Source organism: Poeciliopsis prolifica, unplaced genomic scaffold (genome assembly GCF_027474105.1).
Source record: "Poeciliopsis prolifica strain line A6 unplaced genomic scaffold, Auburn_PproV2 SCAFFOLD098, whole genome shotgun sequence".
Lineage (NCBI taxonomy): Eukaryota > Metazoa > Chordata > Actinopteri > Cyprinodontiformes > Poeciliidae > Poeciliopsis > Poeciliopsis prolifica.
Window position 1 is genome coordinate 524,747 of NW_026562473.1, and position 71,907 is coordinate 596,653.

Genomic DNA, 71,907 nt, shown 5'->3' on the forward strand with positions numbered 1-71,907 from the left:
ATTATGTTTATGTTTTTGTCTCTGATCAAACACACTTTACATGCAATAAAAATAATGTGGTAAAATAATACCACATTATTTAAACAGAGTTAAATAGGTGATTACCAGTGAGTAAGTGGTGCTGTGGACCCTCTGCTACATCCTGCAGATTCCACTAATTAAATTTAATTATGCTTAATTAATTAAACCCAATTAGGCTGCTGTAATTAAATGTAACTATAACACAGATTCTGTACACAGTCTCCATCATAAAAGTGTTATTTTCAAATAGGAAGTGATGTATGTCAGCGAAGCTAAATAATAAGCAGTAGATTTATATAATTTTCTCATGAACCATCATTTAGCACTGACTACAGTTACAGCGCCCTCTCCTGGTTAAAACCAGGCTTAGACTCCCAAACTGAGTTAAAACTGGTCTGAATTCTTCCTGATTGTGATCTGAAAGGACAGAAAGTCAGAAACAAGGTGAACATGCTTCCATCTCTGACTGCCATTTCTCCATCTGTCTCTTGCTTTTCCTCCGTTTGCTTCAGCTTTGTTCACATTTCAGCCTGACTCCAGAACAGCTCACACACCTCAGTGAGTGCTGGAAAAATAGAGCATGCTGGATGTCAACACAGCAGTCAAAAAATAAAACTTACAGAATGCTGTGTTCTCATTTGGCTCCAGCTGATGTGTGTTAGACGTGAAGATCTGGCCCGTTTGGACCTTTAACCTCTCCTCTGACCTGCTTCATCTCATGTTCCAACTAAGACTCTGCAAACAGCTTTCCTCCTTTAATAGCTCTCATGAACATATGTAAAATTCTTGTAGGCCATGTATTACTGAGAACATTAACAAACCCTCACTTCAAAAAAATCCAAAGTAAAATGTGAAACAAGTTCTCTAAGTCAGCTGTTTTTGGAGAAAGATGTTGGTGAGCCTGAAGCCTGCTTATCTCTGCCTGGCTGTTTAAGACAGTCTGATCTGACAAGGCCAGGTGAAGCCTAGCACTCCTCTCTGGATTATTAAAGCCTGCTTTATTGTTTTTATTTTACCTTTATTAAAGCTGGATAAGAACAAATCTCCTTTTCAACAACGAGGACCATCATACAACAGAAAATCATACAGCAGAAAACAAAAGAATATCATAAAACAAACAAAAAGGAAAATGTCAAACGTACCGTAAGTCAGCTGTTTCACAACATACAGGCAAAGGCGAGTCTGTTTCTGCATTGCACATTTTGATAAAGTCTACTTTCAAAGTTTGATCTGGATTTTTGCAAAAATTATAAAGCAGAATGATTTTAACTGAGTTCTGATTTCTGTAGTTGTTCTCAGCGCCTGAGTGGGGACTCAGCTCCTTCAGAATAGCTAGCAGCAATCAGCAAGTTCCAATCAGCAAACACCTGGTGGTACTGTGCACCTGCTGGGCTCCTGGTAGGAGCTACTTCTCAGTGAAATGCTAAAACATTGTTGAGAGGTTACTGGTGAGCCAATTTCAAGGTGTTACCTCAGGAAGTAAAATTTCTTTTAAGTCATATTTGATAAATATAGCATTCATATGTCAACTGGAGGCAACTATAAAATGGTACAATATACCTGAAAAACATATGATACCGGCCCTTTAAGGGGAAAATATGACTTCAGTTCAGTCCCTCAGACATGCTAAGATCTCTCATTGAATACTTTCTTGACAAACACACAGGGTAGTCGATGTCTTTATTAGAAGAAGACAAACACACACACACACGCACACGCAGACACACACGCACTGCAGTGACCAGTTCCCCTGTCCAGCCCCAGTATCTGTGTTGACAGGCTGATTACATTTGGCCAACAGGAACCGGACCAGTGAAATGCTTTGACTATCCTGTGTGTTTCTGTTGTTACAATTTATATGCGTCACCCCATGTGCGTCTGTGAGTGTGTGTTTGTGTGTTGCAGTGTGTATCAGTGTATTGGCTGCTGATAAATGGGCACCTCTTTAAAGAACTTATCTCTTTAAGTGTTGCTGCGGTGAGGGATGACATCATTTGGATCCCCCTGGCTAACTGGCTGCCATGACGACACCTCACCAACCTATCCATTTACCAGATGGCCTGATAGTGTCTGGAGACGAACACACATTCACACACACTAACACACAGGTAATAGAAGGCCATGAAGAAATTACAGCCAGCTCTCAGTAGTGATACACACTCAGCTATAATGGGAACACACAGGCACACAATGCAACACACACACACTGATAACATACACCATGTTGCAGGTATCTTGCAAACACATGCACACACACACCAACGTACACACACACACGTAAGCACACCTCCCTGCCCCCTCCCTCCTCTTATCACAGCTTAACAGAGGAAAAAAAGCATTGAGGGGGAAAAATTAAGTATTGATCAAATTAGCAGTTTTTGAAGTAAACCTCACACACCTCAGTGTGTGTGTTTTGGGGGTGTTGGGGGCAGAGGGGGGTGGATAGTGATGGGATGGGGAGGGTTAGAGCAATTTAATGAAGCCATCAAGATTCAAACAAAGTGGAAAGGTGAGAAGGGCATTTGAACCCCCCCACCCACTCTCGACACACACACACACACACACACACACACACACACACACACACACACACCCCTGCCCCCCCCCCACACACACACCCACACACACACACACACACACACACACACACCCACATACACACACACACGCACACACATACACCGCCACTGCACCTCCCCCCCGCCCCACCCACACACACACACATTTGCAAGTCCATTTGGAAAATAAAGTCAGAAGACAGTTGAAGTTACTGAGGCAGCTGGATGAGGAGCCGTCTGGGTGGAGGCTGGTAGTGGTTATGATAGAAGAGCAAAGCTCTTTTCATGCCTTTTCCTGCATGAAAAAATGAGCATCTACTAATTGGTCCAGTCTTCAGTAGAGCTTGGTCAGCGCAGGACACAAACCAACCACTAGAGGGCTTCGGCCACCCCAGGGCTACATGCTCCAGCTGTTGGACTCTTCTACAAAGCAGCAGCATTAGCTCCACTTCCATTACAGATGTTGTTGATATTCTGAAATTTGGCAATTACAGTTGTTTCCATGAAATAAGACATGCACATGAGGGCGAGCAGCTGCAACATAAGAGAGTTGAAAAATGTCAAAAATGTTTCACTACTGCTGTCATTTTGTGTCCTGTGTGTTGGATTCATGTCTGTGGAAACCTTCACCTGCAGACCCCCGTGTCTCAAACCTGTAACAGTCAAGTTCATTTTCTTTTGCTACAAACTGGAATACACTTAAAATATCAACGACAAAAAAATTTATATATTGAACAAACCTGTAAACAACACATATCTTATTATTCTTTAATCCTTTTAAAATTTTATATTCCTCTAACCTTTTCAGTGTTCTAGTGTTGGTAAATAAAACAACTATCTGCACTTGTTTTAAATAAATTTAATAATATTAAATAAATATTTCATGAAATGAAGACTGGACTCTACTCATTTCATGGAAGGGCTTTAGTTTTGTGAACCATTTAGAAACCTACCATAACACATCTCACCTCCCCTTAGTGTCGGCATACTGATGTTCCCGCCTCTATGGTGGCTTATAGCAGACAGCTGAACACACTATGATAGGAGCACCCTCCATGTCGGGACCAGCAATTACTCACCCTTAAAATAAGTGGAATGTCCCTTTAGAGCCCTCTCCGCTGCTCTAATGGTCGGCTTCACAGACAGAATAAGTCAAACAGCTCAGGACTCCAGGATGAGCTATACGTTCTGCCTAGAGCTCATACTGCATATTCAGACTGGAAACAATACAAACACACTCTGACCCCACTGACCTGTCATGCAAGCTCTGTCTCACACACACAGCACGCACACTCACATTCCCATTCACACAGACACAAGAGGAAACTTATTAGGTTATTATCTTTCCGCCCCATAAAATAGGAATAACTTAAAGCGGTGCTGCAATTAATAACCCAACTATAAATCTGAATATTCGACATGAATATTATTCCAGATTACACACACACAAGCACGTACACACACTCACACACACACAAGGATCAGAAGGGTGTTTGGGAGCAGGGAGAATGATAAAGCCATCAGAGAACGTTCTGGATGAAGTGTGCCAAACGCGAATGTGTGCACCAGAGCATTTGAGTGTGTGTGTGTGTGTGTGTGTGTGTGTGTGTGTGTGTGTGTGTGTGTGTGTGTGTGTGTGTGTGTGTGTGTGTGTGTGGTCATTTGTATGTCCCTTAAGAGTGTGTTCTGCATGGCGGCTTATGCATCAACACAGCGGTGCATTTACCATCTCCTCATCTGTGCTGAGGGGGCCGTTCCCATTCCAACGTGCTGGATGCACAGGTTAAATCAATGCTCTGTAACCTCCAACACTAACACACTCGCACACACATTGTAAAGTCATTTACTATGACCTTGCAGTGTATTTCATAATAGAAACAACACACACACTTGAACATGCACACAATTTACCAATACAGAAAAATATCGGAAAACAAGATTCTAGAAATTCTAAAGAGTCAAGCAGAATTCTGACCTCCAGGGAATCCACATGACTCACTTTTTATCCAGAGGATTATGCATTTTATATGTTTTCTCTGTTTCACAGGGTGAACAGGTGTCTTTTACCTATTTCTGGTCCCACAAACAGCAAACAGTTTGACTGTATGACAGACACTTTTTTTATTGTCTACCTTCTTTGGATGAGGAAAAAATACATGAAAAATCTCTTTTTTCTGAAGTTTGCAATTTGTTTTAATGTCAGGAAACACAAAGATGAAATTTTAATCATCAAAGTATACTTACCATAAGTATGACAAAGAATTTCACCAGTTGATACTTTACGGTTTTTAAAATGATCTGAAGAGATATACCTGTCTGCCGTGGTCAGAATGATCTGGTCAGCTCAGAAGGACGTCAGGACAGCTCTGACCTAAAACAACATGGTGAATTGTCTTTACCAAATATGGCGCCGTGTTTGGTGTTGCTGTGTGAACCAGGCATTTGATGACGGAGACTCACAACAAATAAGGTGAATAATTCAGTCTGGTTACGGATGTCCACGTCCAGTACCAGGTAACGGGTTAAGATCCAGATTAAGGCTTATTTAAGTGATCAGAGTACCTGATGAAATATAAAATTCATCTTTATTGAAGGTCTTTTGCCAGACCAGTTCTTTTAAAACTACAGCAGTTCCACAGCTTGCAGGTCAGTATAATAGTCTTCAAAATGTTGCAAAATAGAAAAAAGAAAAATAAAATTCAAACCAAATGTGTTTCCATCGACTGGTTTGGAGCAAATCAACTAGGCTTTACAAAGCAGGAATTTGTCAGATGCTGATGCCATGAATGGCTGAAATAAAAAGAAGTAGAGGTTGCAAACTAGCATGGATCACACATCTTAGTATTAGGAATGTGTCGCTATAAGACAAGTTGATCTGTCATCTCCAGTAGTATTGGTGGGAACGTAGGGAAAGATTTTTATTGATTCTTACAGTGAAACAGCTGATCAGTCATGAAGTAAATGTTATGCTACGTCAGAACATGTTCACCAAATATGTTCCCATCTCTCCCTTAGCACATTACCTTCTTTTCAGAAATGTCAAAAATCACCTCAAGCGAACAGAAAAACCTTTTCAAAATTGAGAAAGTTATTTTGAATGTTAGATTTCCATCAATGTTTTCTACTGCTATATTTCAAAATACACATAAGAAACCATTGATGGGAACAGGGCTAATGTGTGGCTCTATACCAAGAACACATTTTGTGTTCTGTACACATCAAATCAAATGACTCATTATTATGAGGTACCATGAGACGCATATCTATGTTAGCATCGAACCACATCGTGTGTGAACTCTGCCACCCACTGTACAATCATTTCATCAACAACACATGGAACCATAAACCCTGAATGTCTATTAATCTACTCAAATTTCTACCTGACATGGCCAGACAGGTAATGTTTTATTTTTTTTACATAACACTAAAAGGTTTCAGTGCCGCCTCTTGTCTGCAGCTACAGCACAGGATATATACAAATATCTACAACAGTGTATCATCACCTTCTTAAAATAATGGAAGGTGATGCATAATTCATCTTTTCTACCAAAAGATGAATTATGCAAAACATAAAAAATAAAAATAAATCACTTTTAGCAAAAAATTACTTAGCCCATTCTTTTAGAAAGGTGATGATATTTAACTATTTACATTTTACTGTGGGATATATAATCTGCTATACGAACTTAAGTTATAAATATCTTCATTGTTTTTATTAATTCACAATTTTCTGCTATATGGCCCACTATTGAAGAGGCAATTTATCTGTGTCTTTATATAAAAAAAGAAAAGATAACACTGTCTCTGTTGTCTAGAGCCCCACTTCCAATAAAAGGCCAAACTGTCCCTTTAAGCCAAATGACACTTTCTACAGCCCCATATAATATGTGTGTTTTCATCCACACTTTTCCACCTCTAACCCTCATGCGATGGTTGATTCCGATGGTGCCAAACATGCTATCATTCTCTCTCATTATCTCTGTGGCACACGCAGCTCTGACAAAGTGGGGTCAGTCCCACTGATCACAGCACCACTTCATGTCCCTCATTCTCTCACTTTCTATCCCTCTTTATGTCTCACGATATGTTGTTAGGCCTTTGGCCCTTTCTTCCCGCTCTTTGATCTATGTCCTGCTGCTCAATCTTTTAGCTCCAACACTCTCCTCCAGCCGTGCTTCAATTCCCCATAAGCAGATAAAATCAGAGCAGGGGGAAAAGCTCCATGTCTCTGCTTCACACACGCACTCACACACATCATACACTCTCGGTAGGTTGACAGATGTAGTGGGACAATAAAACAGTTTGTAATAGAGGTAATATGATTTAAAATACTATCTATTAACCTGGATAGAAGTGTCAGGTATGCGTATATGTGTGCAGGAGATAAAGCAATGAAGATGGCAGAGAGAATATAGGGCTCAACATCTAAATCACAAACACACACAAACTCCAACTCATCCTATTAGACAACATAGATCTCACCCACACAGCAGTACTATAAAAATACAGCAAATGCAAAGTCAATGAGAAGTCTGATCCATATGTTACATCAGGAGCTGCCCTGATAAGAGAGAATAAAGTGAGGTATGAAGGAGCTGGAACACGGCACAAGCTCAAACACACAGAAAACTTTCCAGCATTGGTCACACGACTAATACATCCTGAGGAATTCAGCATGAAGAAATATACCACCAGTCATTTACATACAGTGTAGTTCTCATTTGACAGTCACAAATGGGAAGACACTTTTACAATGGCTGTCTGCGTAGCCATCTTAAAAGGCCAGTATCATGTTTTCCAGCCACATAGAATCATCTTATAGCACAATCAAGTAACTGTGTTACTTTCAGTAGTCATTAAATTCTTTATACATCAGACATGCCTGAAAAGAAATTTGACTTTGTAATTTAACATCTTGAAACTGGACATCTGTCTCTTCAAAAAAAACTCCTACTCTTTCTGAAACTCCGCCTCCAGGAAGTTCAAACAACATGGCTCTTTTACTAGCCCTGTAATGTTTTTACCAGCATTTTACTGAGAATTAGCTCCTATAATGAGCTCAGCACTTCCTCAGTTCCACCAGGGCGTAGCTGATTGCTGCTGGCTAGTCTGAAGGAGCTGGGGAAGCAGTGAGGCAGAAGCTTGGAAACTGCAGCTTTGAGAAGGAGTTTCATCTTCAAAGGTGGTGCTAGATTCACCCAGGTGTTTTGCACAACGAAATGGTTGCCATGGGAGATTAAATGTTTTCTCACACATGCATGAAAGAATCAAGACAAACACTCCAGGTACGGTTTGATGAGGGAATAACATTATAACATGATGGAAAGCTCTAAAAAGTTGATTTTACATAATGCTGTCCCTTTAAACTGTGACCTCAGATAAAAGTTCATCTTCCTGACGCTACATGTTCCTGGATGGCTGCATGAACAGCCATGAGACTGCTGTTTGTCTTGGTTTGAAGCTGCCATTTTCAATGCCTTCATGTCTGTGTTACCAATAAGTGGCTACACATTCCTTTAAAAACAGTGTAGTAGAAAAATCATTTTAGTTAAAACTCTATTAAATGCTTCAAGTGGTCGTTGATCCCACACTAGTTTGTCTAGTAGCATCCAGGCAAGGTATTTCAGCTTCCTATTCTGCATTTTCTATCCAATATTTTGAATATGCTCAACATAAAAATCTGCAAATTTTCAGCGAACATTACATTTGACAGAAAGACCTACAAACAGGTGATTTCACAAATGCTGAACTTTGAGTAGGGGGGGTCCATCTTAAAATGTCCATTTTGATGGATCAGCAGGCCTAATATTAACCTGCATAAAAAGAGTCACCAGATGGTGGTCTAATATCGTTTGCTCCATCAGGATTTGTTCGTTTTCTGGAAAATGGTATTTATACTTTTAATGTCAGTGGCTTCTTGAATTCAAATTTACAATGTCAGTGTAAATTGCTTTTAGTCAGTGGTCTTTGAGCAAACAAAAAAAAGTGAGTTTAGTCATTCATTTTCCTGTCCTTTACTTGTTTTGATCACATTGCTCCTATTCCACTTGTATGTGAGTGAGATCCTTCCACACTGGATTTCCATTACTTCCATTACTGATTTTATTATGCTAACAATTTAAATTGATATTTTCTTTTTGCAGGTATCTATTGTTCTATTGCATTTCTTCTCAGTAATACAATTTCTTTATGTTTTAATAAATGTGGGCTTGCATTGAACTGTCTGTTCTATGCTAAAGTATTTGAATTATTGCTGCCTATGTCCAAAATTCAGATAAATTCAGATAAAGTATTGTCCATTTCATATAGTATTAATTGAAATACTTTACTTAATCTGGACCTGCACTAACCTTTTATATTCTCAGCAGAGAAAGGACAGATAATGATTAGAGTCTGAGGGAGAAAACTGGTGAGTAAAAGGGGAAAAACACAGAGCCATAAGCATCGACCACACAGATAGCCTTTAGATGGAGTAAAAACCTCGAGGCGTGCAGAGAAGATAGAAGACATATCAACATGGACAGAGAAAATAAAGGAGCTGTGGAAAAACAGAGGAGTGTTTGCAGAATCCAATTGAGCTGACACTTTTCCAGCCACATACCATTTTCTGTTGTTTACGGCTTTATGAGTTGCCAAACCCGCCGTGTCTGTGTTCTCGGGGCTGTGTGTGTATGCCATGGCGGCTGACCTGTGTGTGTTTGCGTGTGCTGTGCGTGATTGAGGCTGATGGATGTTGACAGCTGCGGAGAATCACTTTCCTGTTGGTAAAACACCATATTGACCCTGCAGCCCCTCCGTAGGCAGAGGTTAGCTGTGCTGAAGCCCGGCAGGCGGAGTGGGGATGACATCCAGCTGAGAGCTGAGTGTTGAGCTTGAACCCACAACATTACACTGACCCACAGTGAACCTGGACACAAAGCAACCACTGAAACCACACACACCAAGCACGGTGGGGAAATGCATTGGGCCAATCAAGAAGGTTCTCAGGTGATGCACCCTGCTGTTGCCATGTTGGAGGGCAACACACAAAAGGTGAAGATGATCACTTAAACTAGAGTAGAGCAACAAAGTGAACACGACAATCTTATTGGGAGTCATTTACATGCAATTCTAAACCTGCACTAAAAATAAGATTTCTTCAGTCACTGCTGTTTTCTCCCAAAATGTTTTTAATCTTTTTTGTATGAAAGAAAAGATAAAATTAGCTGACATATCTACGCAGATGATACAATGTAGAGACATTACTATGTCACCAGGTGACCCGAATCCATTCTACACTGACCAGATGCTTAGAACAGATAAATGTCTGTATGTGCCATAAGGTTCTCCAGCTGAAAAGAAACAAAACTAAAGTTATCTTTGGACAGAAAGAGGAACAATCCTGGGTTAACACACACCTTCAGTTATTACAAATAAAAACGAGCGATGAGGCCTGAATCCTGGATGAGGTGATGACCTCTGACCTGAACTTCAGAGCCACAATAAGACAGTTACAAAGTCGACCTTCTATCAACTGAAGAACATTTCCAGGATAAAAGAACTAATGTCTCAGCGAGGTCTAAAGAAACTCATCGGTGTATTTATCTTTAGACGTATTGATTACTCCAGCACCGTTTTTACAGACTTCAGGTCTTCTGGCCATGGTTCTGGTTCTGGTTCTGTTCTGTTCTGCTCTGCATCCAGAACCAGAACCAGAACCAAACATGGAGAAGCAGCATTCAGCTTCTATGCACCACAAATCTGGAACAAACATCCAGAAAACTGAAAACCAGCTGAAACACTGAGTTCCTTTAAATCTAGACTGAAAACCCAGCTGGTTAGAGCTGCTTCTGATTCATAATAAATGAAACATTGATCAACAATATGATGTGTATCAACAGCATTTGACAAAATGTAATGCTTCAATTGTTCACTGTGTGTTGTGACTTTGCTTTTTTTATGATGTAAGGCACTTTCAAATAGCTTATTGCTGAAATGTGCTATTCAAATAAAATGTTATTGATTATTTTATATGTGTGTGGAATGGGTGGCTTCAGACAATGTTGTATAATAATCATCATAATCAGCAGAAATTTGTTCATTACAATAATGGACATGCCGACAAACATTTCAATGTACATTATATAGGAATAGTTTATGTGTTGAATGAGTATCAATGATTAAAAATTTTCATAAGATGAGAAATGAATAACTTTCATTTCTCATCTTACACAGGCAGTTTACACAGACTAGGAAATCAATTGAACAATCAACTCTGTTTTCTAAGAAAACATCAATAAATATGTGAACTTTCTCCTCTAACTCCAATGTGATCATTATAGGATCCACAACTGATTGGAATGTTATATTTTATATATATAATCTTGTAAGTTTTCTGAGGAACTGTGCAGCACTGAGTTAATTCTGGGAAACATTTATCTAGTGCTAGAGTGAGATTTTGCCGATTGTACGAGTTCTCTGTTGTCTTTGGGAAAAGATCATGAGGCGTTTCTTTTGTTAGTTCTAGATGTGCAATTATTTACCCAGAATGCCTTGCTCTGTAGTCCACTTTGTGCTTTCTCTGGTCAGCCTGGCGATGAATTTGTGTTATTCAATCTGCGCCAGAGTTCACCTCAGGAGAGCCGAGACTCGAACTGTTGCTCTTGTGTGAGTCGTTTCTTTCATGCCCCTGGTTCTTGTTGGTGTTTCCCTCAGCAGCCGCTCCGGGTTGCCAGGTCTCATGTTTACAGGCAGCCCTGAACCCTCAGGGTACTGCTGGAAACCACTGGCTCTGTTTTGGTGCCGCAGCACACTGAAGTGTCACAATGTGTGGCCCTTGAGTGAAGCAACCGGCCTGGTGACAGTGGCCACTTTAACTCATGTGACTGCTTGTGTTTGCCTTCCTGACTTAATAACAAGGTTGGTCAGCCAGCAGGACCCTGCTGCCTTACATATTTCTGGCTCAAAGAGACCAGCCATGGCTGCTGGGTACACACGAGTGAACCTGTGTCCCTGTTCTAGGTGGGTGACATAGCATTCATTGGCTATTGTTGGTGTGTGTGTGTGGGTGCGTGTGTGTGTGTGTGTGTGTGTGTGTGTGTGTGTGTGTGTGTGTGTGTGTGTGGGTGTGTGTGTGTGTGTGTGTGTGTGTGTGTGTGTGGGTGTGTGTGTGTGTGTGTGTGTGTGTGTGTGCGTGTGTGTGTGTGTGTGTGTGTGTGTGTGTGTGTGTGTGTGTGTGTGTGTGACAGTGGCTGCAGTGTGCGGGTGAGGGGTTCCTCACCTTAAGCGAGCAGGCTGTAATTTAAAGCAACTAGAGCAAATCCCTCGCTCTCTGTTTGTCTCACATTCTCTCTCTTTATTACACACACTAGCAGGCAGCTGATTGGTGGAGATTACTAAAACATCCTGGCTGTCCCAGCAGTGCCCTGCTGACAGGCTATGGGTGTGTACACAGTCAGGGTCAGTCATGCCCAATCAACCAAAGTGACCAAAGAGAGGATGTCCTTTGAGAAGACATATAGTACTTATAGTAACTTAAGTGGTTATCTGTAATGAAACGTTTTTATGAAGGAATTTTTGGTGAAGTAACTGAGAAGTTGAATTTGTAAAAAAATAATTCCTAGAGTTTTGAAATTTTACAGTCTTTAACAAATACAAAACAGCAGTTACAGTTCTTCAACTTCTTAAGGACAAAACACAGATTGTATTCTTTGAGTTACGCTTTAAAGAGATCTTACATCATAAACAAAACCGCATACCTGTGTCAGAACAAAATTATTTATGAATATTTGTTCTTGGTTTGCTCTTTCTGTGTTGTCAAACCCTGAAAGTCACCTGTCATGTCCTCATGTTATAAGGATCTAACTGCAGTATTGTTATGGGTGAAGAGACACAATTTTCCTACAGATTGGCTCTTCAGTGAACATTGTTTAATGTTGTGTAGATCAATGAAGATGATGGAAAATGTTGATTAATGTGGTCATTGAAACCAGAGTTCATATCTTTGCATTATTCTGCTGTGTTTGGCTGTTTGGCATGTATCTTCAGTGAGGGATTATGGGTAGGATTTATGTTTGTTTCTTCAGTGAGTTGCTTAGCATTGTTCTTTTTGTGATTTCTGTGTTCCTGTTACTCTACTCTGTGTTCATTATGTGTTAGTTTTGTTGAACCATCCAGCACAGTAACCAGTAGTCAGAGAGGCAGTCATCATAAAAACCTCTGGGTTTCACACAAATATATTTTTTAAAATATGTCATCTGATGATGGATTGTTGAGTTACAAGGTGATATTCTGCAGTACTTTGTTCTGTGATGTTGTGTTTTATGGATAATAAACTATTGTTCCATGAAACAAAGGTGATACAAATTGAAATGACTTATGTACACTGTATGGAAATTGATGACATATTTGTATTTAATTAGTCAAACTAAGACTTCCACTGCTACAGCAATTAAAATGAGTAAAATAAGGCAACATTCAGAGATTGCCGCCCTAACTTAAGTCAAACCAGTTGGAACTGCAAAATATTTTAACTAAGTTTTATTAAATATAGTTAAAGTAATTTATGTACTGGACATCACTCAGTTCCATGAAAATTGTTGACATAATTATATCAAGTGAATTAAACTGGTTATTTTTTTAGTGCAGAAAGCACACTGCAACAAGGGATCACCGATCCAAGTTTTTGCAATTCCACAATTGCAGAAATTTTTGCAAAATCAAAAGATCCCAGCATATTTTTCTCTCTAAAACAAAATTGTGCATTTATCACAAGTTTTTTGCAAAAATGGTTTTAAACATTAGGTGGATACCGTGTTCTAAATTATTATGCATATTGGATTTAAGTGTCATAAAGATTGCACTTTTTAAATTTAAATTTAAATTTATAGATGGTATTGTGAGTCAGGGCTCTTTGAATCACTGTAATTAATTTCAGAGCTGGTTGATTAATTTGTCTGGTGAGCTTAATTAAAGGAAATCTACTTAAGAAGGATGTTCCACATTATTACATTACATTAGCAGGCCACAGGTTTCAACCAATATGGAAAAGAGAAAAGATCTCTCTGCAGAAGAAAATCATCAGATAGTGCAGTGTCATATGGCAAGGTATGAAAACATCAGATATTTAATGAAAACTGAAGTGTTATCGTACTGTGAAGAGATTTCTACAACATTTCTCCAATATATCACCTTGTTTTTTCCATATGTAGATTTTAGGAGGGGATTAATGGGAAAAGATTACAAACTTCTTTGCAAATATTTCTGAAGTGGCACCATAAAATCAATTATTTTTATCTTAAGAAATCTCACAACTTGTCTTGAAGTCCTGGAGGAACTGAACCATGAATTGATCCTGTTGCTGAACTCTAAATTCTTCCAGCACATAAAAAGAAATCAGATCCCCTTTCTGTAAAACTCTCTCTATACTGATCATGTCAATAAAATCTTGCATGTTCAGTTGATTATTGAGCACAATAAAACAAAAAAAAAAGAACAAGAAATGTGTGAACCTATCGCTCAGCCTTTGCATGTTATATTTTATGTGAGATATATTATATAATTTAAAATTGCTTTATATTTCTGTGCCTTGATGCTTTGATGTCTTCCTTCGTCCACTTGAATGTTTTGGACATTTTCTGAATGTGACAGAAAAGCAAAAGGTGGCACTTCACTATGTATTGAGAATGGACAATGATACTGCAATAACTTAGTGAGGTATGAAAATGTATCTGGTGAAAGTTTGCATTAAGAAATCCAAACATATAAATGCTGGAGGAGAGGCATCTGTAAATAATGTAAATAATTTTCTGCATTCTGATTGGGGACATAATCAGCCTGGCGGTCCCTCAGGGCCACTAGGAGGCCCTGCAGTTAGAGCTGAATAGAATCAGCCTCTCCTCTCCTCTATTAGGGTTGACCCCTACATAAAACACTGCTCTGTAATGACAGACTAAACTAATGCCATTCATCATCCGCTTGGCTTTGACACTCCTCTAACCTCGATGGTCTTTCACACAGCCATTTATAGAGATTGTGCTCACCAGGAAAGAGAAACACATACACAGCAAGGATACTGTACACATACACGTGCGCGCGCAAACACACATCTTGTACTTCCATCCAACTGAGGACTTTGTATGGACTTCCATTCATTTTAGTAAGTGCATTTATGTCTAACCCAAACATTTTTCCCTTAACCCTAACCAGAACTGGTTTGCTCCCAACCCCAACATTAACCTAAATTTAATTCACATCATATCTCTAAACCTAAGGAGTAGAACTCAGTGGAATTGTAAAAGAAATGTCCTCATTTTCCACAAATCACCTAAAAGTGTTGGTGAAAATGGTGAAATTGGTCCTCTATTTGTAGTATATACACAAGTACACACACACACACACGCACACACGCACACACACACACACACATCGGCACATTTCAGATAGAGGTCTTGCAGAGCAGCAATCTGGAACTCCAGTAAAATAGAAGTGTGTGTGTGGGGTGAGTGTGTGTGGGGAAGAGAAACTTGAGCTTGATTGCTGTAAAAGTCACTGGCCACCCTCTTGTCTCCTCAGGCTCTCTACCTCTGTAGCTTAATAAAGCCCATTGGTTGCTGGTAACCCTGCTGCTTTATGGAAACATTACTGAAAGGCTGCTGGTGGAAATCCGCCAGCCTGCCAGACACAGCTTGTATATCTTCATGTTGACACGTGTTATGCCAGACTAAATGCAAACTTGACTTTCTGGCCTTCATGTCACCACACTTAATTTCTTCCTATGAGCTATTGACCGGCCGCCTATTGATCTCCACACAATGTATCTCACAAATCATCTGTCTGTCGATCAATAAAGAAATCTCCCGGAAAATTCATATTGAGAAGCTGTTTGTGCTTTCCGCTTCCCAGCTGAATGGAGAGTATTGAATGTTAAGTTGATTAATCTGGCTAGTTTAAATTTGGCCATGGCTAGCTCTATTAAACAGTGGCCAGAGTAAATCAAGATGCTGCCTTTTGTGATTGAAATGAGCTGAGCTCTGCACACACAGTTGCTCAGGATAAATCAGAGGTCGGGTTTTCATATTTTCATCCGCAGTAATAACCTGTAATAACCGAGAGGGAATCTGGCAAAGCCAAGGTCTTTGTTGTGATGGATCATTCACACTGGATAGACCAAAGATGGAATAAATTTCTGTTTCTACGCCATATGCATGTTAAAGGTAGACGAAGACTTTGAGTTGATTGTGTTTTGCATAATAATCAGCGATGTGCGCCACTCACCTCTGAATTGATCAACATGATGTAGTGTAACTGATTAGGTTCTTATTGAAATTATCAATACATAACAGATTGCGTGTGTGTGTGTGTGTGTGTGTGTGTGTGGGAGGGGGGGGTGTGTGTGTGTTGTGTGTGTGTGTGTGTGTGTGTGTGTGTGTGTGTGTGTGTGTGTGTGTGTGAGCCAGAGGGAGACGGCTGGTTCAAGAAAGACAGTTTAGTGATTTGTGTTTATGAAAAAGACTTTCCACACAAATATATAAAGTTATAGTAAGATTTAGAATTTTACTAAACAGGTTATAAAACAAAAAGTAAATATTACCAATCTCAAAATATCTTAGAACAATTAATGAGATAACTTCTCTCTTAAAAGCCCATTAAGCGAGCAAGAAAACAGCTACAAATGGTGATAGTCCAACCAGTTACTGTTAACCAACTTCACATTTTGAAAGTTGAGTTTCAAAGTTCAAAGCTAATGCAGCAGCAAGAATTGGCCTAGTATTGATAGTATTTGCTATCAATACTTGATCAGTTGTCTAACAGGCAATTGATCAAGTAATCAAAAGTTTAGCATTGTACAAGAAACACCTAAAACAGGACAAAGATCCACGATCAGTTGTAATAACAGACTTTATTTGAGAGATTGTGATTTCAAATGTAAAAACAAGGCATTTAAATATTGGTCAATATTTCCACCAACTGACAGAATCCTGTCCTTTTTACTTCTGGTGTGCTGCTGAATTGTGCCTCATCTAATAGTTCCGAGGGGAAAATAATGAATATTAGGACAATCAGCATTGCTGGATTTAATGTCTTTGGGTTGCTAAGAATTTTGACCCCACTACTGGAAATGCTGGAAAGTTTTGGGTTGCTACGGTGAAACATTTTGGGACTTTTGAAGGGGGGCAAAGGCTGAATTTTCCACCTTGCTTACAGAAGCTACTGCTTCTGTTGCCCTGTGTTTTGTTAGTTTTTAGCAACAATACTGCTCTTGTCTTTTTCATTGTTTACAGTTGCTATCTTTTTTTTTTTTTTGATTATTTGATTATCGCTCTTATCGCTGCTGTGGTTTATATGATGCTTCTGTTGCTGTAGTTAGCATAATGCTAATGCTTTTCTGGATAAATGTTTTTTAATTGTATTGAACTGGTATTTTTCACTGTTTTATTCAATTTTATTTCTGCTGGTATTTGCATATTTCTGTTCACATAGGTTGGTTGTCAAGAAATTGTAAACCATCTGTTGCTTGAATGCACAGATTCACATGTAAATTTTTTAATTATCCTATTCAGCTGCACAGACTTTGGACAGCAGCATATAGCTATTTGTATATTATATAATGTATTATTATTATTTGATGTTGTAATTTTGGACTTACTGCACAGTATGTTATTCTCAATATTGCTTGATTGAGACAACCTGCTGTGACCCTTGAAAATAGACAGTGGGACAATGCACTATGACCTACACACAGACACACGTGCACACGTACACAATGCAGGTATGTGAGTGAAGGGCATGCGACAGGTGTTTTAATTTGAAGAGAAGATAACATGATGTTATCAAGACAAAGAGATGACAAACTGAGCGATGAAGGTGAGGAGAGGAGGATGGAAAGATCTCCAGAAAACACCAATATTCAAATCTCTGCTTGTTCTTTGTTATGTTGCATATTATTTTTTTATATATTTTTGAGAAAAAGCTTGGGTTTTGTTGTTCATCACTAAAAACAGTAAGTTGTTTACTGCACTAAGCAACAGGTATTTGAAAAACTGAAGCCCCAGAGATACAGTAGGGCTCCTGGTTTTGGCTGCATCCCTGTACCTGTGAAGGACACCGATATGAGCCGGATGGGACACAGCAGAGACAACGACCTGATGAGAGATGGAGAGATTAGGCAGCAGATAGATGGAGCCAGAGACTCAGAGATGTGCAGGATGAGAGGATTAGAGGAGCAGAGGTGCTGCTCTGTAGCACTGCCACATGATACACTGAACTTATACACACTCTGTTAACTTATGGGCTTAGAAAGGCCGGAACAACGTGAAAAATGTGGCAAATTCACAGCTGGATCACGCTTTGTTCAAGAAGAGGGAAGAACTGACAATGTGTCTGAAACAGGTTTTGGTTTTCATCCTTTGAGGTCAACAGTTTCTCCTGATTTATAACTCTGCAGTTCCTCAAACATCCACTAGGTGGAAATATTAGAAAGGGGCAGTATTATGTAAAATCGGCTTTCTTTTAGTTTTACATCATGTAATAGTGTTATTTTCTCATTTAAAACATTGCTTTGAAACATTGCATACATGTCTGAGAAATCCTTTAATCTCCAGGGCAACCAGTCAGCTGTTCAATACTGGGTGGGCTGAGCACCACCTTTGGGACGTAGTTCTCTCTTCTGTCTGTTATCACTGGGATGCATTTATAAAACACAGAACCCTGACCATTGGGGGTCCAAAGTGTGCCTCGCGGTCCCTTTTTTGGCTCCCAGACTGATTTTGTTAGGTCCTAAACCAGTAAAGAATTGCAGTAGTCCAGCTTTGATGGAACAAACTTTTACTTTTTTTCACTTCTCAAATGTGCTTAAGCCAACTTTGACTCAGTTTCTCTCATGAAATCCCAAGAAATACATTCAAGTTTGTGTTTGCCATGTCACAAAATGCAGAAAACTGTAAGGGGTGTGAAAATGTTGACAATATTTGGTTGTTTCCCATTTGAATGCTTCCTTAAATAAATACACCAGGAATATAAATTCAGTTCTCTCAGCTCTTTCCTTTGGAAATAACCTGTGGTGCGGTGGCTGTGGTGTGAAATGAAATCTGTTCTTTAGGAGAGGAAACCCAAAGAAGAGGAGGCCTGCCTGCTGTGTGTTCCCTTAATGAGCTCAGGATTTATTCAATAAGCCGTTTGCTTCCTAATTAATGCTCTAATTAGACTTCTTGCCATGCAGCCTCTCTCACAGGACACAAGTGAGGGTGTGACCTTGTAATAACCTGTGTGTTCGTTGTTCAGTGATCATGACCAAACACACACCCGCTGACCATTACTGTCCTTACAAGTCTGCCTCCTCCTGTCAGCCCGGCCTCATCCCCACACATTAAGATTCTATATATTTATCAGGGACACAGCCCACACTGCCTTAACGGCCATTCTGATCTAATGAATGAGTGTGAGAGATGATGGATAAAGAGTTCACCTGACAGCATATACAACTTGCACAGGGCCGTTATCAGGTAGAGTGAGGCCTACGGTGAAAATGTGACTCGTTCCACTGTAGGTCACTTACTTTTGATGCAGCAAGTTAAGATGTGATCTTTCAGAGGGTGTACCTCTATCAAAATGAAACAATTGCTCAGTGTCTGCCCAATTGTCACAAAGTTCATTTATAGCCCATCATCAGCACCAGATACTCAGGTTCCCCACGGCAACAGAAGGACTTGTAGCGTCCTCGCACATCTTCATGTTTTTACCCCATCATGAAAAACAATAAAATCTGTACAAATGTTTAAAAGGGACTTATTATGCAAAATTCACTTTTTGTATAATTTTGTACTTCTATTTGGGTTTCTACTGCTTCTAGAAACAGTCAGAGAGCAACAACAACACATGAGCATCAGTCAGTACTGTTTCTTTCTTTTCCACCAAATTCAACTTTAAATTCTATCTGTTCATAGAGGTAGAATGCTGAGAATGCTGGAACCTTCAACATTTTGCTGTATTTTTTCAGATAGTGTCCCTGTTTAAATTATCAAATTTATAAAGTTCTTCTAAAGCTCTTTAGAAAAGAGAAACAATGAAAGAAACTTAATTTCTCTTAAACAATTTTCAATTTTAAAAATTTGGGTTAAAAGGTTATTCCTCATCTAAAGCCCATGGTGAATGAAAACTTTTCAACAGTAAAGATATTTCAATTTTTATTTTAAGTAGACCTTCTGATTTTTTAAAATATCAAAATTAATCTTTTTTTTTTTTTTAATAATTGACCGATTCCAGGTAGCATGTTTCACTGTCCTCTAGCTGAGTTTAGATCAAAATGAACAAAGTGAAATATAGTGAGATTGTTTGATCTGCTGCTGAATTTCTTACCTGTTCGTTGTGACTCTTTCCCAGCCCGTCCTGTGATGGACAGATTTGTTTGAACTAGATGTCCTGTAGTGCCATCTTGTGGACAAAATATTTATTTACTTTCAGGAAGTAAAGAATCCAGAGGAAAAGTATTGAGCTGCTGTGATAGCCGCAATATAATGCAAACTTTATTTTATGTTAGGCGTTTCAATTAATTTATTATTAATTGCTCATGAAATTGACTTTTTTTCTGTATCCTTTGTGAAGTCGGCTGCCCTAAAAGGGACTGCATCTAAATATCCAGAGCCATTGCTCTTAAGTGAACAGTGCGCACATTTTGAAGAACAGGGAACCAGACGAGCCAGATTAAACACACACAGACACAAAGAGATCACGGAATCTACTCTGGTTGAGAACTGAACCAGAACTGTGTTATTTCTTTTCTGTAAAGCTGATGAAGGATGGAACGTGTCATAATGACCACAGAGGAAAATCTGGATGCATTTATTATTACAATCAACTTTTATTCATCCAGGTGAGACGATGAGTATTTAAAATGACAGCTGTAATTGTTATAAAAATGCGATATTCATGTTACACATGTAAGTGCGGAATGATCAAGTAATAAACATACGTCAGTCTGTCATCTCAGCTTTGAAATTCAATATGACAGTAAAGGCTGGCTGTTGAACATTTACGGTTCCTTTTTATGGGGAGAATTTTCCTGCTATAATTCGAGAGCGCACATTTTCCGTGTTAATCCCCCATGTTCCTCCTTTACTTCAGTTGCTAAACTGCAGTTCTGCTAACTGCCCATTGGTGGCAGTAACAATATTTTATTGCAGACAGAAACCCACCTGCAAACAACTTAGAGAAACAAGAAGAAGAGCCATAGCAACTGTAAACAAAGATGGCCGTCTCAGTTTGTACAGTTTGGTCTAATTTGACCATTTTCTGTTTATTTATCTCAGTTATTTTGGTTACTTTCGCTGTAAGTGCAACGAGCAACAGCATCGCGTCCGGGAAAGAAAACTCTCCCTACGGATACAGTCAGGATAACTGCACCCCCACAGAGCCGCCAGTGACCCCCACAGAGCTGCTCCCTGAGGCCCCTCAGCCCCTGCCTGACTCCGGTACCCTCCTCCTCTCGGTGGCCGGTGGTAAGCTGTTACCGACACTAACACTCTAATTAATGCTGTAATAATCTGCTAACGACGCCACTGTGACCTGATATCTGCCTCGTTGTGCCTGTCAGCTGACAGTTTGTGTTCTTGTGACGAGAACATGGATGTATGTGACATGAACTGCTGCTGTGACCGAGACTGTGATAAGGACGACGTGGGTCTGTTCACCAGCTGCACGGTCACTACCGTGAGAAGGTGAGAGAGGAAGAGAGGGGAGGATCATCCAGAATGTTTCTGTCCTGGAGGCAGAACCCAAAGGGAATGAGCGATATAACAAGGTTTCAACCCATGATAGACTAACCTGGAGTTTCCTTGTGTTTCTTTTTGTTTTCCATGAGCCATTGAAGAGAGTATTTGCAGTTTATTTGGTTCTGTCTTAAAGTTGTCCATTCGTCCATTGCAGTTTGTGTTTCTTGCAATAATTCAAAACTGACTGATGTAGAAATGGATTCACATGGGATTTTTATTTGTCTTTTACAAATGGACTAAAATGGTGAAAAAAATTGTTTAAATTTAAGTCTAGACGCCTCCCTTCACCCTACATGCACACATGCAGGCACACACACACACACATGCACGCATATTTCATCCTGTCATTTTTCCATTCCTTGCAGTGGCAGTAAGCAATTGTGCAGCCAGGATGTAGCCGACTACAGTTTAACCGCCGATATATACGGCTACTCTGACCTGCTGTCATCTGTTCAGCGAGAGACCAACTACGACATCCTCTGCATCTGGTCCCAGAACCGTAAGCAGCTGTTTACATTCAGGTTGCTATGAAGAAACGGGAACCGTGGTTCCTTTAGACAACAAGTTCATAGGTTTCAGCTCACTTTTAAGTGCTCCCTAAACCCAACTTTGGGTTTCCTTTTGCTATGACGACACAATGAACATAATAACTCCTAAATATCATATGAAATATTTTGGTAAATAAAGTAGATTAAGGAAAAAAATGTTAGACCGTAGTCCATATTTGTTTTGCAAAAAGGCAGAGCTTTGCAGAATCAGTTTGGCTGCAGCTCATTTCAGGATGATTTTAAGTCAATTTCCTGTGTTCTACATTGATAAAGGATAGTTGAATGTAAATAATAATAATCCGAATATTTTTCATCAAATTCCCCCAGATGAGTGTCTGCACCTGCATTTTGTTCTGCATGTTTCAGCTGTTTCTGTGCTTCATCCCAGCTGTTGAACATACAGGCTTTAGACCTGAGTTTTCACAGTAGAAACTGTTGAATGAACTTAATGATGATCTCAAATTTAAGAGCTTTAAAATGTAAAATTACATAAAATGTAAAATTAAATATATGTTGTGTATATGCATGTATGAATTGTGAGTATTTGTATGTATGTACATGTGTATTTAAATAAGTGTATGAAAACTTATGTATGCAAAACTATGGTCAATAGATATCTTCTTAATAGGGTTGTGAAGAATAAGTCTCGGCTATAGTTTTTAGTGAATTATAGCTTTGTAAAATAGAATTATGTTTCATTTTCTTTTTTGTAAAATAAATTAATCTTAATCTCTTTCATAAGCTACACAGTATGACATGCATATTAAGGCTGACAGTGATAACTGGTTGTGCTGCAGGGCTGATCCATGCCACAGGGGGGCATGTGTAACTCACAATATGAAGAACTTTACAGTTTATAACCCCCATCCAGCATTTACATCCATCTGTTGTTTTTTAGGTTTCGATGGACTGTCTCATCCCTCACCGTCTCCTCCAACTGACGACAACTTTGATTCCCTCTTCAGTCAGTTTGTCGGCTTTATATTTGACTCTGAGGGCGTCGATGAGGGGCTGCCTGCAGAAGTCCAAGACACATCTGGATACCAGGCTAGTTTTGTTTTAACAAAATAAGATGAACATGTTTAACTTTATAAAAGAGTTTATTTACTTTTCAAGACTTTTTGCAAAGAAAACTTAAACCCAGGAGAACAAAGGATGTCTCATGCTTATTGTTCTTCACTGTACTGAGTGTTATACTCTGTTATACTTTATTCACTATGATTCGAATCAAAAAGTTCAAAAGGAGACATCAGTAAGGCTTAATTAATTCTTATTCATTTGGATTCACCTGAAGTTTAGTCTGGTTGTTGAAGTGTCTGGTTAGGCAAGGAGGTGTTTTAATGATCACAATAATAACACATTTTATTGGTAAATTACTTTTTAAAAACAATTGTTCATAGCATGGGGAAAGAAATTTGAGTCTTGTAGAAAACAATTGACTGCTAGGTAAATTACCTGATAATATCTTCTTCCAGTGCAAGTATTCACTTTGAATACTTACAAAAATATTTAGAATAGGGGTTTGCCAATAAATTGGTCCCAATTCCCTTAATCTTGGGAGATCATCCAATACTTACATGTGAACCTGATTTTATCCATCGATCTCACCTGCCTCTGCAAAGGTGTGAAAATCAGTCACTGTCTCCTTTTGCTCTGCAGTGAGAGGTTTGACTACAGACTGCCCCAGGTTACATCTGGCAGTCTGCAGTTAACAATAGTCACTGAAAACATTGCTATTGGTAAAGAATTGATCGGTCGGACATTTTAAAGATCACTGATCAGCCAGAAACCTGCAATCGTTGCACCTCTGATTGAAAGCATTGGACTTTCACCCTTTTTGCCACATTAAAACCACAAACTTGGATTTTATAGGATAAAACAGTACAATTCAGTGCACACTTAAAATTATACACCATGTTGCAGACTGCTTTAACATCTGTTCAGCCCCATGACATTGGTTCTTCAGAATATAGAAGGAGTGCAACAGAAGCCACCTCATTAGTATAAATAAAAGCAAATGTTTTCTGAAGGCCTCAGAGGTTTGTTAGAGAATGTTGGTTGAACAATCAGCATCATGAAGACGAAGGAACCGGATGGAATGATTTAGATTGAAGCATATTCATAGCCTACTCAAAACCCAGATCTAAATCCAAGTAACAGCCTGTTGCAAGACTTAAACCTTGATAACCATGTTGTCTGATTGTTTGGCTAAAAGCCTGTATTGGTTCACAGCTGGCAGTGAGCAGCTTTATGAAAAAAACTGTCCTTTTTTTTCTGCTTCACAGTTATAGTGAAGTAATATCTTATTGAACACACCAACGTCCAATAAGATATTATTGTCTGATGGACTTTTTATGACAAAATGTTGGTTGTGTTGGTTTCTGAACCATTGTGGAAGTTCTCCAGTGAGATCACTTGGATCAAAACAAAGCTGTAAAAGTGAAGTGCCGCAGCTAACACATGCACAGCACATGTGCTAGCTCCTTCACAGTTTCAACGTTTTCATCGGGGTTCCTGGGAGAACGTGTTCTCCACGTGTTAGCATGTTCTGATTCTGTTCTGGTGGTTTGTTGTTTCAGTTCGGGGATGTTTTGGGTACGGTGGAACCAAGCGGACAGAAAGGGATTTTCTATCTTCCAGCTCCTGGTGTCACTGCTGACTGTGTGAACAGCAACCCTGCAGGTACCCCATTATTAACATTTAACTCTGACACACACACAAACATTTAACTCTGACACACACACACACACACACACACACACACACACACACACACACACACACACACACACACACACACACACACACACACACACACACACACACACACACACACACACACACTGGGTTTGTAATCTCATCAGAATGAACCAGAAAACTTTGACTGTATCAAAACTTTGATTTTGGTAAATAAGAAAACAGAGATATAGACTTGAAGAAACTAAAGTGTTTTTGACTTTCTAACTATTTGTTACCCAATAACATTTCAGCTGAGCAGCATCAAAACCGACATGAGAGGTTACTCATTGCTGAGTCATGTCACTGTGGTGATATAAAGTATACAGTGGGCTGCAAAAAGAAGCCAAAGTTCAAAAGGAAACACAGTTCCAGCTGTAAACCGTCAGGTTCCTGCTGCTGCTCAAGATGATAGATAGAATAGAACAGAATGCTCCTTTATTTTGTCCTTCAGAGGACAAATTTTCAGTGAACATCAGAAAGAAGTTAAAGAAATAGAGACATGTGCATTAAAAGCAGTAATTGTTATTATGATTAAAATAGACTAAAATAAAAACAGTCAGCTTTTGACAGGAGTAATTGGCTGTTTACAAGACATCAGAATCCTGTGCAACAAGCAGCAGCTCTGTATGAACCGGTTCAGGATTCTGCTTCTCTGAGTCTGAAACTTGTTTTCATATTTTGCCATTTCGTTCATTCTTTCTTTTCTGGTTCCGTCCCCAGCGTTCCTGAAGGACCAAAGCAGTCGATGTTCCCAGCGTTTGGCTGTGGATGGGGACTGTAGCTCCCTGCAGGCACTCAGGATGGAGACCTACACTAACGTCCAGCTGTTAGCTGTGAGTTCAGAGGTCTTACCTCCCATTCTGCTCATCTCAGCACACAATGCATAAAGCTCCACTCCAGCATGCTAACAAATCCATTTCGTTATGGAAATTTCAACACTGGTGTGAAGAAAAACTACATTTTCCCAAGCTTTTGTAACTTCCCTAAGTTCATACTCATGCAATTGTGGTGAGTATTATTTACAGTGGAATATGTTTTGCAAGGTTCTCCTTTGTGAAACATCCTTCTGTATTCAGGTCTTGTTAAGTAACAGAGCACTTCTCTACTAGTTACCATGCTGTCTGGGTGATCCACACCACAATTCTCGAAGTTCCTGCTTTGTTTTCTTGAAGAACACTAAAGAAAAGTTCACTGCTCAGACATAATATTATTAAAATAGTGTGTTGGTCCACCAGCTCTGACCCAGACCCTGAAGATGTGCTGGAGTATCTGTCACCGAGACGTTTGCAGGAGCTCCTTTAGGTTCTGCAACTCAGATCAGAGTTGGATTGACGTGTTGAACTTGTAGTCCAAGTGAACACCTCAAACCTTCCTGAACCACTTTGCTTTGTGTCGCCAGATCTTGGCTAGATGTCTCCACCTGGACAGCATGAGCCAAGATTTTTATACTGCCTCTGGCATTGCTTCATGTACCCTGATGGGTCTTTGGCTGTTTGCCCAACACTAAGCATTTAATCTTAAATCTTTCTACAATCACAGCTACAGGAACTCACCTGTAGGATCAGACCACATGTGCATCAAGAAAGCTTTGCTACTAAACACTGTAGAGCAGGAAAACATACAAGAGCAGCAGAGTTGGAGATGCACTGACCTGGTCATTACACTTTGTTCAAATTCTTGTTTATTCTTCCTGCTTCTAACTAGGGATACATCAATAAATCGGCCTGAATTTTCTTAATTTTGGACAATCAGCTGAAACTTAGATGTGAAACCGATCTTATCCGTCAATTGTATCTACTTCCACAAAGTCTAAATCACTGTATTTGGTGACTTTTTAAATGAAAAAAATATCTGCCAATATCAGAATTGGCCAGTCAGGTTTTTTAAAGATTGGTGATCGACTAGAAAACTGCTGTCGGTGCACCTCACCTTCTAAGACAATAACCTTGAAGACAAGAATGTTCACTTTCTGCCTGAAATCTTCCAACCACTAAAATATCCCTTCATGTACATCAGTTATTAACTTAACTGGTCATAATGCTATGCCCTCTGTTAACTAAAAGGTGAGTCTGATTTGATTTAAACCTCTCAGAGTGTCATTTCTGGTCTGCTGTGAAGCTAACTGAAGCTACACATAGCTGCACACAGATCTAATTCCTCCCCACATCTTGCTTAAGGCTCCAGTTATTTCACTACAAATTTCACTGAGGGAGTTGGTAGAATCCAGACATTCGATCATGTCTGGATTTAGGATCTGAGATTTGAGCAGATTCCCTTCAGAGAAGAACATTCTGAAGTTTGCACACCCCTCAGCAGGAAGCTGCTTAAGTTATAGCGTGGTTGTTTGAAAAAGAGAGAAGTACAATATGAAAACAAATTATAAAGACAGTCTTTTGTCTTTGACAGGGGAGGAGCGCAGATGCAGCAGTAAGTATATTTACTGTTTGTTAAAATATTTTGGGTTATTTGTTTGTGAAATTTGTATTTTATTATTTGAGAAAAGAACATTTCACACAGTAAAAACTAAAAAATTATGTGGCAGAATAAATACTGATCTTCACATCATTCTGCACTGTTTAAAAATTCTGCGCAATAGACTTAAGTACAAAAGAGAAGTGTAGAGCTTGACTAAACTTCTGTCTATTTGTTACAAGACCAATCTGTTCCTCCTCTATGAAGATCCATAGCAAAGTTTTATGCATTTGCTACACAACGTGGAAATGACCTAGTTCATTTTCTGTTACACACTACTTTCCATTTCATGCAACATGCTGACATAATCAAGTGATAAACAGCAAACAGGATCTGTGTTTTAGCTACAAAAAGGATTTCCAAAGCCGATAACTAGTTAGTAGTTTAAGTTTTGAACAAAATGTGAAAGGGCCTTAAAGTGGCAGCTGCAGCAGCTACAGTGAAGTCCAAATGCTGACAACATCCTTCAGGTTCAGAGAATATGTAAATCAACCATCTGCAACAGATGAAAATGTCAATCTGATGTCTTCCCTCAGGTTTTTCCTGTGGATCTGGCTTCAGTTATCTTACAGTCCATAGAGGGCGCTCAAACTGAGCTGACAGTCAGCGATTTAAAAAACCTTCATCCTGTTCTCACCACCTCCAGCAGCTGTGCTAATGTGGTGCTGAAGGTGAGTCAGCCCAGTTCAGTATATTTCTGATGACTGCTTAGAGGTTGGCTCAAGATCTTGGGCTGCTCAAGTTCATCTGTGTGAAGATAGATGAGTGAAGACTTTCGAGAATATCATTTACTTACAAACCGACTCAACAACAGAGTGTCTTCAGTCAGGCTTTTCTTTGGATCTGCTGCAACCTCTACAGGAAGTCCTTCCAGCTGTTACCATCCATAAGGTTTTACTGAACCTCTGCATTTCATCTGCCAGCAAAGTCTAGAAGATTTGAGAATCTTTCTCTAACCATGACTTTGCTGAAATTCTGACAGTATCGACATAATCCTGTAAATCATAGCAACAGACCCAAAGACCACTTGATTGAGTTTTTTTTTTAACTGCTGCTGAAATGTTAAAGACAAGAATACATTCTTGAACCTCTAAAAAGAACAGAATCTATATATTTATATTAAAACACATGAATGTCCTTAACACATGTACCAATTGCAGTTTTTTTTTCTCTCTCCAGGCTGTTTATGTGATTAAGTATAACTCAAGTGGTGAGCTAGTAAATGCCAGCGTGTCTCTGGTGCTTGGATTTGTCAACACCAGCAGGACTCACAACTCACTGCAGCAGGAGTTTCAGGTTATGTACCTCCAGGTAATAATTCATCTTTTTACACTACAGAACATTATAGCATCACTTCTCTATAGATACATCAGTTTCTCAATAACACACCTGTTTTCATGGCAAGTGTCATGATTTGATATGCATATTGATTACATAACAATGTCAGAGATTTTTATTTCACAGTAGTTGTAGGGGTCACTAATGGCCAATCACTGATTTTTGGCTGAAAAGTTGCCAACTATAATAACAAAGTTGCTACGTCGGTAACAATAGCTGTGTTTCCACTGGCCATACAATTCCACTAATTAAAATTACAAAAAAAAAAAAAAAAAAAAATTAAAGTTTGGTTCATGGAAACAGTGTGATTCTAAAAAAATAACTCTTTGAAAAGTTATTTTTCAAAGAGTTATGAGTTATTCATGACTCATAGCTACAAATATTTGATATTAATGGCTATTTATAGCCTCCAGTGGCTACAAATAAGCCAATTGGCTACAGTTATTTGTAGCCACTGGCCTCCATGGACAAGGTGCTGCTGCATCCTTCAGAGACAGCAGCACAGTTGAGTTTGTCCTTCCAAACTGTTCAATCCAAAGCTTTACTGTAAAACTACCAGCGACAATAAAGAAGGGCTTGTTGTTGCTGCGCCTTAGTAAGATGCTGACATCTTCTCTGCTGGCTGAGGAGGAACGCTAGAGTAATGGCTGAAATATTACATCCATTGGTGCCATCATTTCTATTGACATATTGCATGAACAAATGCATTCATGTGGGATTTCATGTGGGAATTGAATTGCATTTATTATGTGATGGAAACACCACAACTTCGAAATAGTGTTGTTTTTGACTTTAATAGAATATCAAAAAGGCCAAAACAGTTAGTGGGGTGGCTGTTGTTAACTGCACACGCTCGACATCCTGGTGGGCAGATCTGTCAGTCAGTCCTCTCTCACAACAAAGACAGTAATTGAATATCAGTCCTTTGCAGAGGGAGATAATATCAGTTGCACATGTCAGTTGATTGCAGATCTTCCAAAGTGAAGGAAATTATTTCAGATTTATTGGTGTGTCACTCATTAGTTATTTTAAACTTTATGTTTTTGCTGCTTGTGTAAAATCTACCAAGTGGGTGTTGAGTTGACTAATGAAAACAATTTGTGACAATTGTGCTCAATTCTCTATAAATTGAAAATGAACTACATGTTTTTCTGACACCAAATCAAGGTGGTTTTATTTTTTCCTGTGCTTTGTATGAAGGCGGATGGCGGGAAGCCTGCAGTCCGTTACAGTGGAAACCCGGGTTATGTGGTTGGAATGCCTCTCATGTCAGGAGACAGAGCAACAGAATATCCTTGTTTTTATGGGTTTCTAAGCTACAGATGACTGAAGGTTTCTAGAAATGTAAATATAAAGTTCTTGTTGGGGACGGACTTGCTGATTCGATTTGATCCAGGATGTATCCTTATCCATCCCCTCCACTGGCATAAGTAGAAGTATCAATCTCGGAGATACTCTGTCTTTGCTGCAGAGTTCCAAAGACCAGGACTGTCTGAAGGGTCCTCACCAGCGCTCTCCTGTCCTGTTTGGTCAGGACTACATGTCAGGCTGCATACTAAGGCAAAGTACCCTAGTGCTAGCAAACACATCTATTCCCAGCAAGGTGTTCTCTTTGTCACGTCTTACCCTACGGTCCTCTTGCCATTCCAGACTGGAGGATGTAACCAACTGCTCCCTCGTCTCCCAGTCGCTGTTGAATGTTCTGAGAGGACCAAGTCCCCCACAGTATGTGGCTTCCTTTGGAAACACCCGGTTAGAAAATGTCCTGGACTGGGTGCCAGTCAACATGAATCCCATGGTGAGAACAGTTTGAAACATTCAGATTTTGGTGCAGATGTTACAGTGATCTGTGTACATATCACAAGGTGCAACACAAACTTAGAAGCCTTTTCCAGGGTTAGCTAAACTAGCTCACTGCAGTGGTAAAGGAGCTGTGGACCAGGGGCCCACTGCGTTTTTATTTTGAAGAATTTTCGAAGTTGACAGGAAATTTGACTTTGTACAAATCCCATACATTATTGACAATAATGTTATGTGTGTACATGCAAGAAATGCATAAAGTATTTGATGTTCACACTGCAAAATGTAACACATAATTAATGTGTAATCAACGTGTAAACTGTATAAACAACACGTAAAATATGTCTATGCCTTAAATTCTTTGCGCCTTAACAAAAGGTGTATTTTCCGTTGTTAATTATGGATGACAATGTGAAGCTATCATATGTGAAACAGAATAGTATGTGAAACTTCACATACTATAAATTATCTATGTGTCAATGTCCAATAAAGGAACGTTAAATGTATGTTCAGGAAGCCGTTGTCAGGCTTGGTGGACACACTCCCCCAGGGAGGCAAGGACCAGCTGGCTCATTGCCTCCTCTGCTGCTCCTCGGATTTGGAAAGAGAAAGTGCCTGACTGACTGATTATTTTTATTTTATTTCGAGCCATGAAGCTGTTTGATGCTTGATGGTGACACATTTTGTTTCTATCATTTGCAGAAAGTGCAAAGTTGCAACATCCCACTGTCACTTCATTTAGAAATAGAATGGACCAAGTACGGATCCCTGGTGAACCCCCAGGCTCAGATTGTGAAGATAAGAGAAGTGATTGAGACCAACCAGAGCAGTTTGGTAAGACTCACCAATACTTCCACAAGACACCATAATGCAGTGAAGCACAGGTCTGAAGACTGCTGACGATCTTCACCGTAACATTACAAATAGCCATAAAGGAGAATCAGCATTCAAAGAGACTGAGTGATAATAACTGGATGCTTCCACTTTGTCTATAGGGAAATCAGACCCAAAAGGAGTAGGAGGAAGTAATTTGTCCTGAGTGTGTGTCTGTCCTCTCCCACAGGCTCTCCTGTCTGGTGGCAGCAGCATTGTACCAGTCAGAAGCTCAGTGGCCTTCATCCCTGTATCTGCAGCAGCTGTTCCTGGTTACCGAGCCGTACCCAGCATCAATGCCAAACTACCCTTTGACTTTTTCTTTCCCTTTGTCTGACCCGTCCAGTTTGAATGTGGCCCTTCTCGCTACAAACACTGGCAGATATTTATTGTGTAAATGCTGTATATAAAAGTTTCTGTGTGGCAATTTTGAAATAAAGCATTTTATTTTTGCTATCAAATACAAAATATTGACTTATTTAAAGCTGCTTTTCACAAAACATAATACTTGAAGGAATATAGATTTCTGTGCAAGTTATCAGTCTGACGTAGTCTGAACATATTTACAAGCCCATGGAACTCAGCATCTTTAACTTTTAATAGACATTTAACAGAAATGTTCTGTGGGTGGTGCACTATTAAATGAGACTGGTAAACAACAACACAAAGATCAGGTCTGTGTAGAAGATTACCACGGAGTTCATAGTGTTAGAATCCGATGCCATGTTTCTTCAGCAGAGCCTGCAGCTTCTGGTTTTCTTGTGCCTGTCACAGACAACAAATGGAATGTTGTTAGAGCTTCCTGGAACGGGAAGCACTGAGATAGAGCCGTCTCTCTGTGTTTAACCAGGCCTCTCTCCTAGACAAATTACCCGTTTTAACTAACAGGGTTAGCACAAAAAAACTATTTAGTTATTTGCTAACTTCAGTTCTAATTAAATCTGCCCCCAGAAAACCTGCAACTCTTTAGTACCAATTTAATCTTGTCATTAAAAATTACATGTTCTATAATACCCTTAAACATTGACTTTGAACTCATATTTTTCTCTACAGTCAGTGTTATTTTTTCCTGAGTTTCTTTTTTGCAATAGAAAGTTCAAAGAAGCCACAGAAAAAGTTTGAATTCCTCCACTGTCATACAGAACTGCTATGTATAGACAGGCTTCACCCACTCCAGAATAAAATGTACAGTTTTATTGTCATTCACTTTATTGTCGATACAAGCAAGAATATCTTCAAAGTTAGAAAAAGGGTTAAATGAAAAATTACCTCCACTATTGGCAGATTTGCATAAGTGTTCTCCCCACTGCAAACTGAATGTGATTGGACCATATGACCAACTAGGATCAAATTTGAATGTGTTTGACAAACTTTGGATCTGTCTATATAGAGTAATTTCAGCTCAACATCTCACCAACTACAATGGTTTCATCCATGGAATACAACAAATGCAGTTTACTGCCAATCAAATTGCCTAAGTCCAGCCTGAGATGGTAACAAAAAACAGATTGGAGCTGCGTGATCTCTGAAAGTGGACATGAATCTGGCTGAGGCTGACTGGTTGAGGACACAGGTAAAGCCAGGTCCATGGAGAATGGGCATGTAAGACCTCCACACTGATCAGATTAAGGTTCAAAAGCTCACCAGCTCATCATTGTGCTTCTGTAGCTCTGTTGCTCTTTCAACAAGGTGATCGTAGCTCTCCTTCAGCTTGTGGATCTTCTGGTCTGCACGAGTTTTCACCGACACCAAGATCCCTGAAGCCCATTCAAACATGGTCAGCTCTGTTCGTAGAACAGCCACTGTCCGTGTATCACGTAAATAGACATTGGAGTGTCACTGACCGTTGACAATTCTGGCTACTCTCCAAAGTCGCAGCAGGATGAGGAGACCCACTCCATCAAAGGCATCTTCATGGAAGATGAAGACGATGTCCAGCACAAATGATACAACCACCACCAATGCATCAAACACCTCAAACTTGTGATAGAAGAACTCAAGGCGGAACACAAACAACTTTCCAGCAAGCTCCACCATGAAGAAGGTGAGAAGGGCCAGGCTGAGGTAGTGGAACACCTGCCAGAGAAACACATAGAGCAGTCACAGGGAAGTGACCCTGGGAAGTGTCTGGATGTGAAACCATATGTCACCTCAGGAGCAAGATGACCGTGCTGCAGCTTAATGACAGACAGGTCTATTAGCAGCTCCGCCATGACGAAGAGGGCATCGAGGATAACCAAACACACCACAGCGATCTACAGGCAAAGACAGCAGAGAGAAATGTTCTTCCATCAAACTACCAGGTTTGTACAGTTCAGTGGCATGTTTTATATGATGAAGAGTGTATATGCATCTCAGTATAATCGTCTATGTTGTCTAGTAGAGGTGTGTGTTAGAAGCGTTGTGCAGCAGGTGGGGTCTACCTGGAAGCGGTCTGAGGTGTAGAGTCTCTTCAGTGAAGCCCTGAAGGTGGGTGCTGCTGGGTGCTGGCCGGTCGCTGGGCTCAGCTCCTCGCTGTCGACATGCAGCTCCTCCTCCACCCACTGGCCAGGCTGCACGTCGCCCACGGCCGTGAAATGCCTCAGGTACCGAGACATGGCAGAAAGCCACACACAAGACGACGGCCCACCTCAGCTCTGCTGTGGGGGACAAAAAAAAGAAAGAAAATCTAAAGAATCATTTTCATTTTAATATTTCAGAAACTCTTCAGATGATGTTGAAATGTGCAGCTTCCAGAGAGTTTCTCTGTGGACTAAAAGCAAGAGTTTAAAACTGGTGTTCTGGCCCTTTTCACCTTATGGAAACATTTCTTCACATTTCTTCACATTAGACAATCAGAGTTCAGTTCTGCTTTCTTTCAGATTGCAACATAAGATGAATCAACTTCACTATTTCACTCTGATGTTGGAAGGAAACAGAAGGAGCCTGTACAGCTCCAGAAAAGTGTTTTCATTTCCACCGGCGTGCTTCATAGACTTTATTCTGGAAAACTGAAAATGGCAGCGAGTTGGAGCAGCTCTGACACGTTAGGTCTGATTTGTTCTTTTAAGATACTTTCCTTCAGAGTATTTCACAGTGGAAGCGTTATTGTTCCCATGGGTTCTAGATGCTCTGCGCCTGAAAGGAGTTTGCCTCTCACTTTTTTATTTTTACACTGTATGACTTTTGTAATTGACAGCAGCTAGTTCACATCTCAAAAGCTCAAATAGACTTGAAAAGGAGACTTTATGGACGCAGAACAGAACCAGAAACAGCATCACTGTCCACAACTTCCTGCAGATTGCAACATGACATAAATAAACTTCACTATTTGGAGATATTTTAATTATATGAGTTGCAACAACATGCAATCTCCCTTTGTGGTGAATAAATTATTGATTTTAATTGAATGATTGATCATGAAGGACCCTGGGTCAGCCTCTTTCTATTAAAACCATTTTACAGGGAAATAAAATAGCTTTAATAGAAAATTCAGGCCTGAATTCACTGACAAACATTCTCTCAGGTGTAGCAAGTGTGAGGCCAGAATCTTCTTCAGTCCCACATTAAGCAGCAGGAAGTGGGGTGGGCCTATTCAAAGCCCGGTGTGTCCTACTCCCATAGACTGTACTTACAAATATGCAATTGAAAACTAATTGAAGTTCAGAAAGTCATATGCAGAATATGTTTCTGTTATTTGTGTCTGGTTCTTCTCCCCACAGTCAGCCCAAAGCTTTTTATTGTCGCTCTGGGCAGCAGGCACATCAGCCAGACACTGAAGAGCTTTCAGTAAAGTTCAGAAACAGAAACTGCTGTTGAAGAAAAAAACAAAATCCCAAAGTAGTTTGACTTTTCAGTTAAAAATGTCTGAAACTCTGTCAAGTCAAATCAAAGTCATTTCTAAAGCGGGATTTAAATGAGCAAAGAGAAAACGCACTAACAGTTTCTCCTCCAAGTTGTGGAAACCTGCAGACGGATCAGCGCTGAGAGGATTTTTTCCCCAGGAGGTAGAGAGAGAAAAGCGGCCACATCTGATAGCAGCACTGAGGAAAAACGGGAAGACTTCTTACCTGATGCCTTTGCAGGATCCAGTTGTTGTCCCGCTGCCCGCCGAGGGAAGCTCAGCCGCTGCTGGCAGGACGCTGCAACTCGTGATCAAAACAACCGTGTGGCTCTGAATCTGCAGAGCCAGCATTACTGACAGGAGCAGCGACCAGCGGCGGCTCGGATCAGTGCAGCGGAAGCTGAGTCTGTGAGGGACCGAGGAGGAGGAGGAAGAGGAGGAGGAAGAGGAGGAGGAAGAGCAGGACTTCTGGGCAGGACTCTGCTGCTCCTCTCACTTTAAACAGCTCCAGAGAAATCAAACTTCTGTCATCCTGGCTGGTTCTGCTCTGCTGTGTTTATGTGGCCCTTTGGATTCTGGGGCCACATCAACAGAACCTGCGAGATTACACCTGTGTGCTTAAACATTATTTTAATCAAATCACAGAGGGTTTTTTTTTTTTGTTTCATGCCAAGTTATCACTGTGAAAAGATGCTCAGTTTTACTTAGAAATATTCAACTTATACAGAGACAGATATTGATCATTTTAGCAGGTTGTTCATTGGTTCTTTTAGCAGTACATTCTACAACAATGGCACTTTGAGAAAATTCTTGATTATAATATGGCCAGAAATTATTTGACACCCAAACAACTCACGCCTTTCACACTCTGACCTCTAGATGGCGATATATGCGATTTAAAATAAACATGTCTAAGATAATAAATCAAATTATTTCATGCAGCAAAATGCTAATATTGAATTCGTAGAAAAAAAATTTGGATTGGTTTTTAGATTCTCGCCGCTGTGATGCCTATAATGACATTTTCCTACTTTGTATCAAAGTGGAAAACAGAGCTGGATGCTTTGAGTTTGGTTCAGCTTTAATTTCTTAGGACTGATCAGGGATTCCTCACATGGTAGATTTAAGTAGAAACTTCACTGCATTTCTATTTTCGTCCAGAGGTTTGAAATCCTGACATGTTGGTTCTTGGATGTGGAGATTATAAAGAAGTTCAAGTCTTGAATGTTTATTTGGTTTGGTTCAGATTTCTTTGTACTATTCTGTGATTGGTGTTTTAATCTAGGATTGCTGCGAGGTTAATCTCACACATTGATACAAGCCAGATAAAAACAATGTTGGTTAACAGCAATATGACATTAAGTCCGCTGGCAAAAATTCGACACAAGTAGCATGGAGTTATTAAAAGTAGCATACAAATATGTGTGCCCACAATAGAAAAAGGAAAGGAGCATTCACTTCTTTAAATGTTTATGGGGTTATGTAGCTATTTTGTTTCTTGTAACAGAGGTTAATGACGATGGGTGTATTTATGGTGTTTCACCAGTAGGGGGTGCATGGAGACTCTGAGCTGCCTGTTGCTCTGCGGTTTCTGATAAGTTGAGAGAAATTGGAGGAACACAGACTGCGTCTCCCGTGTTCTCATTATATGCTATTTTTCAGCTTTATCATCTGCTGCTGACGGGTCCAGAATCCGGTACCCGTTACATACTCTACTCAGGAAGTAGAGTGCTCTACTTGTTAATGCTAATTAAAAAAACTATTCAAGAATCAGAATTGGAATAGAATATTTACACCTAGCTGGCATTCATATCTCAACAAATGTGGCTTGTTGAACCAAGAGAACTTCAAGACTATTTACTGGTGTCTTCACCTTGTGACAAGAACTGTACATTTTAAAACAGAACACTTGTTTAAAAGAAACAAGTGTTCTGTTTTAAAATGTACAATAAAGAAAAGGCACCATTGAAACCAGATATTTATACACCAAGAAAAAGATAAACATCTCTATGTGTGTGTATGGATAGATTGAGATCTATTAAGCAGAGGCGCCGCCAGGAAACTTGGGCCCCATGACAAAAAATTAAATTGGGCCCCACTGCTGTTACAATATCTTCAATCTATTTGACCCATAAAAAGTGGCAGTTTTAAAGTCAAGCAACTGCCTTGCTTTCTTGTCATGACAGTTTGTTATGAGACAGATGATCTGTGAAAAGATCAATCTCCTCCAGCTCCTCCCTGACCTCCTAACGATGCTAAAGATTGTGATAACAGCTGAAACCTGACTCCTGCCTCTGATTGGTTGTTTCCAGAGAGCACTGGGAGAAGGCAGAGGAATTATCAGATAATCTCTCAACCTATTCAATTTTAAATATGTACTTTTTAATAAAAGTTACAGACTGCAGCTTTAATTTCACTGAGGAGGGGACGGGTCAGGAGGGACGTGGCAACATATCTGTAATATTGTCTGGCGTGACAATATTTATTATGTTGATAATAAATATTGTCAGTTTATTATAATTTAACAAATAGCTTGGATTTCTGTCACTAATGTTTTGTTGTGTTATTGTGAAAAGAGCAGTGAGAGGGAAAATCCAGACTCCCTGGAATGATGTTAACTAGCTTTTCACTAAACAGTGATGGACAGGAAGATTAGACCTGCTGCTGACCAGGTGTGGTAAAAGGTACAACTTAAATATATGAATGTGTTGGTAGATATTTTTCCTTCGTTCTTTAAATAGTAAAATGGATGTGAACAGTTTAATCTCACAAGGTCAACCCCTCTGTCTTGGGAGGAAAACTGGACTACAAAGTGACTCTTGAGAGTTGTAACATTTATTTTTTATTGATAATTTTAAAAGCATGATATAATTAATTTTGTAATTGACAAGGACCCAGGTTCTTTTCCATTTCCATGAAGAAAAACAAAAACAAAACTATTTTGTGGATGGCCCGTCAGTCAGGGGCTCTTTGAATTGTCCCAACTATTTCCGTCTTCACGTAACCCCCGGCAACAGCTAATGGGGATCCAAACAAGTAAAACAAACTGCCGTTGGATCCCCGCTGAAGAAATGTAAGCAAACTAAACACCTTTACCAGCAGCACCATAAAGCACACACACATTCTGTTAAATATTTTTTTATTGGCTTGATCCATTTCAGCTTCTAGCATAAAGTCTTCAATGATGGTTCATAATCAGGTCATAGTGACTGTCCTGATGGCAGTAAAGTGACACAGTGGCTCAGGTTGAGTAAATACGGTCCGGATGCATCCTGCAGTCAGTCTCCTTTCACCTGATCATAAAACAGACAGTCAGTATTTCAATGGATTTCTAAAAATGAACAATTGTTGTTTCAGGTCTTCAGTCAGGTTTTAGTAAACTGGTTTTACTTGAACCTGTGCCAAGTCCTGATTTTCTCTCCCAATACCATGATTCCACAGCAGAGAGGAGTCTCTGCCATGGCAGTACCGATTGGGTCAACACCTATTCCTGCTTCCTCACACACCTGACCCACCTGCCACACTGAGCTGCAGCTGTAGCCCCCTGCTGGCCAGCTGCTCTCTGTGCTGCTGAGAGAACAGAAAGCAGAGGATTTAATCGTTGTGCTGTAGCCAGGATGTGTTGTGGCTGCTGTGCTCAGGGTTTCTCTTCACCATGGCTTTGGTCAGCATGATGTGTTGTATGAGACATCACAGCACAGCCAGCTCTACCTGAACCACAGGAGGAGTTCACTCACCTTCTGTCTGTGGAAAGCAGCAGCAGGAACGTCAGCAGAGGGCGCTCTACATCTTCCGCCTGCAACAGAAAAATGATATTCATTTTCAAAATAACTTCTCTACAACCATAAATTTAACTCAGTCATGTGCTGCAGAACACCTTCTACATGTTTCAGGGACTTCCTGCTTGATTAACTCTAGTATGGAGTTTTTCAGAACCATACTGGCCACATTCAGACATTTAAGGTTCTAAACAAGAAATTCCAAGTGAAGGAAGTTTTACCCCTCGGGGCCCCGCAGGTCCCCAACTCATCATTTCACTTTCAACCAGCTCAGGTGGCTAGCAACTACCTCCCCTTTACAAACCTGACAGACTGTACAATGTGACCAGGACTGAAATCCATTTGTGAAATAATTAATAACCAATTGATTAATCATTAACTAGAATACCCAGACTCAAAATGGCCATTTGCTGAAACGTATTCAGAGCAGTAACTAAGCCATTAAGTCTATATATTTTGCATTAAAGATAAATGACAGTGTTTGTGGATCGCTGCAGTGGTTCAGCATGTGACCCAGACCCATCATCACCCCTCATTGATAATGATGGATGACAACAATCTGCTCAGTCTTCCTCTGTGGTTTGCCCAACCAATCAGGAAGTGTGAAGCCCTCCACTAGGCCCGCCCTGCAGTCCCACCAGGACCGGCCACTCTCTTTGGGCCACGCTCTGCTGCAGCTCAGCAGCATCAGCCTCCAGAACAGAGGGTGTGCTGCTGAGGCGGAGAACAGAGGCTTTCTCTGCCAGCCCTGTAACACTGAACCAGGCAGTCAGGGCCTGGCCAGCTGACTTAGAGCTGGGTGTGTGGGTGTGTACGCGCGCATGCAATACCTGTAGTCCCGGAGGGGAAACATGGATGGGGGGGTCGGGAGGGCTGTCTTACAGCTCCTCCATCAGGTTGGTTCAGCACCTCTGATATGAAAGGAAGACTGTCACTTTAGCTGCATTCATGGTCAAGAGCAAAAATCAGACATTCTCTTTTTCAGAAGCTTCACTAGCTCAAGTTTAAAACTTGAAGAAAGGAGAATATGTCACTTTAAATACACACTGAACTATTCTATTCTTTTCAACCCAATTTGATGCTTTTTTTTTTAATTCCTGGCGGAAACAGATTGAAACTGATCCAACTTATAAATGACACTTCAAACTATTAAAACCAGGACTAATCCTCAGTCATGGCAGAAGTTCATACTGAGCTTAGTTCAGGATTAACTCTTTTCAACCAAACGAGTGCATTAACTGGAAGCACTTAATTACCCTTTATTAAACTTTTACAAATAAAAGTTTAACAAGTCACAGTATGTGTTTCAAATGCTCTATTGAAGGTTTAAAAACTTAAGTGTAGCAGTTTGAAACTACAGTGGTTTAAAAATGCTCAAGGTAATATTGTTGGCGTTTCACAAAAAGGAATAAAAAGTTGGAAGCTAACTTCATGTTTCCAGAGCTCTATTAAAGAAATAGTTCAGTTTACATTCATTCATTTCTGAAAACAACCGACGTTGTTTTCAGCATCTATCAGCAGAAGAAGACAGGTTTCGTCTTCTTCTGCTGAGGGGAAAACGGATATGTTGGAAAACATTAAAATACCACAGAATCGTTTTTCTACAAGATGGACGCCTTTTCAAGTATTATATCTTTGTATCCGCATAACACTCTCGTTTCATCAATGGAAGAACAATAAGAACCACTTACACTTCGCCACAACTAGCATATTCCACAACACACCGCATGGTAGCAGCCCACAGAGAGACAGACCGGATGCCGAGCGGATACTTATAAACTGCTCACCGCTAGGGATTGTGGGAAAAAGGAAGCTCTTTCAAAGATCGTCTTTACGAAAAATGTTTTACTCGTCTATATTTTACAATGAACCTTGACACACACGTTCCTTACTGGAGTTTGTATCCTGACGTTGGCAGTGCAGGTTCAAATGTAATTTAAAATATGAATTTTAAATTTATATTTTATATGATATATGAATACTAGTATAATATATTTGAGTTCCCAGGTAAAACTAATTGGGAAAATACATATTATCCCTGTGATGTTCCATAGCACATGAATGTGTGTTCAGAGAAACTGAACCCCCCCCCCCCCCCAGACACACACACACACACACACACAAAATGAAAAATCAAAGGAAGAAAGGACAATGTCCAATGTCCAAATAACAGAAAAACAATAAAATATTTTTAAATTGTCTTTATTCTTTATTACTAAAAACCCAAAATTCAAAATAAAATAAAGAACAAGAATATTAATTGAAATGCATATTACTTGAAAAACTAAATCACTCAGAATTTGTTATTTTAGCTTTGTAAAAGTGCCAATTCATTGGAACAAAAAACAACAGCTCCAACAGTGTGATCAGGTTTTCATCACGGCTGAGTTGGTGGTGTACCGGTAGTTTGCAGAGTTGATTCTTCTGAAACAATATGGAAAACAAGGAGACAAAGTGAGGTCACACAATAAAAGTGTTGTCATTCAACAGTTCACGTACTTCTTTTATATTGTTAGGATAATAATTGAGGTTAGCTAACCAGCTACATAAGATTCAAGGTGGTAGGATAGGGTAGTCTTGAAACCTTTTCAAAAGAAGCTAATGTTACAATTTCAATAGAAAGAAACACAGAACAGATAAAGATATGTGACCTGATTAGACCTGTATCAGTAATAAATATTAAATTCACTCTCCTAAATGATTGGAGAATTAGTTACCTGTAAAAGCTTCTTCTGTGACCTGAAAGTCAAATTTATTGACCCTTTGCATGTGACATCATTCTCTTCAGAAAATGGCAGACTCCAACAAAACAATCTATTCATGTGTCAACTCCAATAAAGCCGACAAAAAACAGACGACTGCCGGCCTAAAATTTCTTTTCTTAAGTTATTTTTTTTTTAAAAATAGACATAGGGTGCTGCATGTTCGGCTGCTCAAACCGTTTGTTACAAGGATGTAAACCAAACTTGTTATTTTATTGCAAACCTTTTGATAAGTAAAGAGGGTGGTGATCAATAACAGCTGTCAGTTGTAAGAACGGAAGCCCTCAATGTACATGTGGATGTGGAGATATAGTTGAGAGAAGATTTTTTAGCGTGCAATTTAATTTGAATGGCCCCTTTTGTGCACGTCTGCTGCCGTGGAACCCTAATTATGTATGTATTTATCATAACGTTTACTGGAACAGGATAACTTCTCCCAGGATTTAAAAACAACTTGGTCTTGTGGCATATTGAATATTGTTCTTTACACCGGTACTCCAAATTTAGTCCAAAAGTTAAAAACAAGCTACAATTACGAACTGATCAATTTATTGCTGACCTTTCAGTTTCTTTTATTTGTATGACATTGTCCGATGACTTAAAGGCACTGTAAAGTTATTCTCTCAATAACTGAACATTTAATGCAGAAGTCCTCCATGAGGCTGTCTAAATGTTGTAATCGCTCCAGCAGACGTACACTAAGGTGTCAGCTAAATATGAACTGAAGCATATTTATGGAGCAAACCTGTTAACATTAACGGAGATGATGCTTTTGACTGGCATGCTCTTGGGACCAGGAGCAGGACGAAACACTGGCTCTTGACTGGCTGGTTTGGAGCGGCGGATGACATATGGATCAGCAGAATGTGAGGGATATACATCAAATGTTCCAGCTTTCATTCCTCCAATCTAAGACATATGAACACACATACTAAAATAATACATAATAATAATACAAATGTATTATGCCCACAAACATCATATCTAATATCCACAGTTTCTCTTCATTGAACCAAGCAATGATTCACCTGTTTGCTGGGGGAGGTGGGTTTGAAGGGAACCATGGAGACGTTCTTTTGGGGCTGGAGGGGCTTTTGAGCAGGTGGGAGAGCCTTGTCGCTGTGATACGGATTGCCTTGGAAATAAACCTGTGGGTGAAGATTTATTCTGAAGGGCCCATCTCTTAGTTTGGAGCGATGGATTGCTCCCTCCCTCTGGATACACATAGATTTGAACATATGTAAAATTCAAAGAAAAATAAGAACCAGCAGGAAACTGTACTAACTTCTTGCATATTAATTCATGTCCTAATCACAAACTTTGATGTATTTCATTTGGATTTACAAAGCTGCTGTCACATCCCACCATCAGCATGCTGTTCCAATAAAAATACAAATATTTCCTGCTGGTCACATGATAGTAAACTGAATGTCTTCATTTGGATTTTAGACTTAAAGCAAGAACTGCTTTCTGCCATCATGGTCATGCCTTCTCTGAATACCGATGTCAGCCAATACTGATGTTGGTACCAATATATTATTTACTATATATTACATGACAGTATATATTATTGCATTTTTTCCCATGGCCTCCTTTGGGGGTGACACTGTCTCACCATCTCAGTGTTCTTAAGTTTAGGCTTTGCCTCTACATTTCGTAACCATAAACACAATGATCATCTGATTCGTTTTGTAAGTAATCTGGGCAGCTGTTCTTTGTGGCTTAACCACATCAGTGACTAAAGGAACAATTTGGCTGTAGTTTAACTACAGGGACCATATCTGGGGCAGGAACTCTGATTCCTGGTTCATAGCTGCATTCATGCATATAATTATAGAAATTTCTCATGCAACAAACCTGCTACTAATATTTCTATTTATATCTATAACTATTTTGTATTTAACCTATGATTCTTCTTTATAATTGTACTGTTGTATCAGAGGAATATAAGTTTCACATGTTAATTCCCATAATGTAAACTGAAAGTCTTAATATCAAGAAAACACAAAAATAATCAGCTGTGTTTATTACCTTCAGGGCTTCTTTGGCTCTGTCATATGGGTCAGAAACATACAGGTCCATTTTAGACAGAGTGACATTAGGATAACTGGGGAAATAAGGAACACAGGAAAACTTTAAAACCCTTCAGAGAACCACTGATCAAATGCACAGCTTATCAGGAGTTATTTCATTTCTGATTTTGTGCTTCTTACTAGAAACCTCTCTAAATAAAATCATATTTATTCATATTACCAATAATCCCAACAATAGCTGGGTTTTTGTTATTAATGAGAAAAAAATCTTTTTTTCTGTTCATGTCAAAAAAGCACAATTTATAATTGTAGTGTTTGTATTAAATGAGAAATGCAATTAAAATCATATGTCACTAAGTTTGTCATTACAAACAAGCAGCACCATATGTAAACATGATTTTGTAAGTATATATTAGGTATCAATCATTTATGTTTATATTTGTATTAATGCATGTTTGTAAAATATGTATATAAAGATATTACTAAATCATTTTTACGCTATTCTTCATTATGTCTACGTGATCATCCTTCCTGTCGTCTTCTGCATCTTTTCTGCCAGCAATAACATCTGGTCATTGATCACATGATGTGTGGCCTAAAAAAAAGTGTTTCCACTTCAGTTTTGCAAAGTACACTAATTTTTATGAAGCCAAAAATCCTCTTAAGTCCAATAACTTTTTATCAGAAAACCTGTTTTGTTTAGAAATTGCTGTGTTTCCGTAAGACGAATTTACACTGTGTTCCAAATTATTATGCACAGCAGATTTTTTAAACATTTTATGGATTATAAAGAACTGCAAACGGTCATTCTTTAAATGTCCAGCTTTAAGTGGTCACTTGTACTAAAATCAAAAGCTCTTTCAATCAAAACATCTTAACAGACTGAGTTACATGGTAACATAGGACCTTCTTTGATATCACCTGCACAATTCTTGCATCCATTGAACTTGTGAGTTTGTGGAAAATTTCTGCTTGATTTTTGCAGGATGTTAGAATATCTTCCCAGACCTGCTGTTTTGACATGAAATACATCCCATCCTCAGGTCTTACCACTGAAAGAATAAATGTTTTATTTCTTTCAGTGGTAAGAAAATGGTAGAAGAAAGCAAAATAAAATGAATAACAGCAGTATTTTCCTTAAGTCAGTGTTGAAGTTGCATTTTAAACATTGCGACCCTATTGAGAACCTTTGGAAACTCCAAACTTATGAGAAAAAAACTTTTTCTCATAAGTTCATTACCCCCAGCTATAACCAAATATGACAGTCTGAGTAAATTAAGGCAAATTAAAACAATCTACTGGTCCATCCATGTCCCCCTTCCTCCTCTCACAGTTGATTGTCTCATTATTTTAGAAGCATAATTCCTTTGGAAACTCCAAAGGTTCTCAATAGGGTCAGAGGTCAGAGGAGGAGGTGACCACACCATGAGTTTCTCCCCTTTTATGCCCATAGCAGCCAATGACACAGTGGTATTCCTTGCAGCATGAGATGGTGCATTGTCATGCATGAAGATGATTTTGCTACTGAAGGATTGTACAGCAGTCATCAGTGACCAAGTCTGTTTGAAAATGAATCTTCATACCCGGCTGGGTCCACTGCTACTGTTTCTGCTAGTGAGCTGGTTAGGGACCCAATAGTAGCTTCATGGAGCACAAGCCTCTGGAGGATCCTCCACCTTGAGGCTCCAGAGGCACCAGCAGCTTCAAATAACTGTTTGCTGATTTGTAAGGATATTTTAGCAGCTGCTCTCTTAATCCCATGAATTTGTCTAACAGAAACCTTCCTCATTATGCCTTTATCTGTACAAACCCATCTTGTTCTGAATCAGCCACAAATCTCTTCACAGTATGATAACGCTTCAGTTTTAATGAAATATCTAATGTTTTCATATCTTGCCATAAGGCACTACACTATCTGATGATTTTGGTCAGCAGAGATCCTTTCTCTTCCCTTACTGTTTGAAACCTGTGGCCTGCTTAATAATGTGGAACATCCTTCTTAATTAGATTTCCTTTAATTGAGCTCATCAGACAAACTAATCAACCAGCTCTGAAATTAATTATAGTGATTCAAAGAGCCCTGACACACAATACCATCTATAAATTTAATTGCACAACAAAAAATGTTTATCTTTATGATACTTGAATCCAATTTGCATAATAATTTGGAAAACAGTGTATTTTTCAAATTCCAATTTGTAGCCATTTTGTCAACGCAGCTAGTCACTCTGCTTCTGTGCCCTTGACCCTCGAGGGAAGAAGGAAGTTGTCTCAGAGTTTGGGAACTGCTTTTGCTTGCCATAAACCTGTAACCACTGCCTTTCTTGGGTGGTGAGGTGAGAATGTTGCGGCCAGGTGAGCGCTGAACTTTCTTGGGAACTGACAGAGGACTTGTAGCTTCTATTGGTCCAGAAAAGGTGCCATAGTAACTACCAGAACCAGAGCTGAAGGCACAAACAAACCATGTAACAAACATCTGTTAAAATTCCATCTGAGATCACTTGGAAATATTATTGTAATAATAAATCATTAATATTGTTCAACTAAGCAGACATATTTAAAGCTCTTAGTGAATATGTCTTTGTGTGTGCTGCCTCACGACGTCTTGGTCCCGCTGCAGGGCAGGAAGGCTTTGCCCAGGTTCCTCTTGACCTGCTGCATCCGGTTCCTCCGAGCCAGTCTCAAAGGTTCACTCAGTGCTTCTTTCTCAAAAATCCTTTTAAAGGACTTGTCGAAAAAGCCACTTTGCAGAGCACACAGCTGTTTAGTGACACCCGCCTGCATCTGGCGGTTTCGATATGCTGACTCATTGAATGGACCTGGATTAAAAATGGAAGCGTCACGTACATGCACTTTAAATCACATTTTTCATTTCATTTGAAAGTGCTGCTAGCCAAGAAGCAGCATCAAAATCTCACATTTCCTCTTATTCCAATGACCTTCACCAAGTAGCTTGGGTTGCGTTGAATTCCTCCTGGATTCAACACAACTGTTCAGTCAGAGGCAACTTCTAACTTACCTCCCAAAACCTTAACTCGAACTGTTAGCAGATAATTGAAATGTATATTTTCGCCTACTTAAATCCCTGAGTTTATTGTTTTAGGTTATGATCTTTGGTCTCTACCAACCACTTTAATGCAAATGAAGAGTCAGTCTATTGTTCAGTGACACATGGAGACACGTTCTCTCTTCCAGCCTGGGCTTTCTCCCAGGGACTTGGATTGTCTCTGGTTGATCTTTTTTAAATGGGCCAATTATCAAACACAAGGAGAAGTTCTGAACGATGACAATGATTTTTAGCTCAACTTAAGAACTGAGTTTTAGTAGTGGCAGCGGTGGAAGTGAACGAAACCATTCAGTCTGAGTTGGTCACACTTCCAAATATTGAATTCAAATCGGCACTTCTCTCTTCGCAGTGGAAGACAGCTGTTTACAGTGCAGGCAATTTCCGGTAAGCTTCATAGCTTCAAACAAGTGAATTACACAAATCATGGGCAAGGTTAGCAACTGGGTAAAATTTAAAACCTCATTCCAGTCCACATCTCCAGAAAGCAAACATTTGTCAGCAACCGAGAACCAAGACCCTCTGGATGATGCAAATAGTTAAATTGTGACCTTCAGTGAATGTCTAAACATGACTTTGCAGTTCTTGTCAATCCAAGACTAAGAAAAGAACACTATATTATTTTTGTTGGATTCTGTAGTTGTGGATTGGCCATGTATTTGACTGTTACTTAATATTTTCTACTTAGAGTTTTATGTTCCTGTGAAAAGCCAGCCTGATGTTATGAAGCAATTCTCATTGACCTCCTTTATCCAGCAGGCTCCTGCAACTGTCTGTTACCTCCATGGTGTCAGCTGTGGGGTTATTTAAAGGAGCTGTCTACATTTAAAACAGATTAGTAAAGTTTCTGTCATGCTCACGGCTGTTTGCTGACGTATACTTGTCTCCTGCAGAGATGTAGCTCATCTCCATAAACACACCCAAACGCTCCATATCACTCTTTCTGTGAGCTGGCTTCATCCTTACTCACTGCAAATACCAACAAACACATAAACATGCATTACAAATAAGCAGAGTGTACATTCTTCTAATATAGATGTAATTATATACCTGTGTAGAATCAATCCATCTTCTGGGGAACTAAACCAGGCTCTGCACACTGAGTATCTGTGTTCTCAAACTGGTTGTCATGGAGAGTAAACCGGGTGACAGTAAGGATTGGTTCCTTTCAAAATAAAAGCATCGACTCTGATTGAGGAATGACAAAATATATAAATTGTCTTAAATAACATAGATTTTTGCTTTGGTGAAGAACTCAAATATTAAATTATGTTTTTGTGCAAAATACTACAATTGAACTTAATGTTGCAGAAATGTTTGAAACTTTCTTTTGTAGAAATAGAGAAAAAAGAAAGTTTGACAAGCCTCTGTAAAATATTCCATTGTTGAGTCTTTTCTTTTACGGAGATAACAAAAGAACTTTCTCCACCTGCAGCTGCACAATACAGGTCAGCTGGCTGAAAGAGGGGGACAGTGGTGTCTTAGAAATATTTCTATTCACAAAAGACACAAAAAGTCAAAACAATTGTTGCTAAGTTATAAAATGGTGGACAAGCTGTTCTAAATAAAAACAATTAGACAGTGTTACACATTTTTGCTTTAAATGTTTGTCTTGATTTGAAACACCAAACCGGCAGTAATTTTATTAAATGCTAACCCTGAGAGGCGTCACCTAAAAAACATTCCATTGTAGCACATATAGAAGTAAATGGTGCTGCCATACTAGACAGCAGATAATCATAAATGTCACTTTTAGTTTAGTGGAACAGTTTCTGGTGGCCTTTAGTGTCACTAAAAGAACTTTCAGCTCACTGCATTGCAGCACTCAGTGCTAAATGAGCTCACAAGCATCAGGTTTCAGGTGGAGTGGTGATCTGCTCTGGGATTCAGTTCCAACCAGCACAAACTAAAGGTCTGTGTAGAGGATCCAGACATTTCCCAAGAAAATAAGTCACTGACATGTTTTTAATGCTGGAAACCGTATGCATAATTATCCCAGCCAGGGGCTTTTTACACCTTCCAAAGTTGGTAAGTTACATAGTGAACGTTGATCTTGACATGTTTCCGTGGTGACAGCTTTGGGAGAGCTGTGGTTCAGGAGGAAGAGCAGGTATGAGGTTAGGTTACCAACACTGGTTCCACTAGCTAAAAGGTTATGTTACATGTAGCTCTAACATTGATTCCTCTAATGCAATACCAACATGATAGCCACCAGAAGCCAATGCTAAAAACTCTAACTTTAATTAAAATTCAGTTCAGTTCAGTTTTTATTCTTATTCCAAGTGGAAATTTGTTTGCAGCAAGTATCAGAAATACAAAAAACACAGAAAAAAGACATCATCTTTATTCTATCAGTTCCACACAACTACATATACTAGCAGAAATAACTCATGCCCTAATACATTAAGTGCATTGAGCTCTCAAGATAATAAGAATACAAACTATGTATTTCAGAAACCTTGACAGTGCTCTGGGTATTGCAGTCTCAGCCAGGGAGACAAAGCTCAATGGCTGCAGGAATGAAAGACCCCTGACCACGCCGGGTTCTGATCTTAGGCATCCTGAAGTGGCCACCAGTTGGAAGATCAAACACACTGTTGAGTGGATGTTCAGGAGAATTGAGAATCAGTTTAGTGTTCTCATGCACAGCCCAGGGGAGTTCCTCTTCATGGAAAACTCTGTTGGGGTAGACAGAGAATGAAATTTTCTGAATCTCTAACACTTAAAATAAGTTTCAATCCCAAACAAACTTTTGCTGGACTGATCAAATTGCAATTATTGTGTTTTCACAGAATATGTAGTCTGCAGGCAGGCTTCAGAGTAGCCACTAAAACGCTGCTCTGCATTGACCAGCAGAGGGCGCTGTTGCTCTGCCCTAAGAAAATGTTTCATTATTCTTGGAAACTAAGCCCATTAATGTCTCCCCTGTTCCGATTTGTCACCACATTTTCTCCATCTACAATCAAAATAATTATTCATCAAGTAGACTTACAGACACTGATTGAAACCACCAAATGTTCAGAGATTAGGAATCAGGAGGTCAGGGCAAGATGTTAAACTAGCAGAACCCCCATATAATACTTCATTAAGAATGGAATAAAGTTTAGAAGGTAAACTGAATGAAATGTAAGCGTAGATGTAGAACACACCATAAGAGCAGTGAGAGTTTTAAAAGGGTTTTTCTTTCAGTCCCTGGTCTCCAGTTTGTCTCGCCCTCCGTCTCTGGTCTGCTGTTCTCCTGAGGTTGGCTTGAATGACAACTTTCCAACCATAGGATATGAAAGGATTAACAAAGTGTTCCTGTGTATTTCTTTTCTTTAGGACATTATATCTGTGTTTAGTAAATATTTCCTGTCTCCCTCACAAGCTGCAGTCCACATGTTTTACAGGTTGGAGTATGGATTGCCCTTACATTGCGACAAGAAAACAAAACAGCCGAACCTCTTACGGTGCTGAAAAAAATGCCCTTGACTTCTGGCCTTAGGCTGAATCAAGAGTGAATCAAGTAATCCATAAGGCCTTTGTTCCTCTAATAATCCTGTAACTCTAAAGACTCCCTGGGCCCTTCACCTTTTGACCATTCTGATGACTGCTAGCCTGAAATTCATAATACAAAACATATAAATGCCTCTATAAAAATGGACAACTATATACATACTATAAATACATGTTCCTACTATTTTACAAGACCGAATGTGAGCTGTGGGATCGGAGCTGGGAGGCAGGAACAGTGACAGCCACAGAAATGAACTTTGTTTCACCTGAATCAGCATTTTTTCATAAGGAGCAGTGGGTTCTGACATCATAGTATTGTTAGAAAAATGGATCTTACAAGATCAGAAATGTTAAAACACACATCATCCTGAACGACTCTGCTGCCAACTTATTAATGCCTCTTTCTGTTTTACTAGCAGCTTTAAGGCACACACTCGTGTTTGTTCTGGACCGACTTTTTTAACTGAAGCTCCATCTGAAGTGGACTGGAGAGATGAAACCTCACCAGTGGGGGCGCCAGAGAGTTGAAGATGAGAAAATACTTATTATTTATTTATTTTTTTTTTTTTTGTATTTTGGACTCATTACCCAGAGAAACAGAAACAATCTATTTATGCTGTGCTTTAATTGTATGCAAGTGAGGCAGAGTCACAGTAAACTAGGAAGTAATTTCAAAAAGTGATCATTATTGTGGTCAGGGACAAAACACCTGCACTGGTCATTGTGAAAGGAATTAATGTCATCAATCTATGCACAATGTTTCCTACATAGAATCTGATTCTAAAACTTATTTAGCCAATAGCATCGTCACAAAATCATAATATGACTAAGGATTCTGAAGTAAAAGCAATGGACTTTAGTAGAGCATTGACTGCATCTTCTGTAGAGAAGTCTGTTTATATATATATATGAATTCTTGTGTAAGACGTGAGTAGAAAACATTGCTTCAGATGGTATAGAGCAGGAGAATGCAGACATGATAAGGATGGTGAGCGAGAAAGTGGATGTGTGGCTTTCACTGTTCAGTTTTGTGTCATAGCTTGGGGCTGTTGCACTCATCAGAGCTGGTTATTTTTTCCCCTGGCACTCACAAGCAGTACGACTGTCAGAGTGTACTCGAGAGCTGCTTGGTCAGACGGCCTGCGAAGCAAATAAGTTAACCAGAAAAGTGGTGAGGGGAAATTGCTGGAGTGAGGGAAGAAAAAAAAAAGTCACAAATCTACAGCACACTCTTGAAGCGTGTGAGATTATTTAAATGTGGAGCAGCAACGATGAACAAAGTGTTGAATCAGTGGTTGGATTGCATGAACCCTGAAGCAGACCTTCTCTCCTCTTTCATATAGGCTCATTTAAGCTCCATTGACTTGCAGCGCAGTATAACAGATTCAATCAGTTCCCCTTAAACTGTACAATAATCTCTTACTGGATCAGTAATAGAGGGTATATAAGGTTGTGAGTAGAACCTGCACCATATTAGGCCATGTAGACTCTGAGCGCATATACCATGAGATAAACTAAGATAAAAACATAAATTTTAAAGAAATGTTTGTGAATACAAATTCTGCAATCAAAATACTTTACTTTGTATGAAACTGGATGTTGGGGTTTCCCTTAGCTGTTCCCATCATTAACATTAACAGGAAAAATACTATATCACTCTGTGAGATGAATTTCATTTCAAAGTTGATTTGTTGAAATAAGAATCATTTGTTGATTTTTCAAGGGAAATTCCTGGAAATGTTTTATTAAATCTCTGATTTTACACTTTATAGGTATCTGTTTGAATAAAACGAACATCGTTCTTCTATTCTATGAACTATTGACATGTCAAAAATGTATTATTTATTTGCAGAAAATGAGAAATAGTCAAAAATAAAAAAGATGCAGTGTTTTCAGACCTCAAATAATGCAAAGAAAACAATTTTATATTCATTTCAAAACAACAATACTAATTAAATTAATATTTGCTGGAATAACCAGGAGGTTTTCAAAGGGCTTCATTGCAGTGGATCTTTTTCTCCTGAGATGTATATCAGAACTGCACCAGAGTCCACTTATACAGAACCATGACCCAGGTTTTGTTGTCTTTTTTTGACCTGCATCAGAGTTCACATTCACACCTCCCCAAACAAATACTCTGGAGTCCAAAGTTTGGACTTAATTATTTTACACCAAATGAAGACTCTTAAAATCTTCACAGTTTTGTGATCATCAGAAACAAATGATTCTCACTTTTTGTCCAATATATAACCAAGCTGCAAATCGCTACCTTTACCAAATAATGGTGCTGATCAATTGTTGCCAAAATAATTATTTTTTGTTTGTTTGTTTTTTAATCTAAGTTGTCATTTTGGCAAAAAAAAAAGACTTACGCTATTATTTTAGGAAGGTGACACAGAAACAATGAATCAATCAAATAAATAAATAAATGTTCCATCTGAAACTTTACATTAAAAAAAAGATTGCTCTGTGCAGGTTTTAGTTGGTTTTTAGTGGGTTTTTTGTGTGTGTGTGTGTGTGTGCTAAGGTGGGAAGAGGGATGGGTTGGATTGGGGCAACAGAAGGACTTGCTCCCAGTGCCATGTATGCAAGAACCACCACTGATTGTAGGAATCATCTGGAGATCAGTCAGAGGAGCTGATTGTAGATTTTCACACTTTAACTTGTTGGGTCCACTGTAACTTATGGTAACACCTTCTAAATCTAAACTGGTCAAAAACAGTTTTATTCTCCAATTGCACTTCTCAAATAAGTTGTAAATAAAAGTGGTTCGATATATAGGCCTTTATCAGTTTTTGAAACACAGAAAAATGTCGTTTCTCTCTGAGTTTATTTGAACTGCCTGTGGGACATATCACCAGTGTAGAAATCATTATTCTCAGTCTGCAGTTCTTCTTTTAATCAGTCAAACTTGTGAATGCCACAAAAACTAATTGCATATCATCAACAGCCTCAGGTACAAATTCATTTGCAGAGCTGCTGTTATCATAATGTGCCTTGGCAATAAGCCTGACACCAGATGCTGTACAGTCCTGCTACTCTGGCTGTAACCCAGCACATTTCTCTTCCATTGCCTTCATTTGAAACATCCAGTATGCAAGCTGCATGTATGGGTTTTTTGCCAAAGTGCTGCACATGACAGAGAAGGGCTCCAACAAAGATTCTTTAGCAACATTTCACATGTACATTTATCATATTTGAAGTTCTTTCCAAGCCTTCATCCATTTTTGTCTCTGATTCTGAGGGACACTGGTCATTTTTATGATGCTTTTGTTTTATTTATTATTATTGTTATTGTGCCCTCAGAGAAACACTCTTGTCCATCAGCTTCAAGATTGCAAATTTAATTGCTGTGGTTAGCCTGTTCAAATGGTAAACTGCAATTTTTCCAAGTAAAGTGCTCCTAAAATTAACCATAATTCAACTTTAACAGCACTCTGCATCCAGCACGTTATTTCAGTTCCACAGCTAAAGAAAAGGAAACTGTGACAATTAAGTCTTAACACTTTTTTTCTTGATCACCTGCACTTAGTTAACTCTTGGCTCATGCAGTTCCAGGTATGCCTTAACACAGGAGCTGATGTGAGTGTGTCATTGCATGTGTGTGTTATTATGTGAGTCTGTTATTTGACGTATGAATGTGAACAATGCAATCAAGCAACAAAGATACGAACATGATTTCCCTCTGAAAGTAAGATGCTTGTGTAGCTGTGAGATGTTTGTTTCTTACTTCTTCTTTTTTTTTATTTCCATTATTTAACCAGTTAAACCCCATTTAGATCTGAATCTCATTTTCAAGAGGGACCTGGGCAGAAATCTGCAATAAACAGCAACCTGGTTACAAAATGCAGCCGGTTCTAAGTGAACAACATCTGAGCCAGATTGAGATCCAGGTATTAACTCTGAAAAATCATTACATTTCAAATGTGTTTCTTTAGTTTGTATTGTTAATTTTTATTGCTTGACTCTTCAGTGCATTGAGAATTGATATTGATATTCATCTAAAACATGAGGAACACAGAGTTTCGTAGATTGTCTCATAACTGTACAAATATTAACGAATGAACAGTTAATTCACAACATATTAAAAAACTAAGCTGTACATTAAAGAGCAAGCTCCTGTCTGGTGTTTGGAGGTGTGAAAATACAGGACACCAAAGTTTTATGTTGCCCTTGCTTCAGTAAAGTAATTGCATCTGTAATTCTGCATTGGCTAAAAACTACTTTACTCACACTTAAAGAAGTGGAAGAGTGTGTCTGATAGTTTATGACCTACATTATGCTGTAAATCTGAAGCAGAGCACTGGTGGTGTGGAGCTCCTGAACATGAGATACGTCACCCCCAACATGCAGTTAGTCATAAAAGCTGAAATGTTTGCTGCAGTTTTACTACAGCATGAGGGAAATCCCCCCGTGATTTACTGGGATATAAAAAGACGGTGAAGAAAAAGGCAGCTATCTCTCCTCATCACCTCACAATGTTTAAAGTCCTTCTGCTTAACAACTCCAGATGGAGATGGAAGACAGATAACTGAATGAGTAAAGACACTTCAAATAGAAAAGGGCATTTGGATTACTTTCTATTCTCATTGCTGCCCTACAGTGCCATAAAAAAGTGTTTGAAATTCTGGTTTTACTGTTGTTCATGTTCAGAATTGTCAAGCAATTTGTGATTTTAGATGAAGATGAAATTAGAAAAAAAGCGAAGTATTCCTTTATAAATAAATAAATAAATAAATACATATATATATATATATATATATATATATATATATATATATATATATATATATATATATATATATATATATATATATATATATATATATATATAAATAAATAAATAAATAAATATATATATATATATATACCCCTATATATATATAAGGGTATATATATATATATATATATATATATATATATATATATATATATATATATATATATATAAGGGTATATATATATATATATATATATATATATATATATATATATATATATATATATACCCTTATATCTATATCTATATCTATATCTATATATCTATATCTATATCTATCTATATCTATCTATCTATCTATCTATCTATCTATCTATCTATCTATCTATCTATCTATCTATCTATCTATCTATCTATCTATCTATCTATCTATCTATCTATCTATCTATCTATCTATCTATCTATCTATATCTATATATATATATATATATATATATATATATAAATCGCATTGTTAATTACTGGCCTTATAAGTAAAGTCAATCCATGAAGTCATGAATTCAACAAACAACGGCTGGAAGCAGCGGTTTGCTGGGTTCTCTCCTTTTGCAAAAGCTTTCATAAAATTCACTTGCGTTGTCTGTTTGTTCTTCTATTTAGATTCACAAATACCTATCAGGCCTTATAAGTAAAGTAAATCCATGAAGTCATGAATTCAACAAACAACAGAACCTTAGTTTAATTTCACTTAACAAAGTATCCCTGATCACTGTCAGACATGTACTGTATGCAAAACTTAAGAAACTACTTAAATAAAACAGTAAAGGACAGATGTTCATAGTTTATCTGCTAAGTAATTCTAACTAAGATCCACATGCTGGTGAAGCTCAGAGGGCAAATGGAGGTGGAATGGCAACCAATCCGATTGCCCCGGGGTAGCTGTGGCTACAATCTAGTAGCTTGTCCTTATCAGAGTGGGAATGTGTGTGTGAACGGGAATGACTGATTTCATTGTGAAACATCTTTGAGTGTCCTAATAAAACATGAATTCATTTCATAAGTAGGTCATGATCATCATTCACCAATTAATATCGGTGATTATTTCCCGCCATGTGTAACCTGCCTCCCATCTATTCTGTTCTCCTCTGTTATTTTTGCTCAAATAAGCTCAAATAAGCTCTACTTCAACATGGCCAAATCTGCATCTGCATCTGCCTGAAAACAGCAGCTTTTTCAGACGTCAGCATATTTGTCACGATAGCATAAAATAGGTTAGAGATTTAGACTGAAGAGTGGTCCATTTAGGGTGTGTTTGTAACTTTGTTCATTTTACAACACTGAAGGGTTGGTGTTATCAATAGAATCCTGATTCTCATATAGCAAATGATGAGAATCAGGAGTAAAGTCTCAAAACATGTAAATAAAGTGGGAAATATGTGGTATAATTTTAGGTGCTTACATGTGCGATGGTCTGAGAGAAAATGTAGAAAGGTAAAGCGGCTCCGGGTTCAGTTTGTCTTTGCTGTATGTCACTCAAAAACGAAATGGCATCCAGGTAACGTGCAGTAACCAAGAAGCCCACATTTACTACAACACCATGTAGATCCTGAATTCAATACTTTGAGAACTAACAAAAGTGATTGTTTTTGAATGTGTTTTACTGACACAGCTTCTCAGAAAAAGCTCACACACCTACCTGAGTTAACAGTGGTACAGTGATGGTCAAGGGCTGCCTTGCTGTTTCAGAATTCAGACAACGATGGACTCATGAACTCGGTTTTTTCTGCTTAGTGTGACTTCAGGAAGGCAGTTAATGCTTGAAAACCACTTCAGTACGGCTGAACCAAAACAATTCCACAAAGAGCTGTGAGCCAAATCTCTTCCAAAGTTATGTGAAATCCTCATTGCTAATTACTGCAAATGCTTGGTGGCAGCAGGAGTACCAGACTGTTAGAGTACCAACATCATATTTGTTGGTTTTAATCTCTGATAACAGGATACCACATATTGTCAATAAGATATCTGGCTAATGAAAAGCCTGGCAAGACGAAGGTGCAATGAAGACATAATGTTCCATAGCTTGCTCTGTAGTGGACCTGGAGAATACAGTCTGAATGAGGATCAGAAATATATGGAGAAATCTGTGGAAATTATCTGGAGTAGAAAGAGTCCTGGACCCTAAAGTCAGTGAAGTTTGTTGTCCAACAGCAGTTGAGAGGCACTTCTTGACATCCTCAGAGCTTAAAGGGGAAGAAAAGGTAGTTTAAACTCTGAAAAAAATCCAAACTGATGAGCTGTTTATCAAAACAAACCTAGTGCTACCTAATGCCATTTCTGTCATACAGCATGTCTAAGAAGGAAGCATGAAGTACTATCTCATAAAAAAAAAAGAAAAAAAAGAAAAAAAAGCTGCACTTGCAGCTGGCATTTGTGAGGAAGAGTAACATGGAAAATCGGTCAACACTCATGGTTCCGTCAGTGACGGACCTGATGTTTCCAACTGTCCTGACATTCCAGAAAAACCTTCAGTGGACGAGTTTGACGCTACATAGACAAAGTAAAGACACAGCCTGGGATTATTGTCCCTTCAGTTGGCCAGTGAAGTCCAGCAGAGATGATTGCAGCTGCACAGTGCTGAGCCACAGCCAGACAAAAATATTACTCTCCTGAATCGATCTGTGTCAGTGAGTAACTAGCATTGGCTAGAGCAGCATGCACTATAGGAGCTGTTTCTAAAATTCATAAGAGAAACCCTGACTCTTGCTCAACCAGGAGGACCTGGTTGTCTGTCGGTTCAGAAGGCCTGAAGTCAGACAGAGTCTAGAGAAGTCGTAATGGAGCACATCATCAATCAAACTATTTGATTGTTTTGTGTCAGCTGATGTGTCTGAAGCTAAACTGAGCCAAAGTGAACTAAGCTGAAGTAAAGACTAGCAGCCTTGTTTTAGTGAGAGAGAAGAGGTTGGAGTTGGGAACTGCCAAACAGAACGACCAGAACGACTACTCTGTGGAGCTGCTGATAATCCACTGATGTGGTTCCAAGTTTAAGGTGATGTTAATTTTTCCCTTGGTGCTTCTTCAGTGGCTTGTAAAAGCATTCATACCCCTAATATATTTGGAATTTAATGTGAAATTCTGTGTTATTTTATGAACACAGAGTGGTATACCATTGTGAAGTGGAAAGACAATTTTATATAATTCAAAACATTTTATACATATAAAAAACTGAAAAGAGCTGCTTGCAGCTCTTTTCAGTTTTTTATATGTATAAAATGTCTAATTCGTTCAGGTGACTTCAGTTCAGGCAGACAAAAACTTTTGATTTTATTATGGCTGCATTTAATTTCATTTTCCATGGGCTCTCAAGATTTATTTTATCAGCATGAGTTAATTCACATCATCTAATTATTATCTGAAGCTACTGCAGCCGAAGTCTTTACAAATTCAAAATATCAATTTACTCGGAACACATGCTTTTTTATTTGATGATAGTAACAAACCAAATGAATCTAAGTTGTGTTTTCTACATTTTACTGGGTCTGACCATTTATAAAAGGCAATTTTTCCCTTTATGCAGATAGTGATGTCACTGTCATGCATTTGCACTCTGACCTCTACCCTTCCCTTTTTCTCAGTTTGTCCGTTTCTCTCCTGTGGGATGGGATGATGTCATGTCTCAGTGCCCTCCCCCTCCCATGGGACCACAACCAATCAGCCAGAGTGCTGTCCTCTCACTGAACCTCTTAACTCTTTATCCCATCCCTCAGACTCCTGACCTGTCACTTTACCATTATCTCCCTGGGGACATCTACCGCTGATATGTGGAGGCATGGAGCTAATTTGCATACAGGAAGCCACAGTGTGTCTCTTTGTGCTCTAGTTGTCAGTCTGTGTTTCAGGATGCTAACAGTGATACTAGGGAGCACAAATTAAGCAATGCAACAGATTTCTGTAGTCACATGATGAGGTTAAAGGTCACACACTAGACACTTCATGCAGCTGTTATGGCATGACGGGAACGGAGACACAGGTTCAGTTTCACCAACCCTGAGTGAATTAACTTCTGCACATTTAAAAGCCTATTAATCATATCACTAGTCGGCATACCCACCGACACATAAACATAATAAATATGAGCTTGTTGAGTGTGTTAAAAGCATTAAAAGGTAATGATACCGAGGGACAAAGCTTCTCCATTAATGACACCTTCTCACACATTTAACAACAGGCCCTGTAAAAATGGAGGGAGCAGAAATCTACTGGGAGCAACAGGAAGTGATGGAACCAGTCTAATTATTACATAAAACCAGTGGAAGCTTATTGTTACCATCTGGAAATCATGAACACAAGTAATGCAAGGCATTATTGTGTGTAAGGAACTATTAAAGCTCTGTGTAGTTCAAAATACTCATGGAGCTCACAAAGCAGGTAAACAAAGACATAAAATATCACTTTTTTATTTTATGAAAATAAATACAATGAGGTAACAGACCAAAAAACACATGGTGTTTGTGATACAAATAAATCTATGCAAAAAAATAAAGCTATATAATACTTCTTTTTACAGTGTGACATTCTACTTACATTTTTCATGTTAAATTTAACAGTTATGAATAAAAGTAGTGGTGGGACTAGAATAAAATGTTTAATCAAGTCCATTACAAGGTCTGTAATTAATTAGCCACATTTCAACCCAGAGAGACTCATACAAAGAAAAAAGCTGCGATTAAGAGTTTTATTTGACATGAATGAAATAAATGGTGCTTGGATGAGCAGCTTAGGACGAGGATTAGATACGTCTTCCCCTCGGGGAGGACACTGGAGGAGAAGTGGAGACGAGACAGGAAGAGGGTGGAGCTGGAGAGGATCCATGGATGGAGGGCTGCTGGGTGATTGTCTGTGATGAAGTGTGGTCTGATTGGCTGTGATGAGGTGTGGTCTGATTGGCTGTGATGAGGTGTGGTCTGATGCTGATAGGCTGTGGTGGAAGTGCATGACACAGCAATTGGATGATGGAAGTGAATCTGAAGACAGTCTTCTGTTTTGAATTTTCTCACAATGACTCACATTTTTACTAAACTATACATCAGCAAAATAAGCATCCAATAGGATTGTTTTTGAAGCAGAAATTAACCTCAGTGCACCAAGAGAAGTGGCTTTGTCACCCATTACTGTTGTCTCAGATGTCACTTGTGTACCAGAAATGTACCAGCAGGGACTGACATAATGCTGCCATCAACTTATTCTTCTTCTTCTCCTGTTATTTACATTTTCTTTCATGAACATTGAAAATAATCCTATATCAGTCCTTCTGTTTCTCCTTGTGTCTTTGTTCTGTCTTCTCTAACCTCCAGTCAGTCATCTCAGATGATTGCTTGTACTGAGCCAGGTTCTGGTTCTGCTGGAGATTTTTTTCTGTTAAAGGGCAGGTTTTCCTCTCCACTATCGCTACATGCATGCTCGGTGTCAGGGACTGGTGTAAAGTCAAGTGCTACATGCTGGTCCAGGAGGAATGAATGCTGCAACTCAATGCAATCTGATGGGTTTCCATAAACAGAACATTTTTAATCTACTTTGAATAATTAATTGAGCATACTGTACAGTTTGATAACTTGGATCAATTGTAATGTTTCATAGTGAATTAAAATGATTAGTTTGTAAAGTGCCTTGAGATAAGATTTGTTGTGAATTGGCCAAACAAGTAAAAGTGAAAACAACAATATTTTTGGTTGCTTCCCTCCACTAGTCATCTTTATGTTGTAGCAAATAAAGGCGATTATGCCTGTCATATTCATAGAAAAACACTTGCTTGTTTTGTGAAAACACTTGTAACTCTTTGAGAACCTAAGGCTGCATGTGGTATTGCACAGCCTGGTTTCCACGTGAAAATAACAGACCTCCATGAATGAAGACCACAGGCATTCCTCCTCAGGCGACTGTGTGCATTAAAATCCACTTCCTTAGCTATCTGCTTACAGCTTGTTAGGACTCATCTAAAAATAAAGAATATCTACCAGCACAGTATATGCTAAGAAGCTAAAATGAAGACAGCTATCTCTTCTCTGTGAGGCTGTAATATTAAGGGCCATTCTGTCTGTGAAAGCCACTGATATGTAAGTCATCACTTTTTGTCTGAGAGAGCGTTTATTTGTGAGAGTGGGTAGTGATAGAATATCAGCCACAAACCACAGCGGTGAGGTTAACAGCTGAATGTGCTGGAAGAAAGACTTATACTGTAGATAATGTGAATAGCAAATTGCTTCTCTGATCCAAGCTTTCCTATCTGCCATCTGTCTTCTTTCCATTCACGTAAGAAAGGCTATCATGTCGCCGAAACTCTCAGCCAGTGTTCCCCTCTCTCTTTCAATTTTGTTGCTGTCATCTCTCCAGGATACTTGGTGTGTTTCATGTTTTTTTTGTAGCCTGACTGAAGCTCAATTCAAACCCTGCTGCCTTAAAATGACGTCGCTTTAAAGGCTATACATTTAACTGGTTGCTTTTCTAAAATTCTGGTGCTGATGTACAGAAACAGGTACAATCTGTATTTCTTATTATATATATATATATATATATATATATATATATATATATATATATATATATATATATATATATATATATATATATATATGGAGGTGCACACAGTGGTGCGAGTGAAAACGGTGGTCATTGGTGAAAGGAAGTGGCAGTTATGTTAAGGTGAAGAGTGACACATGCCTTCCATGCATTGCTATGGAAAAAAAACAAAAGGATAGGCTACAGTTCTCATCTACTTTGACTCTTGCTGTTTTAAAGCAGCACCACTAAAAATCCTCTGGACTTGTTTGTGGGCAGACCTATTTTTCTGCTGCACACCTTCAGCCATCAACAAGCTTTTCCTGAGATCTGTGGTAATTTACTATTAGAAGCTCAGATGATAAACATTTTGTTCACACCCTCTCACAAGAGAAACAAAACCAGCAATTTGCTTGTTAATATTATGCTTACGCTGTGATTAATTCCCGTCAGTTACTTTTATATAATGCAGCAGCTTTAAACAACTCCCAGGCCCGTATGTTTGGTATCGGTTCCCGTATAGCTCACCGCAGAAATATGGAAGAGAGGCCGAGGGAAAAACAAACACTTGGATGGAAACAACTTCAAACTGATTTTCTCCCTCCAAAATTGGATGAAATAGCTACATTTACCCTCCTCCTGCCCTCACCATTACATTTGTCTTCTGCATGACTGGAGAAATGAACTGACTGCAGCAAAAAGATCCAATGTCCTGATCCTCTGAACTGTGTATTAATTTGCTTAGTTATTTTTAAATTGGTCCAACATTTAGGTAAGATTTTATTATTTAAATGAAAGTACTGAATCACAAGATATTTTTCACATTATGATCAAACAAATCCAGCTAAGCTCAGAGGAAGAATTTCTATAACTGCCTGTCAACCTGATCACTGCCCTGGAAATACCTTGGTTGAGTCAATCAGGTAAGAGTAACACTCCTTCAGTATTTTACTCAAATAAAAATAGCTGTTCAAGAAATGACTTGTGTAGAAGTAACAAGGTATTGGGGGGAAAACAGACAAAATATAAACTTATGTGCTGGTTCTTGTACTTTGAATAATGAAATAATAGTAATAACAGTTATGCACATCATCAAAAAACTAATTGAAGCAGAAGAAAGAAATCTCATGATAATATTTATAGCATATGGCACAATAGGCTCAGGATGGAATACCAGAAAAAATGAAGTTTGTTTAAAAAGTAGAAAATCTTAAGCATGTTTGTTCTTCATTTGCTGAAGTTATGGGTCGAGTGGTCTCTTTTGCATAATACTGTGGATTTTGTGCCAATGTGTTTTTGCTCTTCATAATAGTTTTATGGAATTGAACAGTTCACATTGATAATCAACACCATGTTCCAAATTATTATGCAAATTGGATTCAAGTGTGGGGAACATCTAGTATGTTAAGATAAACATTTTTTGTTGTGCAATTAAATGGTATTGGTATTGTGTGTCAGGGCTCTTTGAATCACTATAATTAATTTCAGAGCTGGTTGATTAGTTTGTCTGATGAGCTCAATTAAAGGAAATCTAATTAAGAAGGATGTTCCACATTATTAAGCAGGCCACAGGTTTCAAACAGTAAGGGAAGAGAAAGGATCTCTGCTGACCAAAATCATCAGATAGTGTTGTGCCGAAATACAAGATATGAAAACATTAGATATTTCATTAAAACTGAAGCGTTATCATACTGTGAAGAGATTTGTGGCTGATTCAGAACAAGATGGGTTTGTACAGATAAAGGCATAATGAGGAAGGTTTCTGTTAGACAAATTCATGGGATTAAGAGAGCAGCTGCTAAAATATCCTTACAAATCAGCAAACAGTTATTTGAAGCTGCTGGTGCCTCTGGAGCCTCAAGGTGGAGGATCCTACAGAGGCCTGTGCTGCATGAAGCTACTATTGGGTCCCTAACAAGCTCACTAGCAGAAACAGTAGCAGTGGACCCAGCCGGGTATGAAGATTCATTTTCAAACAGACTTGGTCACTGATGACTGCTGTACAATCCTTCAGTAGCAAATCATCTTCATGCATGACAATGCACCATCTCATGCTGCAAGGAATACCACTGTGTCATTGGCTGCTATGGGCATAAAAGGGGAGAAACTCATGGTGTGGTCACCTCCTCCTCTGACCTCTGACCCTATTGAGAACCTTTGGAGTTTCCTCAAGCAGAAGACCTGAGGCTGGGATGCAGTTCATATCAAAATTCAGGCAGAAACTTTCCACAAACTCACAAGTTCAATGGATGCAAGAATTGTGCAGGTGATATCAAAGAAGGTCCTATGTTACCATGTAACTCAGTCTGTTAAGATGTTTTGATTGAAAGAGCTTTTAATTTTAGTACAAGTGACCACTTAAAGCTGGACATTTAAAGAATGATTGTTTGCAGTTCTTTATAATCCATAAAATGTTTAGAAAATCTGCTGTGTATAATAATTTGGAACAGTGCATTTTGAGTTTATTTTTGAAAAAAATATTGTTCTCATGGGAGGTTTGTTGAGTAAAATTTGATTTATACTATCATAGTTCATGACTTGGACATTATACTGACCATCATTTGCATTGACCATTTAAGAAAATATCACTTGAATAATAATTTGGAATATAGTGTATATTCAGCTTCTGTTTAGCAGGGATTTGACCTCCTTCTTGGAACTTGATAGGCAACAAAAACATTCTTTAATGGTCTTTGAGGTCTGGTGTGGACAAATTACATGTTTTCCAAGCACATAGATTCATTTTACAACACAATCAAGTGACTATGTTACTGTGAATTCGAGAAGTTAAAAGAAATGTAATAACCTCCTTCCTTATCCCCTTGCCCATCACTGCTTCCCCATGTGGTCCACTTTTTCACATGATGTTCTCAGCGAATTTGCAGTTCCACCAACAGATAACTGTTGCTGCTGCTAGTCTGGGGGAGCTCTATGGGGGACGCTTGGTTGGGGAAAGCAGCTGTAATGCTTTGGGTAAATCTTTGTGAGAACATGCCTGAATGGTTACCATTGGAGATTCTAATGTGGTTAACCAGTCACCATATTTACCACTGGTCTCCAGTGCTCCTGCACTTGAATAAACATGAGAGACTATTGTTATCATACATGACTATTACTGCAATATTGTAATATTACAATACAGTACAATAAAATATTGTAATGTTTCAACAGAAGAAGTTCATTCATACTAAATTGAATAAATTTGAGTTTTGGTTTGGACTATTTCTTCCAAATGTTTTATGCCTTGTGTTGTAAATCTACATCTAATCAGGATGATGTAGAGACTTCACTGGGTGTGGGTGTGGCCTAATGATTAAAATCAGAGTATCTGCTCAGTGGGGATATGCATGACAGCAGAACAGACTCTTGTCCAAAAGGAAGTAAAAATATTTAACAATATTTTTCCTGACAACTAATTGATTCCATGAATCTTTGTTGATTTAGTGTTTTTGGGTCACAACTTAATTAAATACCAATTAGTATCAGTTACAGTCTTGTTTGGCCCACTGTACACAGTACAGTGCGTAGCTTTCATATGTCCTGATGATAATGGCAACCCTGGTTATGTACAAAATATTTTGAGGAATGCATAAGACACTTAATTGCTGTGCAACTCCAATTATTTATCTGCTACATTAATTTGCTTTGTTTAAGCAGCTCAAGCAGACTGAGGTTTGTCATGAAGACGATTATCAAAGATGGACAAATGAAGAAACTGCTCTGCTTGTGCACATTGACTTTGACTATTGTCATTATCTAACTGTGAACATCTGTCTGCACAGTGGCATGCTTAATTGCAATTATTTATTGCACAGCTAAAAAAAGAAAGCACACACACTGAAGCATGATGTAATGTGTCGTTTGATCACTAAATAGTCACTAGAATACAGTCACGTACAGCAGTCTAAGCTTAGATGTTGCTCTTTCAGGCTGTTGCACATTAGATCGCAGGAGCAGAACAAAGAACACCAGCAGAGCATCAGCATGTGGAGAAAACACCAACACTAGTGACTAGTTTAATGTCAGTTCTCTGAAGATTATTGGTCCAGGTCGTCTTTGCTGCAGTGGAAGGATGTCAGATTACCATGGTTGTTTGGTCACCCCAAAAAAGCCCCCAACACCTTAAGCTCTGAATGGATGGATGGAAGGATGAACAAAATTTGGGCTTACTAACTAATAAATATTTGGCTACTAGGAAGAAACAATAAATCATAATGGAAATTGGTTCATTAGTCAAGTCCAATTTATTTGTACAACACCTTCCAGCAACAAGGCAGTTCAAAGTGCTTTACATCATAAAAAATTAAATCATAATAAACATTATGTAGTCAACGATTGTGAAAACAGCAAGACATTAATTTTTGTTGAGTGTCATCAAAATCATCAATTCACATCAAATGCATCAATCAATGTTTCATTTATTATGAATGAGAAGCACCTCTAAACAGCTGGGTTTTCAGTCTAGATTTAAAGGAACTCAGTGTTTCAGCTGGTTTTCAGGTTTCTGGAAGTTTGCTCCAGATTTGTGCTGCATAGAAGCTGAATGCTGCTTCTCCATGTTTGGTTCTGGTTCTGGATGCAGAGCAGAACCAGAACCAGAAGACCTGTGGGGTCTGGGAGGTTGATACAACATCAGCAGATCTTTAATGTATTGTGGTGCTAATTATAAACTAACAACAGTATTTCAAAGTCTATTCTCTCAGTGAAGGACAGTAGAACTGGTTCATGTTCTCTGTATTCCTGGTTTTAGTCAGAACACCAGCAGCAGCGTTCTGGATCAGCTTCAGCTGGAAGATTGATGTTTTAGTCAGAACCTGTTGCAGTAATCAATGCGACTAAAGATAAACACATGGAGGAGTTTCTCTAGATCTCACTGACTTTAGCCTTTAAATCCTGGGGATGTTCTTCAGGTGATAGAAGGCTGACCTTGTACCTGCCTTTATGTGGCTCTGAAGGTTCAGGTCAGAGGTCATCATTGCTCCCAGATTTCAGCCTGATCTCTAGTTTTCAGCTGTAATAACTGAAGCTGTGCGTTAACCTTAGATTATTTCTTGTTAGGCTCAAAGATAATAACTTCAGATTTTAGTGGATTCCACCTAAACTGTATTCTAACGAATATGAGAAGCTGTGGAGCAGGAGTACTAGGTAAAGAAATTATAAAGAACTGTCAGGATCCCATGTTGTTTTGGTTCTTTTGTGTTTGCTTCATTTTTTGTGTTCAGCCTTATTTTCTGTCTTTGCTTTTGACCAGTCCTTTCTTCATGTGCATTCCCTGATACATTTGGTCTGCAGAGTTTGTTTCCCCCGTTGGTCTGGACTGTTTGTACAAGTAACTGGACCCAGACTCAGTTTTTGAGGTCACCTCGGCACACTTCCCAACAAACTCTGATGTGGTTCGCATCTGGTGTGAATACAGCCAGGCCTCAATTCAAACCAACTGCAGGAAATATACTTACTGTCATGAAGTGTGGGAGTGGAGGTGAGGCAGATGCTTTGAGACCCAGGTAATATGAAAAATGGTGAAGATTTAATGATGACAGCGAAACAGAAATCCAAACAGTCTAAAATTCTGGCAGCGGAGCGGAGCAGAATACAGAGTCTCAGCATTGGTAGCAACATTGTAAACGAAGGGCAAGAGACGACAGACTGAGAAACACATATGACAAAGACTCAACAAGGAACAAAGACACAGGTGGGATTAAATACACTGAGGGTAATCAAGGAAACAAGACACACCTGGGAACAATCAAAAGGGGCAGAGAGGACAACACGAAAACTTAGAGATACAGAACTTAAAATAAACACACAGAAAAACACAGAACATGACACTTACAACTGAGTAACCAAGTGTCCAGAGGTGATCCCTTTAGACACTTTGGATGAAAATACTCTGCAAGAGTACAAGAATGTACTCAGCCGAAAAAAGATTTACTTTGGGAAACAAACAATAAGAGACTGTGTATTTGTCTCCTGTAATAAATGTTTGGTGTGGTGGTGAATGTCTTTCGGTAGGAGAAGAACTAATCTGTTCTAAATAGGCCATTGTCAGCACGACTCAGCATTAACAGGAGGAACATGTGTAAGTAACAGCATTAAGAATGGCTCTGGTTTGTTTAAGTGTCTCAGTCAGTCACAGCAATAAGGCTCCAGCTCTAATGAATGTGACTCAGTGGAATGCTATCAATATTACTTCTACTCATCCGCTTTTGCTGCTTTTAGAAAGAAGGAAATAAATAATAATAATAAAAAAAACCTGAAACTCAAGATGACAATGATTCTGTGAAGACCAGAGGTAGGCAGAGTACTACAAAATTGCACTCAAGTGATAACACTACTTCATTTTCAATCAAGTACAAAGTGAAACATAGCCTTCCAAGGACTTTCATGAGTAAGAATAAGAGAAGTATTTCTTAAAAGGTACTAACTTTTTCATCATAACGAATACATCCAGCAGTTAAAGTATATTTGTTAGAACATAGTCAAGAATTTGTAGTCAAACTATGTACCGCTTACTGTATATTCATTTGATCTGCAAATACCAGAGAGTACAAAGTTTGTGTGAAACCCAAGTTATGAGTCACTCTGGGAATTTATGACTCATACGCACAGATTTCAACAAACTGTCTTTCTGTGACTGAGTAATAATACTCATCTTTGTATCGCTCCTTCTATTGCGTTGCGGCCTTTTTATTTGTAGCTAAATTAAATCTGCGTGTGTGTGTGTCTCACTAAGTTTCTCTTTGCTTCCATTTCTCGACGGTCCCTGCTGGTTCTCAGTTCTAATGAGAAAACACAGGGGACCAAGAGAATAATCAGGTTAATGTAGATGTGCATGCCCCCTTCCCTCTATTTCTCATTGCACACACACACACACACACACACACACACACACACACACACACACACACACACACACACACACACACACACACACACACACACACACACACACACGCACACACCCACACACACACGCACACGCCCACACGCACCCACACCCACACACATGCATGCTGTGTCTCCTGGGACTAACAGATAGCACTCATTACTGTCAGGCTCATCTCCCTCTAATTGGCTGTGATCAGACCCCGTCGCCTCTGGAGGGCGGGGCCTCAGATTCAATTAAGCTGTATGATTGGTCCTTTTAAATATTTAATGTCCAAGACTAAAAACAACCCATGCAACACTTCCTGGAATCAAACTCAAATGAAGGTTTTCCACTGCATGCTGTGTATTCTCAAATGACTGTGTGTATGTGTGTGTACACATAGTACATGTGTAGTACGTGTGTGTAATGTACATGCACACACATAGTGTGCATGTACATTTTCATGCACACTGTATGTCTCTGCAGAGAAGTGCACACCTTACAGTGAGTGTGCTAATTTAATCCATGTGCTCTGAAATACAGTGTAACAATTGTCCTGTGTGAGTGTTGTCCTATCTAATTTTATGCCAATTTGTTCAGTGTGTGTGTGGGTGTAAATGTGTGACTGTACACATGGTCAGTTGGCAGCAAAATTTTGCTGTGCATATACATGCTTTAAGACTGTTTGTGTACATTTATATGTTGTGTGTGTGTGTGTGTGTGTGTGTGTGTCCCAGTTAATCTGGCAGGCTCAGAGGAGAGCGACTGGAGCCATCAGAGGCTTTTCTCCACTTCCAGCCTGCGCCAGAAACACACTCACTACACACACATCCACACACAGTCATAGTCTACCAACAACATTTGCCAGGCAAGCAAAAAAGACAAGAGAGAGGCTTGACTCTCAATGACACTTTACACAACATCACAAGCATGTAAAAAACAAAAGGAAAAAAAAATCCTCCATCCAGAGTGGGAGATATTTACAATTACTCATAAAGGATGGATGCTGGGGCTGCACAGCAGAAATATAGGCAGCCGAAACAAAGCATTTTATTTTGAAATCCTGGCCAGCCTCACCTGATAGGATGATGTGCAGATTATAGGAAGGCTGGCAAAACACATAAGAGGAAGAGAGCGTGGGCAGCAGCGAGATAGACTAACTATCTTAAGGAGGTAGTGGGAGGAAAGACAAAAAAAGAGGAATATGAAGGAAGGGTAGGTGGAAATGAAACATACACAAAGTTCTATCAGGACAAACAGAACAGAATAGCTGAGAGGATAAAGAAAAAAAAAACAGCAGAGTAAAAGGCAGGTTCAGCAGGCGAAAGTCCATAGCTGCTGGACCATCATGACTTTCCAGGAGTGTCTGAGTTGATCCTCACTCATGATGAGCTGTTAGGGAAAACATGTTTCTGCTGTCCTGTCATGTCAGAAACCACGGTGAATCAGTCATCATTCAGCCGGGCAGGAACACTTCCTAAAGCTTACACTCAGCTTTCCTTTCCGGGTCATGGTTCAGTTTTATAACATTACACAATTCACTGTCACATTTCATTTCATTTCTAGATTTGAAAATGTTAGGTTGTACTAAAATGTATCTCCTTTTAGTCATTTATAATTGAAAGAACAATGGAATTGAGTAATTTGAGGTTAATACCAATCAACACAAGAGCATTGTTTTCTGCTTCTCCAGCTCTGCAATAAATAATGAAGGACAATATGGAATAAAATCAATTTGCTCAGATTCCTTAGTGTGCGTTCCCAACAGTCCTGTTTAGTCAACTTTAATGGAACTCTGGTCCATGTGGTTCATTTGGGGAGGTGTGAATGTACAATTTAAAAACAGTTAACTCTACGAACCTCCATCTGGGTTTGGTTGAAGTGAACTCTGATTCGGTTTAAATGCATAGGTGATTCTGTTTCTGTATTTCCTGCTTTGAGGACACTTGCAAGTTGTGAACAGACTTTTTCTTCTTTGGCATCAAAGCAAAATTCTGCACTGCAGTTTTTGTGCAGTAAGGAATTGCATAATTATTATTTATATATTTTGAAATTCTGCATTTGAAACATTTCAGGGTTTCCCCGCTTCTGGAATCCCCTCCTCCAGCTGAGTCCAGGTGTCTTCTGTGCTGCTGGACTTTGTCCAGTGTCCCTGCAGTCGGACACTGCTCTTCCATCCATGTCCGCTCTCCTCCCTGGTTCTCTCAGTGTTCTCTGTCGCAGCTGCTTTGCCGCTGCTCCTCCCACATCGACTCTCCTCCAGATGCTTCCCTCTCTACCAGCCCTACAGCTTTCCTGCTGGCCATTGCCACTCCAGATGTGTAAATGAACATGATTTCTCACAGCAATAAAAAAAAGTCTGTAAGTGATTTTCTCCCTGGCATTTAGCACATAGGTGATGACATAAAAAAGAAATTCAGAGAGTGAGAAAAATCAGGTGATCTGAGTATTTCTTTTCAAATGTGATTTTGTGATTTGCATTTCTTAAAGTAAAATCCCTTAGAATGACCACAATGTATAGCAATATATTGGCAGCAAGTTCAACAGTAAAATGAAATCCTGCTCCTCCATGGGTGTTGAGTTCAAACTTGAATTTGAAATGAAGAGACAGTTTCTAACGTTCTACCAGTCCTGCTGACATGATCAAAATATTAGATGTAATGGCTGCAGCTGTCTGTCACTGGATGTCTACTCCGTCTGTCTGCAGGGAAATACTTAACAGCACTCCGTCCTGTCATGGTAACGCAGCAGTGGGGAGTCTACACCGAAACAGAAAGAGAGGGTTAAAGAAAGAGAGAAAAAGAGAGAGTGAAGGGGTGTGTGTGTGTGCGTGTGTGTGTGTGGGTGTGTGGGTGTGTGTGTGTGTGGGTGTGCAAGGGGGTGTATGTGGGTGTGTGTCAGTGCCCAGATAGGGCTTTGCATCAGGCAAGCCAGAAAAAAACGACAGAAAGCAAGAAAAAGTGACGAAGATAGAGCAGCAGAGGAAAAGGAATAAAAGAGGAAACGCTTTGCCTGTGTGCAAACGTGCGATAAAGCGACGAGTTCGGAGGGTTGAGAGATACAGACACAGACCAGGGGAGGGGGCTGGGGAGACAAAGAGAGATAGAGGAACATAGACAGTGAATAGACTATTGAAGGCAGCTTTCAGTTGGTCTAAAGTCGCTTTCCTCACACTGACTGTGGTGTGTTGTGATGTGATGTGTGAGCAGAGATTAGCTTTATGAAACAACCTTTGTTGACTCAATTTATTGAATTCCACTGTTCTGAATACCAATAAAGAATGTGATATTTAATGTGCAAACAGCGGAAGCCTGAATCCACCGGGTGTGTGATGAGTGAAGCTGCGTCTGTTTCGACTGTTAGGTTTCCACACACACGCACTCACACACTTTGTGGCGCATATTGTGATCATGTATAAACAGTTGTTGCTCCATTATTCACGTGTGTGTGTTTTGTGTTTTTACCAACCATTTGGAAAGATGCACTCATTGGACAAACATTTGCATTGCAGCGTGTTCTGCCGGTCGGTGTGTGTGTGGAAGTGTGTGTAGACATGCATGCGGGCGGGTGTGCGTACATGTGGTAATGCGCTGCTGCTCGGTCGTTTAGCTTGTTGACACTTTGGGGTCAGAGCCATGCAGGGTGAATGGTGTTGGCTGACAGCGTGGAACCTCTTCATTATCCAGCCATAATGTTCTCATCGCCGTCGGCTC

At 39.1% G+C, this 71,907-nt stretch overlaps 3 protein-coding genes and 2 non-coding genes across 7 annotated transcripts; 1 reads left to right on the forward strand and 4 right to left on the reverse strand.

Annotated features, from left to right (window-relative positions):
* The first annotated feature begins 20,790 nt into the window (after nucleotides 1-20,790).
* Nucleotides 20,791-31,563, forward strand: LOC129353842 (tectonic-1-like). Its single transcript, XM_055023301.1, has 14 exons — nucleotides 20,791-21,052; nucleotides 21,148-21,271; nucleotides 21,691-21,824; nucleotides 22,772-22,920; nucleotides 24,453-24,555; nucleotides 25,333-25,445; nucleotides 27,019-27,039; nucleotides 27,621-27,755; nucleotides 28,264-28,395; nucleotides 29,623-29,711; nucleotides 29,845-29,982; nucleotides 30,073-30,220; nucleotides 30,925-31,056; nucleotides 31,286-31,563. The coding sequence occupies exons 1-14, from the start codon at nucleotides 20,803-20,805 to the stop codon at nucleotides 31,430-31,432; spliced, it is 1,815 nt and encodes a 604-aa protein (XP_054879276.1). The 5' UTR covers nucleotides 20,791-20,802; the 3' UTR covers nucleotides 31,433-31,563.
* On the reverse strand, nucleotides 31,523-35,301 carry hvcn1 (hydrogen voltage-gated channel 1). 2 transcript variants are annotated; one of them, XM_055023307.1, is made up of 6 exons: nucleotides 35,145-35,301; nucleotides 33,519-33,731; nucleotides 33,246-33,350; nucleotides 32,940-33,171; nucleotides 32,740-32,852; nucleotides 31,523-31,860 (listed from the first exon to the last, which is right to left on the reverse strand). In XM_055023307.1, the coding sequence occupies exons 2-6, from the start codon at nucleotides 33,690-33,692 to the stop codon at nucleotides 31,804-31,806; spliced, it is 681 nt and encodes a 226-aa protein (XP_054879282.1). In that variant the 5' UTR covers nucleotides 33,693-33,731; nucleotides 35,145-35,301; the 3' UTR covers nucleotides 31,523-31,803. The 2 variants fall into 2 exon arrangements, with proteins under 2 accessions (XP_054879282.1, XP_054879281.1); XM_055023306.1 differs by having other exon boundaries at nucleotides 33,519-33,734.
* Nucleotides 35,302-38,550: 3,249 nt separating this feature from the next.
* On the reverse strand, nucleotides 38,551-38,617 carry LOC129353879 (small nucleolar RNA SNORD63). The gene has a single exon (XR_008605099.1). It is a non-coding gene; the product is annotated as a small nucleolar RNA SNORD63 (small nucleolar RNA).
* A 679-nt stretch (nucleotides 38,618-39,296) lies between these two features.
* On the reverse strand, nucleotides 39,297-39,497 carry LOC129353878 (small nucleolar RNA SNORA74). The gene has a single exon (XR_008605098.1). It is a non-coding gene; the product is annotated as a small nucleolar RNA SNORA74 (small nucleolar RNA).
* A 1,396-nt stretch (nucleotides 39,498-40,893) lies between these two features.
* On the reverse strand, nucleotides 40,894-47,671 carry cunh4orf47 (chromosome unknown C4orf47 homolog). 2 transcript variants are annotated; one of them, XM_055023305.1, is made up of 8 exons: nucleotides 47,607-47,671; nucleotides 47,417-47,525; nucleotides 46,092-46,311; nucleotides 45,799-45,936; nucleotides 43,491-43,566; nucleotides 42,488-42,607; nucleotides 42,205-42,368; nucleotides 40,894-41,121 (listed from the first exon to the last, which is right to left on the reverse strand). In XM_055023305.1, the coding sequence occupies exons 2-8, from the start codon at nucleotides 47,514-47,516 to the stop codon at nucleotides 41,064-41,066; spliced, it is 876 nt and encodes a 291-aa protein (XP_054879280.1). In that variant the 5' UTR covers nucleotides 47,517-47,525; nucleotides 47,607-47,671; the 3' UTR covers nucleotides 40,894-41,063. The 2 variants fall into 2 exon arrangements, with proteins under 2 accessions (XP_054879280.1, XP_054879279.1); XM_055023304.1 differs by having other exon boundaries at nucleotides 42,488-42,673.
* Between the last annotated feature and the right edge of the window lie 24,236 nt (nucleotides 47,672-71,907).

What these genes read in the sequence shown, in the direction of transcription:
- LOC129353842 (XM_055023301.1), top strand. Translation starts at nt 20,803, where the DNA reads ATGGCCGTCTCAGTTTGTACAGTTTGGTCTAATTTGACCATTTTCTGT. An exon ending in CTGCATCTGGTCCCAGAACC is followed by an intron (nt 21,825 to 22,771) that starts GTAAGCAGCTGT and finishes GTTGTTTTTTAG; the next exon opens with GTTTCGATGGACTGTCTCAT. An exon ending in AAGACACATCTGGATACCAG is followed by an intron (nt 22,921 to 24,452) that starts GCTAGTTTTGTT and finishes TTGTTGTTTCAG; the next exon opens with TTCGGGGATGTTTTGGGTAC.
- hvcn1 (XM_055023307.1), bottom strand. Translation starts at nt 33,692, where the DNA reads ATGTCTCGGTACCTGAGGCATTTCACGGCCGTGGGCGACGTGCAGCCT. An exon ending in ACACCTCAGACCGCTTCCAG is followed by an intron (nt 33,351 to 33,518) that starts GTAGACCCCACC and finishes CTTTGCCTGTAG; the next exon opens with ATCGCTGTGGTGTGTTTGGT. An exon ending in ACGGTCATCTTGCTCCTGAG is followed by an intron (nt 33,172 to 33,245) that starts GTGACATATGGT and finishes TTTCTCTGGCAG; the next exon opens with GTGTTCCACTACCTCAGCCT.
- cunh4orf47 (XM_055023304.1), bottom strand. Translation starts at nt 47,516, where the DNA reads ATGAAGCCAGCTCACAGAAAGAGTGATATGGAGCGTTTGGGTGTGTTT. An exon ending in TGCAGCGGGACCAAGACGTC is followed by an intron (nt 45,937 to 46,091) that starts GTGAGGCAGCAC and finishes TTGTGCCTTCAG; the next exon opens with CTCTGGTTCTGGTAGTTACT. An exon ending in CCACCTCCCCCAGCAAACAG is followed by an intron (nt 42,369 to 42,487) that starts GTGAATCATTGC and finishes CATATGTCTTAG; the next exon opens with ATTGGAGGAATGAAAGCTGG.